Genomic DNA, 72,089 nt, shown 5'->3' on the forward strand with positions numbered 1-72,089 from the left:
AATCAGGTTATCCTCCACAGTTCTACTCGTAATCTACACCATGTCAAGCCCATATACGTGCACGTGAGCTCTTACACTACATCAGGCTGACGTGGTGAGTCATGATTGGACTAGTATCTTCTGGTTTCCGTGGGGGATTTCAACTGATTAATTTTTTGTAATGGATAGTCTCCTTCACAAAGACCAATATCCAATTGTTTGTTGCTACCTTTTTCAAACAATCGATCCTTTCTTTGGCGGGTGGTGAAGGAAATAGACTCAAAATTTGGGCTGCTGCTTCATTCTCTGATGAAAACCATGAGTCCAATCACCGATTGTGAAACGAATTAAAATACACACACCCCAACCAAAAAGTCTGCATAGCAAATTGCATCCCATCTGAATATTTATTTTTTTCACTGTCACCTAACCACTTATGCCATCAGATTGGTTTATTATTCCTTTGTTTTTGTTTTAGAAATTAGATGGATTTAAGGGCAGTGTTTGGCATCGTGCCGTTGTCTTAGAAAACGGTTCCATGTTGGTGCCATATCAGAAAAAACGTAAGAAAATGACCACACCTTGAACCTGAAATTTGGTAAGGCATGGTATGAGAAAACATTAAATCTGGCATTTTTTTGTTTTTGCAATCATTGCTGCCAACGGTACTATGCCATGACCCATAACACAAATATGGCATCATACGAAGCATTGGATGTGGAATTGTGGACCACTGACAAAAACAATTATAGAACACTAGTACCAAATAAAACCAGAGCCATTTTCTTAGAAAGAAATACAATCTATCCTCATCCAAACAACACAGTTTTCTCAAAAACGACTCTTAAGGCAAGGGCATTGATGCCAATCACCAGCTTATATTTGAAGGTGGGGTTGACACAACAATTGGGTGACCTAAGTGATGATGATGAAGATTCAAATCTTGAAAACAATATCTCTGTATGTATAGAAGTAAGGGAGAATGACTGATCAGCCCAAGGTTAGAATTTGTAGGTTCAAAATACTGTCGGGGTAGGTGGTAGCTTGAAATTGATGCCTATTTACGGGCGAGCATTGATGCATAAAATGTGAATTATGATCCTTTTGAATGTTTATTACTCTGCAGCGTAAATCAGAAATCTGCATTGGACAAATTCGTACTTCTTGGTAGAAGTAAGGGCTGCATAGTGCATACATCTGTCGCTCCAAGGTGATTGGCATATTTTATGAGAAAATGATTAATTGGACTCGTTTGCAAGGTGATGCCTTTCCAATTCTTATTTGTTTTTTTCTTTATTATTTTTTTAACTTAACCCCCCCTCCCCCCTCTCTCAATCAATCAATGGTCATACACCTGAGAGATTAAGGCCTTATTTGCTTCATGATCATAATTAAACCTATTTCAATTTTCTAATTATGTGCTGACTTTGGGTAAGAAATTATCGGAATTCTTGTCACTTGCTACAAAGTTCAGCAAAAATACATATAATAATATGAATTTGGCTAAAAACATCTAATTGTGATTTTTTTTTCAATATTTGGTTGAGTAATAGGCTTTTAGGTCTTGAGTATTTATTAATATGAATTTGAATCCTCTACAGTTGAACCCATATTTATCTTCATTTCTGGTCCACGGTAGGCCAACCGCCACACTATCCACCTCAATGTTTTGAACCATTTATGTTGATTTTAATTATGTGGTTTGTATCTAGATTAATAATGAGTTGGAAAGGGTAAATTTCTTAAACTGTATATGCGATACAATTATTTTCTTTTTTAAAATTAAAAAAAAAATCTGTATAAAAAAATATTAACTATATATGATAAATAGTATTTGGATTTAACTTTTATCACTTATAGAGAATTCAAGACAAGTATTAATTTTATATTGTGTAGATATTGTAAAAAAAATGGCGAAGTTCCAAGTTATTATTATTATAGGATGTGAAGTCTAATCGGGTCAAACCCAATATCCCAATTTATAACGGGGTATGTTCTATATTTATTCTATTCCGATTACTAATCGATTTTGGAACTGGTCCACCCTGTCCAGCAGGGGCAGACCCGACCCATTGACAGCTGTATGGGTCAAAACCAGAATGGCTTTGGCTCTTAATGGGTGGCAATGGGGTACCCACTAGACCTATTCATGGGCCGGGTGGCCTGACGGGCCAGCCTGGCCCGGCCCAGCCCGGATGGGCTTGAACAGGTATATGGGCCCACGGGCTTAACCTCGGGCCAAAAAGCCCGACCCGTAATAAATTCGAGCCGGGCTCGAGATTTGCCAAAATAGCCCGGCCCGACCTATAATTAAACCTAAAAATCCTAGTCGAATACCCCTCTTTTTTTCACCTCTTTCCCTTATTTTTTCAGCCGAACCCTTCTTCTCCACATCCTTCTTCCCTTCTTTATATTCTTTTCTTAATATAAATAAATTTTGAATTTATATTCTTTTTTTAATGTAAATAAATTCTAATTTATATTGATTATTGAATAGGAAAAAATTTTAATTTTTTTATTAGGTTGGGTCGGGCTCGGGCTCGGGCCTAACATATTTCCTTTAATGAAGAGTAAAAACCCGGCCTAGTCTGGCCCATAAACAGGTCTGATACCCACTATTTCATTGTACCCGATGGATATGGACTCATTTTGGTATATGGATCCGGGTTTGGAAGACAAAAATAAGATCGAATGGGTCCAACAATTAGGTACTTTCCGAGCATCCATTACATAAATGCATCTTAATTATCAGGTTTTGAATTAAGTTCACGTAGAGAAAATAGCAAAAGATGTAAGCAATCTCTTTTGATGTTAATTCAGAGACTTGATCAATTAAATCTGAAGTGTTTATAGGCAATTTAGGCGCGGGTCTAAAACCAACTGTGTCAACCCGGATCTGTAATTTATACTTTTCTTGAAGGGGTGATAGATTGGATCTGATGCAGATCCAGAAATTTAGAGTCCAGGGATTAGGTTTAGCCATTGAGTAGGGATCACCTGCCAACAAAAAATCTCAATCAACACCACGTGGAACAGCATCCGTGTCTGAACATCACATGCATGATGGGTCTGAATTGGGGTCACTTACCAATAAAATACGTTCCAACACTCTACCAACAAGATCTGGTATCCAAGGGTGCAATTTGGGTGGACCTATCCTAAAATTTTATACAGGCTGAATTTGGATTTTCGGTACTTGGATTGAGTACAGACCTAAGAAATTGATTTTTTTTTTTATTTTTTTTTTTATTTTTGAGCCAAGCCCGGGGCCTAATGCTTAGGTAGCCCAAACCTGATTCACTATACAAATTCATATATATATATATATATTGGGAATATTGAACTTGACCTTGGACTTAGTTCAGACTTAGACCTTAAACCCAGATGGGCCTGTCTGATGGGAGTTTGGATTTGATGGGTCCCAACGAACCACACATCAAAAAATCTCCATTATCAAGATGTTTTCCATGTATGGCGAGCTGGGATGGGCTCCCCACAGTGCATCCCCTCAGTGATTTGGGAATATCTCTCTATGACAAGCATGAGAAGTGTTTCCAATGCACGTAGATGGACTGTGAGTCATTTTTCATGGAGAGTCTAAAGAGTTTAAATCAACTCCCCACAAGATTATCTCCCACAATCTCATAATATATCCCTGCCGTGTATTAAGAATATCTCTCGATTATAATACCGAGAATAATGATGTTATCATCCGAAGATGTTCTCAATCCTCGGCAGATATGATCTGTGGAACGTTGTGAGGGGCCGTCATGTGGGGGGCTGATTCGGTCTCGAGCTCACTAGCCCATCTGAATTCATCTATACCTGATTAGCTGTAATGACTTGTTGAGATTAGATTCAGACTTGCGGTAGATCCCATATATACGATTTCGGATCTCCTACGCACAACAATTCTACCCTCGTTTACTCGCAATACACCACCGAGATTAGAAACGTCTCTCCGTTCCATAGATGATAGAACATAATAACATATAAGAGAACGAGATGTTATTCTGAGGCGATGTTACATGGGTGGGTAGGAAATCCGGACTCTAACACATTCCGGATCCGTTAGCCACACACTGTTCTCATATCTCTACCCACAGAAAAAAGTAATAAAAAGTGAAACAATCTCAGAGGGGTCCAAGAGGGGCGGTGGTTTTCTTGTCTGGCCCGATTCAGAATCTCTACTTGTATTCCCGAGGGGCGTGCAGACCACAGATTGATTCGTCCAGATACTTAACAAATCGAATCCACAAAACCAATTTGATTTTCGAGTGTTTCTTGCTGCAACCCAAACCTGTTGCCTTGAAGCTTGGAATAATTCTGGTTTTGGAGGATTGAGGATGGATAAATGATACTGCTTTCACCTTCTACGAAAAGAAGAGAGGTTTCGGTTCCGAAATTCATTTTCTGAACTGGGTTTCTCTCAGGCATGGCGGAGCTTTGTCTAAAGGCATATTTTACCTACTCTTCTGGACTGTTTCGCCAGGAACAGGGTTTGTACCGGGTGGTTAAGGTCACTATCTCTATCGAATCTGTGTTGATCAATTTTGTAGTTCATATATCTGTTTCTTGGATTATTGAGCTACTGGACTGTTGATGCTTGTAATTTATTTTCTGGTATATTCTGTGTTCTCCTTATTCAAGGCTGATGATCTTTTGTATTTTTTTACTTAGCAAAGTCTTATTATCACTGTAATTTTCTCTACATATTTTTAAATCAACTCTGTTATTACGATTCATGTTATTTGACAAAAGATAACAAAAAAGGATTCTTAGCTTCAGATTTTTTTAACTGTTTTTTTTTTTTTTTTTGCTTTTGAGCTATATATGTTTTTCATATTTCACTTTCTAGTTTTGTGAATCAAAACCCCCACTCTCTCTCTCTCTCTCATATCTGGGTTATGGTTTTCAAGCGTTTTTGATTTGGTTATTCAGTTGTACGTTTCTGTTTGCTCTACTGGGTGGTGTTTATGAACTGAATGGTCTGTAAACCTCTCAAAATATTCTCTTATCCTTACCCCCTCCATTTGCTAGTTATAGGCTTTAGTTGATGTTTGGATGATGCAGGAGTTCCAGCCTTTTGTACAAAGTTCTGGAGCAAGACAATTATACCTACACACAAAGCCAATTCAGATTGAGGACCCGTGGAAACCAACAAGCTGGTTTTTGCACCCTAACCAGTCTGCCAAGCTTGATTCAAGCATCAGGAGGCCTGTGCTTGTTGACTTGCAAGGTTCATATTTAATTATTCATTGTTAAGCGTTGGAAAAATGCTAGCCTTACATAGAACTTATAAATTAATATTTTAAAAAATCTGCTTGTGTATTGGGCTTGTTTCAGGTTGTGTTATCATTTTACAGATGAAAAATTATTGCATTATCATTAGAAATGATCTGGTAATCATATTTAACCCTCTTTTTGTCAGCAGATGTTCACCCTGACACGGTACTCTTCAGCTTTGGGATCGCTGAACAATGCACAAGGCATGAAAAGATATTGCAGTTCCTCAAAATGGGATCTAGTGAAGTGTTAAGAGATGGACTATGTCTTTCCCTATTGTCTGACTTGATTGGGCTTCAAATGGCAATTAACTTCTGCCCAAACCGACTGGTTTCCTTAGATGATTTTTGTCCATATAAGATTGGGGTTGACATTGTTCAGCCTTGTTTTGTCCAACCAAATGAGGAATTCCAGAAGCCTATCTTGGATCTTGTAGGGAATTTGGCGCATACTTCAAAAATTATGGATCATCCTAAAGGCAGAATCATGTTAGCAGGCAATGGGGCTGAAATGAAGGATTTACTTTCAACTGTTGTAGAGTTTTACATGTCAAAGAGCTCAACTAAGTATAGGAAACAATCAAATCTGGTGCCACACTTTCCTAGGTATGGACCTATGGATACAATTTAAAATCACCAGTTTTTAGAGGGTCAAATTTCTTGGCTATTATGTGCATGCAGAGACTTACAAAGTTACAATCTCGGACTATTGAAAATTGCAACTACTTCATCATGTTTATAATCTATTTTGAAAATTATGATGGATATTATATTCACTGAAACCATTATTGTTGACCCATCAACTCTTTATTCTGTCTTCTAAATCAGTTTGTCCCCTCCTGCCTGCATTGGATGGGGCTACCTGGCCCCAGAGGAGATTGATTGGATATCTTTTTCTGCCTAATCCATGGATTTTTCATCTTCAATTTGGTTTTATCTTTTTATCCTACCCTTTAGTTGGTTTTTTGGTTCATTTTCTTGGCTGTACTCAATGAAACTAGGTTTATTATTTTGGTTGTTCTTGACCAATGAATGCTGGGCCAGGGGGGGGGGGGGGGGGGGGGGGGGCGGTGGGTACATTTTATTTTAATGGATATGCGTATTCTCTTACTCAGTTACTATTTTCCAGTAATCATGCTTGAAACTTCTTTTTTAGAAGGGCCATTACCCAATGTTAGTCCCTTGTATCTGAGATCTTGGGAGGGGCAGATTGGATATGGATCTAGCCTTCGGCATTTTTTGCATGAAGTGCCCATGCTCAGATTCAAACCCACACTCTCGTCTGTCAGCCAAAGATTTTACCAGAAAGTACATAAATGGTTCTTGCCTTTATTTTCTAGTATCATTTTTCTTTAATGTGCAATGAAATAGTTGTCTTCTTACTTATTCTTCATCCTATAGACATGGTGGTGCCCATGAATCAAGACACTAAGGCTCAGTTTGGAAGGAGTACAAATACAAATATGTACAGTACAAATCCATACAAAATAATATAAAATACATAGTTTTGCACTCTACAAATTTGTATTTGTACTCCTTCCAAACTGAGCCTAAAAGAAAAGGTTGGGGCCTTCAAAAAAGAAAAAAAGAAAAAGTTGGGAATGTCTTTTCATTGGTCTGACCTTGTTTTTAGGGCAAAGTAAACCAATAAGTGCACAAACTCATGGTTTAGAAGCATTTTCTTATTTTTAAATTTCTTTTTCCTTTCTTGATGACTGTATCTTTCCTTCTTGGAGATGCATTGACCGTGTTAAATAATATGTGTATCTAGTGTGAAAGCCACTGAGAGGATTACTGTTTTGAACAATCAATCAACTTACCATGAAAAGAAGTATAATGACACATCCCTCTTTCTGTGGAGTGTCATATAAGCAGTCCTCCCTTCCCCATCTTTCTTATGGGGAAAAAAATGTTCAATAGTTGTAAATTTGTGATTTCTCAAATTTCTGTAGTATATCTGACACAATTTGCAGCTCCTTTATGGAGTAGCTCCTGTAATCCTGGTCTGTGTGCTAACCTTCATGCACTCCTATAGCCAACTACTGCCATTGTCAATGCTATCACCCATGCTTCTGCCTGAGGAGTGCTCCTGTTAGGATGAGAAAGTGAGCGTATGCTTTTGCTTTAAATATGGCAGACATTCCAATGTTGGGTTGGTGTTCAGGTAAACCACTCAATTGGTCTTGTTTCAGAGAATTTCTAGGTCAAGAAATGGATGCTCTTTAGCGATATAGATATTTCTAGACCACTTGCCCTGTTTTTCTGAGTCTCTGATTGTGTCATTGAGTTCCATGGATCTAACAGTGAGAGTCATCAAATTTTCAACCTCAGATTGCGAGAAAAAATGATCTAAATAGAAGAAAAAAGGTTTTAGAACTGTATGTCCATTGAAATCATATCGTTAGAAGTCCCTTTTTTATTGGTTGAAGGCTTGAAGCCTGTGTTATCAGTTATGTGGATATTCCCAGATTTTCTGAAGCATTTTACTAATAACTTTTCTAGTTAGTTTTATTTTGTGATAAGCATTATTTTATGTATATGCCATAAGTTTTCATACTGCCTCACTTCCCTGTCATTCTATTGTCAGACTGGAAAGAAGTGAATATACTTTCCATGGGTCTTCAATGAAGCTTGAAAATGTGACTGTTGTACCCCTAAAGAGGTATGCTTCACTTGAGACATGTACCATTTGCATTTTATTTCTTGTTGCATTCATCTGAAATTGAGAATATAATTATGGATTTTAATTATGAAATGGCCTATATGTTCTTTACTTGTGGTAATTACAATAATAGTCAGTTGCTATTAATGGTGTTGAAAACAGCATTGATGTTAGGTTTCCTAATTTCTAGATTTTTCTCAGAAATCTCCTTCACATCTAATTGAATCTTAGAACTGGATTTGATAGCAGGCAGTTCCATGGGATATGTGCCAATATCTAATCTTGAAACGTGAAAGAAGTTCTGTGCTTCTAATTATAGCATATTATTACTTTATTATGACAAAGGAAGGATTGGATAAATATGGGATCCAAGGAGGGTACTTTCTGAGGAAGTTAACTTTAATTTCTTTTCCTTTTCTGGGAGGGAGAAAGCTAGCTTTCCCTTTTAAATGAAGTTTTTATAATTAGCTTTTTACTGGGTTCACTTCACAAAATTTTAAGCACTCATAACTTTGTAATTCTTCTCTGCGGTCTATATACACATTTCATTGATCTACTTTGCCGTCTAGAGTTTGAATGTGGCTCAGCAATTCATTAATTTAGCCTGTTCAATCAGTTGGCCTCTTGACTTTGGAAGAGCCAAAAATGAGGATTCCTGTAGTTACAGTAGATTGCTTGGTTTTGAACTGTTATCCTTGATTTGTCTCAACTTTTGGGTTATGTCCACCTGAAATTGTTGTGTTGAATGACTCACAAGTTGTCATATGTGTAGTTATTGATTGATTAGTTGATTTAATTTGAAAATTTCCACAACTTATTATTTTTTTGTACTTGAATTAGGTTTTGGTCGTTATTGAGATCATCTCTAGTTTTTGTTCTATTTCCTTGTTATTTCTGACTCTCTTAATTGGTCCCAGTCCTGAGAAAATCAAACGGAAGCTGTCACCAAAGAAAAAACAAGGTAGAAAGATCGGGAGAGAAAGGGATCTCTACAGGAGAAACAATTTCTATGCATGTGAGAGCCTTCTATCCCTTATCCTAAACAAAAGGGGGAAGATGATAATCCAGTCACTGAAGAAATCTGGCCCTGAATTACCTCAACTTCTGAACCAATTTTCTGCTGGAATTGCTGGGACTGGTCTTGCTGTTCTCTTGTCTGTTTTCTGTAAGGTTGTTGGAGGAAGAGTTCCCTTCTGTGCATCCAAGCTCTTGAACACTGGGCTTGGTTTTGGATTGGTTTGGCTTTCTTGGGGAGTGAACACACTGAGAGACACTATCATCTGTATCAGTAAAAATTCAAACAAGTTGGGGTTGAAGGAGGAGGAGATGATTAAGAGAATGGACAGGAATATGAATGAAATTTTCTTCAGGGCTGCAACTTTAATGGCTATGGCAGTGCTAAGGCTTGCATGAACAATGATGGTAAGAGAATAATTTGAAGGAAGATGAGATGCATTCATTATTTTTCCCCTTTCCTAACCTGAAGCGGGTTGGAAAGTTTAATCATTAATTAGTTGTGGTATATCTGACCAAGCTTAGTTTTTGTGGTAGCCTATTTTCGTTTTTATTGTTTTGAGCAGGCTGCTAATTGTTGAAGCTTCTGTAAATAACAGTTGAGCTAATTGTTTTGCTTAGGACCTAGTGTTTTTTTTTTTAAAGGATTTTTTTTTTTTTCTTGGCAAAAGAAGTAACCACTATAAACATCATGGGCACATTAACCCTAGTGTTTGTACTTGTACATTGTTTACCCGGCTCGTTAACAAAGTGGATGGTCGTCATAAATGGTGAGTCCCCTTTTATTTTTGTCCTTTTGTGATTATTCTCTTACCACCGATATGAAAGGGTCCATCTGTAGTGATCATACGTTTACCACAACTGCAACTTGGGTTGGATCAACCAGAACCTGGCCTGAAAATCCCAATAAAGGTAAAATGTTTTAGTGGTATTAGGATCAATTTAAGTATTCTTTTAACTTATATCATAACACTGCATTTCAAGCCAGACAAGACCCGACTAACCAGAACTACAGGTTGGGCTGGTTTGCTGTACGTCCAACTATTCTGCCCAAGCTGCACCCGCCTAGCTAAGACACGTCTGTTTTGATGTTCAAAATTCCAGTTCTTTAATTAAAAAATGCTTTCTAACAGAAGGAATCAATTTAGCCATGTGGCAAATCCACCCAATGTACAATTGGTGGAGAGAAAAAAATGTAGGAGCCTTTTAGGTTGTCTGTCATTCTTGATGTACGATTCTTGGATTATGTAAATCTCTCCTTTAAAATTATCTAGTTCACTCCTGCCTAGGGACGGTGATTTTCCCCCATTTCGCTGATCCCTGCAGGGATCCGTCCCATTTGAGGCAGGGATGGGACGGGGACGGGGACGGGGACGGGGACGGGGACGGGGAGTACTTTCCACCCCTCACTGGGATCCCTGCTTAGTAATATTTGAAATGAAATAGAAATAAAAAATTAGAATGAAATAGAAATAAAAAAATAAAATTAAGTTGACAAAAAATAGTGATGGGGAATGGGGACCGCTGGGGACGGAGATGGGGAAAATCAACGGGGGCAGGGACGGGGATGAGGAGTAGCTTTCCATCTCCACCACACCCCGTTGCTCTTCCTTCTCTTGCCCTTTATGGGCCTGGTTTGTTTCAGTGCAATTTTACTTGTACTGATGAAAAAGCATGGGAGTGGAAATTAGTAATGTGCAAATTCTGGCTTATTTTTGTTTTGATTTTTACTGCATTTTATTTTTCTTTTTGTGGTGCAGAAGAAATAAAATAAAAACTCACGCAATGCAAAGTTGAACACTCCCATGCATTTGTACAAGTAAAATTGCATTGCAAACAAGTGGAGCCTTAGGTTTAGTTTGAAAAGAGTATAAATATATACAAAATAACACAAAATATAAGTTTTTGAACTCTACAAATTTGTATTTGTACTCCTTCCAAACTGATTCTTATATTTTGTATTATTTTGGAAGGAGTACAAATACAAATTTGTAGAGCGCAAAACCTTATATTTTGTATGTATTTACACTGTACATATTTGTATTCGTACCCTTACTAAACTGAGCCTTATACTTTGGAAGGAGTACAAATACAAATTTATAGAGCACAAAACCATATATTTTGTATATATTTGCATTGTACATATTTATATTCATACTCTTACCAAACTGAGTCTTAGTTATTGACTCTGAAAGCAATAGATTCAAATCCAACTTTAGGAATTCCCATTCCAAAAGTCATCCTGGTTGTACTGATCAGCATTTTGTAGATACATTAACTTATGACTTGATGGGATATGAACCCTATCATTGACTTAAGGATTGAATAAACTAATAAAACACGTATGGGGTGTTTGACAACATGATTGGTTTGTTTTTGAAAATAAAAACAATTGCTACATCAGCAAAAACAATATAATTTTAATAGTATTGCAGTTGTTTTTATTTCCAAAAAGCAAAACCAACCATGCTGCCAAACACCCCCTTAATTTTTTTTCTTTTTAATTTATCTTTTTGCTGAATATGTTAGTCATGAAACTGAATACATGCATCTGGATCGTCTCCACAGAAGTATATGATGAGTTATAATGAGAAATGCACACTTGTCTAAACCATGGGCTATATTGTTGGATGAACAAGGTACATTTGAGCTCGATCTTCTACGCACAGGCTATTCACAAGACACTACAACCACCCATTAATTCGAAACATTTTGCATATATCATCATTTATGATCTGTCACTGTAGGGTATTGTGCATAGCATACCTAAACCCAGTACATATGAGACCAAGCACACATGCTAAGATGATCACTGCCTCATAAAAATGAAGGTGTGGGAATAAACTTGCATAAGTACAAGTTTTTCCGTGATAAGGTGAGTAGAGTTGAAGCAAGGATTAAAATATTGATATAGTCATGCATTTAGATATGGATATATCAATAAAAAACATTTTTAAACATTTAAAATTTTACTTGGTTGAAACCTTTTAATTATTGTAAAATTAAAAAAAAAAATAAAAAGAATAAGAGTCAATACACACCGATGCCCAACTTTAGATATCAAGTATCAATATTTTAATCATTGACTTTTGTGAATCCTCCTGTCCTCACCCTTTAATCTCTTAGTATCTATAATTTCTAATTGTTAAATTGGTAAATTTTTTGAACTATCCTTATGGTTTAGTCAATTGACTAAGTATATTCTTACTGTTTGATTATTGTCTAATGTTATCCCTATTGTTTTTGATAATTGATGAACTCTACCCTTATTAATAGCATCTGTTAATATTCCTTCAAAACTGGTACACACTTTGATATATAATTTTTTTAAAATCCAATTCTACCCTTCATCCCTCCTCCTCTTCTTCTTCTTCCTTTTAGTAGCAGCAAATCGAGCTGATTCGGCTTTAACCAGTGGCGGCAATATCCCCCCCCCCTTTTCTCTCTCTCTCTCTCTCTCTCTCTCTCTCTCTCTCTCTTATATTGATCAAAATCGTTGCCCTTGCTGCAACTTCCAGCAGAGTCGGTGATCTTCTTCCTCCACCCCTTCCCCTCTTCGTTTTCCCTCTCCACCTCCCTTGTATACAATCCCATCTTGAGATCTGAATATCTTTCATATCTCATATCCAGGTTCCTTGATTTGATCGTGCTCTTGAATCAATCCCATATCGGAGTGAACCAACAACCTTTTGTAGGTTGAAATCCATTGGGGTCCATCGCAACAATTGAACGGGCGGTAGATGTGGGCGAAGAATCACCAACTTACGTCGTAGCTACGAAAACCAGCTTTCCCAAAAGACTGAGAAAACTCAAAACTTGCTTGAAACAGGATTTTTCACTACTGACGCCTGATAGAACCCAACTAAACAACAAAGCCAACAAAAAAGCCTCTGGGAGTTCTTTTGCATATCTTGAATCGAGTTGCATCTCCTTTTCTGTAACTATGACTTTGTTCAAGCTCTCATTTCTTCACATCTTAAAAAGATAAACCCTCTAACCAATTAATAGGTCAAGAAATTGGAATTTAAGAAGGATGACCTATTGCTTTTGCATATCATATGAGTTAGCAATCCTCTCATCACTGACCCAGATTTCTTCAACTGATTGCAGAGGCTTATCTGGACCTGGGCGCGGAAGACTAGACTGAGGAAGACAAAGAAGTGGAGATCCCAATTTAACTTAAGGGCAAAAGGGGCATTTTGGTCCTTTAGTCAATGTTTTAACAATAAAGGTAATTTTCCAAAACAGTAGGAATAAAGTTAGACAATAGTCAAATAGTAGGGATGTACTTGGTCAATGATTCAATTAACTAAAACCATAAGAGTAGTTTAAGAAATTTATCCTTGGTTGCATGACAGTTGAAAATCACTACTTACTCTCTCTCTTGCTTCAATCACTCAAATTCTGCGAATCAAGTTTGGGCTTTTCATTGGATCAACTCAAATCTATAATATCTATAAAAGTGACAATAGGGGGTCTTGGCTTCTAGAATTTTGGTTGGACAAAGCTTACCCTTTTATTTGATAGTTTTTAAAGTGTAAATAAGAATAAAATAGGTATTTTATAACCTTAAACACTGGAATTAAATAATTACAATTATTCAACATGTATTAAATGGCAATTGAATTAATTGAACAGAAATTACGTTAAAACATTTTAAAAGTGATAAGGACAAAGACATATATTGTATAAATAAACCTTTTTTAATAATTTAAATTAATGATTGTAATTGCCCAAATTATAAATTGGTAACTGAAAATGTCCTAAGTTACTTAATACTCAGCTCTTCCCCATTAATCTAGGAAATAGGAACATGAAAAGGTTGGCTAGAAGTGGAAGAAAGCCCTCGTCCGTTGATTCAAATGATGGACTGGTCTACATATGTCTTGAATTAACCCTCTGTCCGTCCTTCCCTCATTTTAATTTGTTGATTTCAACCACTAATACCCATTCAACGGTCTATATTTTAATCAATGTAGACAGTGAACCTTGAGGTGCTCATGAATCTGGCTACATGTGATTATGATGCCGGCCGATTTTACACTTTTTTTAAGAAAACACCCAAGGGTAAAAATGGCATTTCAAGTTAGCTCCATCGTTCCATCGCTAAGGTCGTCTTGTCATTCTCCATGAAATAGTCCCCCTGAATTGGCCAATTCAGTTTTATTTCTAATAGGAGAATATACCTTAGAAGACACACTTTCCAAATCATCTTATATGCGTTACCTTAATATGAGATTTATCGCCCATTCATACCGCAAGTAAAGAAATATGATATCACCACAAGAAGGCCTAAACTAGCAGCTTGGATTGAGGTAAAAGAATTTAGGGGTGAGCAAAAAAATGAAAAATCAACTTACGAAAAAATCGATTGAAATCGAACCAAAAAATCAGTTAACTGAATCAGTCGGTTCGATGTTTTAAAAAAACTGATAGTTTCAGTTTGGTTTCGGTTAACCATGTAAAAAACCGTTGGTTAACCGAATCAACTGATATGTGTATATATATTAATATTATATATTATATGTTATTTTTTTTTTGAAAATCTAATAAAAAAGTTCGACAGTTTGAGAGTGTTCAGATTGCCGAACTGAGACTTTTTCAGTTTGCCAATCTGGATGCCACTCTCCCTTTCCCTTTCCTTCTCAATAGCCTGTTTGATAGACTGACACCCGCGCCTTTCCCTTTCCCTTTCTTTCCCCCTCTCTCTCTCTCTTAGACCCACTCTCCCAGTCCCAATTCTGAGTTCTCTTCTTCGTTCTTCCCCAAAGGACCGATGGCCTTCGGCGCTCCACCCTCCGACTGAATCACCGACGGCCTCTGACACCAGCAATCCCTCCTGCTTTGGCAACACCGACGATCCCTATCACTGACAGCCTCCGACACTGGCGATCCCTCCTGCTTTGGCAACAATCTCTCAGACTCCCACTCTCCCTGTCTCTGGCTCCCAATTCCTTTTTTTTTTTTTTAATTTTGAGGGCATAAAAAAATCGAAAAACCGAACTGTGGTTAACCAGTCCACTGATTAACCGATCGACCAGTAAACCGATTGCATTGGTTCAGTTAAATATAAAAACCAAAAAAGTCAGTTCGATCCAGAAAATCACCCCACAAACCATGAGCACCCCTAAAAGAAATTATTGTCCCAACAACTTTCTGTTTTTCATTTTTTTTTGAAAGCCCAAATAGTTCCTTGTTAGAGGTACACAATAACCATTCTATTTTATTCAGAGCTACATTTCTTGTTAATGTATAGAGCCTGTAGCCTAAACCATTCCTTTCTCAGCTTGCCTTTCTTCTGATAAAGGCACTCTGTTTTAAACCAATTAGCTCCTTCAGTCCTTCCATTTGCTGTGAATGACCTTCATTTTACATATTTATTGTTTTTGGCCAAGTCCTTCAGATATAATCTATTGTAAAGAAATGTAATTTTATCGATTCTAATCAGTAGCCATTGCATTAATTTATATTTATCTATAATCTATAATCTATACTGCTTTAAAAAGCATGAATAGCCTCTGTAATATTTCTGGAATTTTCTGATGACAAAATTTACCCATCCATATTTAAATTTATTGATAAAAAAATGAGGTAAAAGGGTAATCAATTATTAATATTAAATGAGTTGAAAAGAGACAATTATAAGATATTTAATGCATTCAATTTCCTCTCATTAAATCCAACACTTACGGTATTAATTTGCATTCACCTTCATTGAATCATATATTTAAGGAATTTTTATTTCTCCTCATCATTAAATTCTACTAATTAAATCCATACATAATAAATTAATAATTCCAATAACATAAAAACACACTTTTAAAATCTACCTGAAAAAAAAAATAGTGTTTTCATCTAGGCAGTGGTAAGAAATTAAACCATTTTAGGTCAAATGGGGCAATCCATGTTGTCACAACTAAATAATAAAATTGAAAATAGATAAAATAAAAATAGTTATAGAAATTTAAAAAATTGGAAACATTTTTAATACTATATATTCAACATATTAAATAGTAATAAGTATGATAAATAAGAACTATTTTATTAATGATGGAAATGGAATGTAAAATTTAAAACCAATTATAAATAAAACTATTTTCCTATTCTCTCTCATTAAATCTCATATTAAGGTATATTCTCTTATTAAATCCATAAAATTAATTTTAATATTATAAAATAAATATTTTGAAAAAACTATTTTCTTCCCTCCCAATGGTGGGTAAGCAATTCAACCATTTTGGGTCAAATGGGTTAATAAATAATGTCATAATTAAATAATAAAAATTAAAATATATAAAATATATAATATAAAAAATAAATTGGATTGGACATATATCTAATATTACATGTTCATTATACTAAACAAAAATGCATATGAAATGTAAGAAGTAATTTTATTAATGATGAAAATGGAATGACAAAGTTAAAATCAACCTATAAATGAAATAATGTCATAGTCAAATAATATAACTTTTAAAAATAGAAATATAAATAATAACAAAAATAAAAATAGAAAAAAATTGGGCACATATCTAATGTTATATATTTATAAAATAAATATTGGATACATCTCTAATAATATACATTCATTATCAATGATGGAAATGTAATATAAAATTTAGTGTCAACCTAGAAATCAAATTATTTTCCTTTTAGGGTTGAGGATCAGTGGTTTGGGTTAAATGCATTAACCGATGATATGATAGTTAAATAATAAGTCTTTAAAAAATAACGAAGTACAAGTAATAAAAAGTATATAAAAAATATATATTAATTATGTCAAACAAAAATTAAGTATGATAAGTAAAAATTATTTATATGATGTAGATGATATATAATTTAAAACAAATCTGAAAGTAAAGCTATTTTCTTATCTAGATGGTGGATCAATGGTTCAACTTTTCAAAGAAACTCATGATGTCATAATTGAATAATAAATATTTTAAAACAGATAGAACACAAACAATGAAAAAGTAAAAAATTCTATCACATTTGGGAACATTTATAATGTTATATATTCATCATAATAAATAAAAATTATTGTTAAAATAAAATTTATTTTTATTTATGTCAAAAATGGAATACAAAATTTAATAATAATAATAATAATAATAATAAATAAATAATAATAATACAAAAATTATTATTATTATTATTGTAATTTAAAATTTCTACATACAATGCACATGCACATTTACTAAAAGCATTTGAGTTTATTTTTAATCATATTGTTACTTTTGTTAATTTTTAATTTTTATCTTAATTATGATATATCTAAAATTCATGTACGTGCTTAATTACTAGTAATATTATAAGGTATGAATTAATGCATGATGCATGGTTGGTAGCAGTTCCAAGGGCTCAATCTGTAATACCAACTCTCTTGGACTTTTCTAATGCCTGCTCATTGGGTTATTGCAAATTTCCTTTTGTGGCCAGATCAATCTTGAGAGAGATAGAGAGAGATTTTGGAAATCATGATGCTGAGTCCGGGCCTGTATCCACATGCTACGCACGTTCATGCAGCTACTTGGCTAGCTAGAAGCATTAACTTAATTACATAGTGTTGTTACTTGTTAGACCTGTAAATTGCATCCAATTGTCCAAATTCGATTTGTTTATAATTGGGTTGAATATGGGTTCAACCCTATTTGATTCAGCATGATCTGATTAAATTCAATTTAAATATATATTAGAAGAAACCAGTGTGATGCACGGCTAGTGTTAAGAGATTACCCTGAGAAGAGAATATATTCAATTTCCTAATAGAAAAGCAACTGAATTGATTGTGGACCTTGTGGTTGAGTTTAAATAGACTCATGTCTGATCTATTATTTTTTAACTGAATTGGTTGTGGATGAGTTTAAATAGTTTCATATTCATTCAATATGTTATTTTTACAAATTTAAAAAACCACAAAATTCTAAAAGGGTTGAGAATGACATGGATAATTACATTTTATAATATGGTATACTTAAAATTTAATTGTATTTATTAATAAAATTGGTTCAGATGTTGTATTTTTACTGAAAGAGTCGTAAGTTCAAGTTTCACACAAAACTATTTTCAATTAATTTTGTTCAGGATAATTTTATCAAAGCAAATTTCCTTAATTTTATTAATAATATATAATACCTTGATCATTTTTAAAATTTAACTCAAAATATTAATGTCATCGAATATCACATTGCAATCCGAATCCCATTTAAATCCGACAGATAACATTTGACTTGACAAATCAAATTTGGATCCGTATATATCCGATCCGATCCGTTTGAACCTCCAATTCGTGCATGTATATGGAGAGGAAGACGCAATTATTAATTTAAGTTATTAATTAACAAGATAAGCTGACGACTGTTGATTAAGAATCTAATTGTGATGATCAATGCAACTTATGGGCAATGGAGAGATAATTAAGCAAAGGTCAATTCAATGAAGTCAATATCCAAGACACCCACCATTAAGGTTAGGTTAGTTAGGGAATTACGGTCATTCAAATATGGATTTAGTCAAAAAGAAAATTGAAGAGTAGCCAAAAGTGGAGGCATTTTCCTTGCAACGGCTGAATGACTTAATCAACTGGATTTATAAAAATGAAAAAAAAAAAAACTGAAGGGCAAAGTTGGAAATGCACAACAAAGAAGAATTAAGATAAAGAACCAACCACCGATAACAGAATACTTGGGAAAAAAAACTACCAATAACAGAAAAACTGCATCTCAATACTCTTCTTCTTCTTCTTCTTCTTTCATATGATACCCCACCACCCATTATCTCCTCTGCAATCTTCACAGCTCCAAAGCAATTTCAATTTCAAAGCAAGAGCCCCACTACATTTATAACAACTCCAGTTCGGCATCAGACCATCTCAGCCTCAGGCAGCTTCAACACAAGCAGTTGGGTAGAACTCCGGACTGCTGATTTCAGTTCCCAAAGTTCTGTACTTTTAAGTAATTGGCCTATCGGGAAAGGAACTCCAGAAAAGAAAATAGCAGCAATATGGAGGAGAACCCATGCTCAATTCATCGCATCAAGACTGTCCGAATGCAGATTCCATGGGTACAGCCAGAGGATTCTGGATATATTGGCAAATCATGCGCCTGAAAAGAAGCTTACGTTAATTGCTCTGCGGCTTGCGATTCTTGAAAAAGCTGCAAGTGGTATAGGAACTCTTTGTTTCATCTGGGCAACTGTGGTTCTTCTTGGAGGTTATGCCATTAAACTAGGCACCATGGACTTCTGGTTCATCACCATTATACTCTTAATTGAAGGAACCAGAATTTTCAGCCGGAGTCACGAGCTTGAGTGGCAACACCAATCTACACGACACATAGAAGAAGAAGAAGGGATATATAGTTTCGGGCACTGAAATACAGCTACCAGTTCTTTGTTCAGACCACCAAAACAATTTTCCTGCCGCAGAGCTACCATGGTCGACAAGTGAAAGAGAACACCAACACAGCAAGACCTAACAACAAGTTCATGAAGAACATGCCTACACGGATATGGGAGACCGCAGATGTCCCCTTAATTCCATGTGTAAAAGGGATTTCGCTTTCTCGCAACATCAGCAAATTACTGTATTGGCTTCAGCTTTTGTCTGCCACATCCTGTGTTTCTCTCTCTCTCTCTCTCTCTATTGAGGCTTATTCAGCAGAACTACGGTGAGTTGAGTAACGATCCTGACAAGAGAAACCAAGAGAAACCAGAAACTTTCTCTGAATATCTTCTATGGGTTGGCATCTGCTGAAGCACTGTTGTTTTTGACGGAGAAAGCATACTGGGAGTGGAAGGTCATCTACCGTAAGATATTGGAAAAGGTGGACAAAGAGTGTGAGTTACATGATGATGAATGATAGGCCACGAAGATCGAACAGGGTGCCTACGCGCAACCCAAATCCTTGAAGGAAGCTATCAGCTTGGCACGAATGAAGGATGAACAGCTGGGTCGTCATGAGAAGACTCTGCGTACAGCCACCAGGACCGCTGGTGACTCTTTCCCAACAAAGACGAAGATGACTCCATCACTGAAACATCTTTCTTGGACAGAGATGCAGAGGAGGCGTGTTCAAGGTCTGTGTTTCAACTGCGACGAGAAATTTGGGCCTGGACACAAATGCAAGGGGCTGCAGCTGTTACTACTCATCGGAGACTGCACCAGCGACGAACCAAGCTTCACCGACCCGCGCAGGGAGCCTGAAATATCACTCCATGCCCTTACGGGATGGTCGACGGCTAGAACCATGCGTGTCACGGCCAAGGTAGGATCCCACGAACTGATTGTTCTTATCGATAGTGGATCCACCCATAACTTCATCAACAACAGAATAACCGAACTGCTGCAATTACCGGTAGTACCTACCGAGCCCTTCAATGTCAAAGTAGCCAATGGCGAACCCCTTAAGTGCCGAGGAAGATTTGAAAATGTGTACGTCTTAGTACAAGGTATCCCGTTCACCTTAACGCTTTATTCTTTACCACTGATTGGGTTGGATATGGTACTAGGAATCCATTGGCTCGAGCAATTGGGCACCGTGGCGTGTGATTGGAAGAAAATGACGATGGAGTTTTCTTGGGCCAACCAACCCCGGCTGTTGAAGGGGACCAACAACCAACCGATTCAGCCTGCATCCTTCAAAGCAATCTCAAAGGGGATAAAACAGGGACATTCGCTATTTGCCGTCTGTCTCCAAGCAGTCACGGACGAAGTGTCACCACAACTACACCTGGATATGCAGCAACTACTGGCCGAATTCAAAGACCTCTACCAAGAGCCCACACAGCTGCCACCATGGAGAGAGATCGACCACCGCATCAATCTCAAAGAAGGAACGGAACCCATCAATGTCCGCCCATACAGGTATGCTTATTTCCAAAAAGCTGAGATAGAAAAACAAATACAGGACATGTTACGGATGGGGCTAATACAATCTAGCACAAGTCCTTTTCTTCCCCTGTCTTGCTAGTTAAAAAGAAGGATGAGACTTGGCATTTTTGTACCCATTACAAGGCACTCAATGTCGTGACCATTAAGGATCGATTTCCTATTCCAACTGTTGACGATATGCTAGATGAACTATATGGAGCCTCTTTCTTTACTAAACTTGATTTACGGTCCAGATATCATCAGGTACGGATCCACCCATGGGACATTCATAAAACGACATTTCGCACACACAATGGTCACTATGAGTACTTGGTTATGCCCTTTGGCCTGTGTAATGCACCTTCCACCTTTCAGGTTATTATGAATTCTGTCTTCTGTCCCTATCTCCGAAGGTTTGTGTTAGTTTTCTTTGATGATATTCTTATTTATAGCCCCAACTGGAGCGTGCATCTTGAACATGTTAGAACAACTTTTGAGGTTTTAAGGCATCACCAATTTTTTATCAAGTTTAGTAAATGTATATTCGGCCAGCCAAAAGTGGAATATCTGGGACACATTGTCACTTCTCAAGGGGTCAAAGTAGACCAAGGGAAAATTGAGGCTATGCTTAAATGGCCTCAACCCACTCATGTTACTGACTTGCACGACTTCTTAGGCCTTACAGGATATTATAGGAAGTTCGTCTGCAACTATGGGATCATCGCTTGACCCCTCACTAATCTTCTCAAAATGGGTGAATTTCGATGGACCACCGAAGCCCAAGAGGCATTTACAGCCTTGAAGAAAGAAATGACCACGACCCCCACACTGGCAATGCCTAATTTTGATGAGCCTTTTATCATTGAGTCAGACGCGTCTGGGGCAGGTATTGGAGCAGTATTGATGCAACAAGGACGTCCCATAGCATTCATGAGCCGAGCTTTAGGCGTCAACAAAAAAACTTGGTCCACCTATGCCAAAGAGATGCTCGCCATTGTTTAGGAAATACAGATATGGCGACCTTACTTGTTGGGCCGAAAATTTTACGTCCAGACCGATCAGCGCAGCCTCAAGTATCTCTTAGAGCAACGCATTGGGACACTGGAACAACAGAAGTGGGTGTCCAAACTGCTCGGGTATGACTATGAGATCATTTACAAGCCTGGATGGGAAAACCCTGTTGCAGATGCTCTATTTAGAGTACTAGGCAGTCCTAGCCTTAATACTCTTTTTATTCCTCAAACATCTCTGTGGGACACTGTCAAGAAAGAAGCCAGCACTCACCCCTACATGATCCGCATTGGCAAGCTTGCAACAGAGAGTCCTGGAGTTCCCTACACATGGAAGAATGGACTGGTATTTTACAAAATCGGGTCGTGATCCCTCCTCGATCCCACCTCGTCCCTACCCTCTTACAAGAATTTCATGACTCTCCATATGGTGGACACTCAGGGGTACTAAGAACATACAAGTGTATGGCACAACAATTCTATTGGCCCTCCATGTATAAAGATATCCAGCAATACGTGGCCTCTTGCGTCATTTGTCAAAAAAATAAGGCAGACACTTTATCCCCAGCAGGACTACTACAGCCATTACCCGTTCCCTGCCAAGTATGGGATGACATTACCATGGACTTTATAGAAGGTCTACCACCCTCCAAGGGTAAACCACTATTTTTGTGGTAGTAGATCGTCTTACTAAATCAGCTCATTTCTTGGCCTTACCACATCCCTATACGGCGAAATTAGTAGCTGAAAGGTTTGTAGAAGGAATTGTGAAGCTCCACGGTATGCCAAAGACAATCATTAGCAACAGAGATCCTATCTTCGTCAGCCACTTTTGGTGGGAATTCTTAAAAATGTCCGGTACCAAATTGCACATGAGCTCCGCCTATCACCCCCAAATTGATGGACAATCCGAAGTGGTCAATCATTGTCTAGAGCAGTATCTTCGTTACTTTGTGTTCCAGCAACCTCGAAAGTGGAGCTCCTTCCTCCCATGGGCAGAATTTTGGTATAACACCACCTACCATTCCTCTACCGGAATAACACCCTTTCAAGCCCTTTATGGAAGACCACCACCTCATATTCCAAATTACCAAGGTGGAACATCCCCGGTAGAAGAGGTAGATCAAGCCATACTCTCACGAGATACCATTTTGCAGCAACTCAAAATCAACCTACATGCAGCAATTAACCGCATGACCCAAATGGCTAACTCCAAAAGAAAAGACATGGAATTCCAAGTGGGAGATATGGTCTTCCTCAAACTCCACCCGTACCGACAGCAGACTGTTCATAGGCGAGCCTATCACAAGCTGGCTAGTCGCTATTATGGGCCGTACCAAATTGAAGAACGAATCGGCAAGGTGGCCTATAAACTTCGACTTCCCGAAGGCTCGCGCATCCACCCAGTTTTCCATATTTCCCTACTCAAAAGACAGGTGGGTGAAACCACTGCCACTAGCACCGAGTTATTGCCCATAAACGAGGATGGAGAACTTGTCATAGAACCGACAGCCATTCTAGATACCCGCTGGGTGAAGAAAGGATCCACCTTCATGGAAGAAAGCCTCGTCCAATGGAAGAATCGGATATGTAGTTTGTTATTCTTGTTAGTTGTTGATTGTTAGTTTTCCATGGCTTGAGAATCGACCAAATAGGTTAGTTTGTTATTCTTGTTAATTTGTTATTATGAGATGGCATAGGGATCGGCTATGTAGTTAGAAGGCTAATCCCTTACTTTGAGGCTATCTTAGTGGTGAACAGTTAGAATTTCTTGTATTTAAACACCATCCAACCACATGGATGGGTAGTTGGAAGTTAAATAAACCTTATGGTTTTATTCTCACCTTAAGAAGAATAGTCTTTCCTTTCTAGCTTTGACTGGGACTTATCAGACTTGGTTTCAATCAAGAGGTTCTTCTATGATGCCTATTCAAAGTGTATTAATGGAAGCGTCTTTGATGGCTTGAAGATGGATCTGGTTTCGTTTGCCACGGAACTCTTGGCCTCCGATTCCTGTGATGAGCAACTCCTTGGAGCTAAAATTCTAAAAAAGGCTCTCAACTAGTGAAGACTTTTCCAAATACACACTCCAAATTCACGTGTGGGTCTACGTGGACTCTCAATTTAAATGAATAGCATAACATGTGAAAAGCATTGTATATATGTATGAGTGAAGTGAGGGTTAAAATTGTCATTTGTGTCAATATAAGCACTTATGGGGAAAGTAGCTTACCAAACATTCCATTTCCAATAAGTGCTTAAAAACATAGTAAGTGATTTTGAAAGTGGGTTATCAAACAACCTTAAGTGGTTGTTAAGATAAGTACTTCTAAGAAGTGCTTAACAAGTACTTAATCATCAAACAGATCAAACAAGTACTTCTTCTAAGAAGTCTACAAAGAAATGTTGTTCGCCTAACCCATGGAAATTATGATTTTTCAGGGTTCAATTGCTTGGGTCTTCGTATACTAAAAAAATTAAAGCTTTCCTACGATCACGATAACTGTGGAAAGATAGGCAGCACAAGAGGCCTCCTGTCAAAAATTATTGAATTCACACATGTTGAGGAAAGTATGCTAAGGGATGATGATTTGATGGATCCTCATCATATTATGACAATGAAGCCGTCCTTCCAGGTGGTGAAGATGCTTGTGAGCACTGCAAGTACCATAGGAAAACTTCTCCGAAAGGAGATCTCCGAGATTATTTTCACAGTTAGCAACATCAAAGATATTCTGGTTACGGTATTGTGAGGAGCACTGGGAGCTGCAAGCACTAGGGAAGTTAAAGAAACAATATGAAGAAGGTGGTCTAAAAGAATGGGTCAAATTTCATTGAACCATTAGAAGCTTGTACAAGGTTGTATATATACAAGAAGAATAATGAAAGAATTAGAAACAATTACAAGAATAGAAATAATAAATTAAGACAAGAGCTTCATTAGGAAACTTCCAAAGTGAAGAGTTTTCTTTTAGCTTTGATTGGTCTCTCTATGGTAGGAATTCTTTGAATAGTAGCTGATCCATCTTTAGCAGGGACACTAGAGCTCTCTTTGGTAGGGGATCTAGAGCTCTCTTTGGTAAGAGATCTAGATCCCTCTTTGGTAGGAGGAGGAAGCCTAGGGATGGTTGACTCCTCAATACGCCCCCTCAAGCGAAAGTGAGCTAGAAGCACACGAAGCTTGGACCGAAGCCACTCGAACCGGTGAGAGGAGAGTGGCTTAATGAAAATGTCAGCAACTTGGTCTTGAGTGGGAAGAAGCTGTACCACCAGAGACTTCTTAATAATAAGACCCCGAAGAAAATGAAAATCGACTTCAAGGTATGTGGCTCCAATATTATCACAGTATAACACTGGTGGCGACCGGAGCTTGACCCCCAAATCAGAAAGTAAAGAGTTCAGGCACAAGAGTTCCATGATGGCATTAGCTAGGGCTCAAAATTCGCCTCTGTGCTTGAGCGAGCAATAGTAGGCTGTTTCTTAGCACTCCATGAGATTAAGTGAGAGCCAAGAAAAATGCAATATCCGCCAGTAGATCATCTCGTCATCCGGGCATCTAGCCCAATCAGCATAGGAGTACGTAGTCTAGTTGTTGGACTTGTGTACTGAGAAAACTAATCCAGTGTCAATGGTACCTTTGAGGTACCGTAGAATATGCTTAACTACACCCCAATGCTCTTCAGTAGGAGCATGTAAGAATTGGCAAACTTTATTTACTACAAAAGCAACATCCGGCCTAGTGAGAGTAACGTATTGAAGAGCACCTACAATGCTCTGGTACTAAGTGGGATCAGGTAAGGGTTTGCCATCAAACCGTGAGAGGTGCGAAGATGTGGCCATTGGGCTAGAGACCGGTTTGGCCGCAACAAGGTTAGTCTTCAGCAAGAGATCCAAGATGTAATTATGCTGAGAGAGAAATAACCCTGTGGCGTCATGGTGAAATTCAACACCAAGAAAATAGTGCAACGACCCCAAATCCTTTAGTGCAAATGTCTAAGATAAACTGCTAATAAGTTGAGAAACATGAGCAAAAGAAGAGCCAGTAATAATAATATCATGGACATAAACAAGAATGTAAATGATAATATGCTCCTGACTAAAGATGAACAGAGAGGGGTCACGCTGTGAACCACGAAAACCAAGGTCATATAAGCGACTATTTAGACAAGAGAACCAAGCCTGAGGAGCTTGTTTGAGTCCATAGAGGGCCTTGTGAAGCTTGCAAACATGATGAGGATAATTGCTATCCTTAAAACCCTTCAGTTGATGCATATAAATAGTTTTGGTGATAAAACCATTAAGGAAGGCATTATGGACATCCAATTGGCGAATGTCCCGTCCACAGGAAACTACAAGTGAGATAATAGTACACATAGTCGTAGGTTTAACCATAGGACTGAAGGTCTCAGTGAAGTCAACCGTTGGAACCTGAGTAAAGCCTTGTGCAACAAGGCGAGCCTTGTAGCGGTCAATTGAACCATCAGGGTGCCATTTGATTTTAAACACCCACTTAGATCCAACTACATTCATAGAATTATCATAAGGAACTAGCTCCCAAGTACCATTTTGAATCAATGCATGAAACTTAGCAGCCATGGTAGAGCGCCAATGAGGGGACTTAGCAGCTTGTCCGTAAGAAGAGAGCTCATCTTCCTGAAAAGTAACATCATCAAGTAGAACAGACGGAAGAGGATGGCGAGTAGTAGATAAAGCCTGTGCTGATATGGAGGTCATAGACCTTGTTGCCATGGAATGGGTGCGCACAGGAGGTCCTACAACATGAGTGGTGTCGAGTAGTTCCTGAGTAGGTCTGGTGTGTCGAGCTAGTAATACATTAGTGCTGGTGGAAACTGCCTGTTTTGGTGCAAAGGAAGAAGTAACAGATTCGTCAGCATGGCGAGCTGGATCAGGAGGAGCAAGATCAAGAGGAGCAGCAGGATCAACATGGTAAGCTGGATCAAGAGGAGTAGCAGGAACAACATGGTGAGCTGGACATGTGTTAGCATTAATGAGACCCAGGGAAGAGAGAGTAACACTAGTAGGAGCAGTAGAGATGGAGGGTGGTGACGAAGGTACCATTCCAGGAAAGGAATGTTCATCAAACACAAGATGGCGAACAATGATTTCTTTGCCGGTAGCAGGGTTGTAATTACGATACCCTTTGTGACTGTTGCTGTAACCAATAAATATTCAAGGAGAAGACTGAAAATCCATCTTGTGAGAATTATAAGGACGAAGTAGAGGATAACATTTGCAACCAAACACCTTTAACATAGAGTAATTAGGAGGTTTGCCAAACAGCTTCTCATAAGGAGAGAGATTACCAAGACCCAAAGTCGGCAGTCGGTTGATAAGGAAGACTGCAGTTTTAGCAGCATCGGCCTAAAAGGACTGGGGGAGGGAGAAGGATGCCAGTAGAGACAATGTGGACTCAATAATGTGTTGATGTTTGTGTTTAGCACTACCATTCTGCTCATGTGTATGTGGGCAACTAGGACAATGAATGATACCGACATCATCAAGATAGCGAGAAAGAGAGCAAAATTCACCACTCCAATCACTCTGGAACAACTTAATTTTTATAGAAAAGAGAGTCAACATGATTCTTAAATTTAAGAAAGGTGTTAAACACATCCGACTTCCTCTCAAGTGGAAAAATCCAAGAAAATTTTTAATATGCATCCATAAATAAAACATAATAACGAAAACCTTTATTGGACAAAATAGGGGCAGGTCCCCACACACCAGAAAAGATTAACTCAAGAGGAGAAGAAAAAGTTGTATTTGAAGATGGTAAATTGAAACGATGGGCTTTTCCCAACTGACAAGTTTCACACACAAAAGAATAATTAAGAGATCCGAAATAAGGTAGACCAAACTTAAAAGTAATATCTTTCACAGCTCTTAGAGAAGCATGACCAAGTCATTGATGCCATTCTGCCAAGTAGGTTTTCTCCCCTACAAAAGCTGTCGAGTTCTCTGTCTTGTGCTGAACTATTCCAAGAAACTGAGGAGTCCGTCTCTACTAGGTCCTCGGAGTAAAACTCTCCTCGTACGATCCTTTAAGACAAAGAAATCTGGATGAAATTCAAAGATCAAATTATTATCCTTGGTAAATTTACTTACAGAGAGCAAATTCTTAGTAAGAGAAGGAACATGAAAAATATTCTTTAAAGAAAACTGGTTATGATTACTAACTAGAGAAGTCGACCTTGTACTATTAATAGTCAAACCTGTCCATTACCAATCTTGACTTGATTAGAACCTTGGTATTCAACCCGAACTTGTAAATTATCAGCATTTGGTGTCATATGATGAGTGGTGCCACTATCCAAATACTAGATTTGATCAAACCCTAATCCAGACATAAAACCGTTATGAGAGACACTGCCATGAAAAGCTGTAGGATCTGCTGGATGCGAGCTACTCTCTCCTTTGTATGAGAGATCAAACCTTTTGTAACACTTCAGTGCTCCATGGCCTAGTTTGTTACAAAGTTGGCAAACAATGCTATTTCCTTTTCCACGACCTTGTTCGCGGCCTGAGGGCTGACCACCATGCCCCTGCCACTGCCACGGTTGTTGCCACCCCTATTTTGATTGTAGGAGTTCTGAGAGGACTGAAAACTAGTCACATTTTTATTATTCATAGCAACATTCGCATTAGGATTCTCACTAGAAAAATTATGTTGTAAAAGCCAGGTTTCATGACTCAAAAGTAACCCAAGAACATCACTAATGTTGAGCTGATCTACATCAGTTCGATTGGTGATGGTTGTAATGAGGGATTCATACTCACTTGCCAAACCGGATAAAATATATAGAACTATATCTTCTTTTGCAACTGGTTCTGAAACTACAGAAATATTATCTGCAATGGTTTTGGCTTTCTAAACATAATCACTAATGGAGAGATTTCCCTTCTTGAGATTCTGAAGCTGGCGCCTAAGTTGTAGTACCCTGGATCGAGAATGAGAAGAGAATGACCTTTTAAGAGCACTCCAGACTTCAGCAGTTGTGGAAAGTCCAACAACTTGTGCCAGGACTCCCTCAGTTAGAGAAGCAACAAGCCAGCTAAGAACCAACTAATCTAACAATACCCAAGTAGAGAATTCAGGGTTCAGAATTTTCTTATTGTTGTCATTAGGATCAGGTATCTCTTCTGAAGGAGGCTTGGTCAATCCATTAATTAGCCCCATTACCTTGTGGGCTCGAAGTACAAGAAGCAATTGGGCCTTCTAGAATGGAAATAATAAATTAAGGCAACAGATTCATTAGGAAACTTCCAAAGAGGAGAGTTTCCTTTTTGCTTCGGTTGGTCTTTCTATGGTAGGAATTCTCTGAATAGTAGCTGATCCATCTTTAGCAGGGAGACTAGAGCTTTTTTTGGTAGGGGATCTAGATTTCTCTTTGGTAAGAGATCTAGATCCCTATTTGGTAGGAGGAAGCCTAGGGCTGGTCGATTACTCAATAGGGGATAGAAATTTTAACAAATTTGGCCTTGGAAGAGGATGCATCAGAAAAGATTGGAAGCACAGGTGAAATTGTTAAAGAACTAGTTCATATTTTCCTTAAACCCATTTCCTCCGAGAAACAAGGAATAGCAGGAAAAGTATCAAATGAAGTGAGTGCAGCAGCTGGAGAAGCGATTGCAATGCTGGCGTTGGAGAGCAAGAGGAACTGTCGTCAAATTCTGACACTAGGTGTACTACATAAGATTGTTCTGGCACTACAGAAACCTCAACTTTGCATACATGCAACAAGAATTTTGAGGAATTTATGCGCCTGTAGTGGGTCAAACCCAGATTGTTTTCACCATTTGAAGGGAGTATTCTTTGATGCTGCACCTACTATAAGTTCTCTAATAATTAATATATGTTATGTGTCTTGCATTTCAATACTGAACATGCATTTCCAATGTTGAAAGAAGAAGAATGAGTTCATGTTTGAACCTGTAAAATGGTCTATGTCTTGACTGACAGGTGCTCGAGTAAATAAAGTCAAAAGAAAAGAAAGTACAGGAGGTGATGAATGGGCTTGCAGTAGAGATTTACAAATTCATGACTTCTCTAGAAGGAAGCATGGCATTTGATCAAGCTCTCATGAGAAAGAGCAATTTAGCCGAGACGCTTGTCCAGATTCTGAAAACTTTAAAGTATCCCTAGATGCGAGTTCCACGAATAAGGAGGTTTTTGATTGAGCTACCGATTTGGATGATGAGAGACAATGAAGAAAACATTCATATTTTCAAGCAACTCGGAATGGAAAAGGAGCTTTAGAATGTCGTGTTAGACAGTGTATGCCCTTAGCTCCAATCAGAATGATGTACATTATGACATTTAATGTAAATGAATAAAGTGCATATTTGATTCATGTTATTGTGGTGTGTTTCTGTGTAATACCCTTAAACTGGACACATATGAGAGTCGTGTTAGTTTAGAATCTTCACAGCCGTTGGATAGATCTGGGGAGATTTATCCTGCCAAAGCTGACACTGATGTGCCGCCAAGTTGGTTGGGGTGGCTTGTCTCAACTGCCAGGGTGAGACCTAAGGTACATGCAGTGTGGGTTTTCTTGAAACCTTGAACCGAACCAGAATTTCAGTATTGCCCTGGACCTTGGAGATAGATGGGCAAAACTGGAATGTTACACTTGACCCCTAGACTCGATTATGATACTACACTGGGTGTCAGATTGGGTTGTCTTTGATATGTCAATCAATGAGATCCTTAGAGGGGGTCAAAACCTGGGTATGTTGGGATAGTCCGAGAATTCATCTAAGTGGGTGATCATAGTGACAAGATCAGCCCCTTTGTCGGACAAAGTGAATGATCGGGGATGCACTCTCTCTGATGGAAACCAAAACTACCGGCAATCGATTTCAATCGTTGAAATTTGTTTTTGCAAAATATATTTACATACAACATACATACATACATACATATATATATATATATATATATATATGTATTATGTTTTCAAAATGTTTACAAAATGTTTTAATTCCCAGGATCCATGTGAGTGGAGAGTGCAGCATTGTACCTTGCAGCCGAGGGAGAGGTCCTCTCTTGTCGGGCAGTGCTTGATCATTATGGGCTGAGAGGTTAAGTGTAAAACCATTGAGGGTAATACCTGATGGGCTAATCTTGCATCTGCCCACAGTCATTGGGTTTTTATAAGGTGGCTTGACCCAAGGACCGTTTAATGTAAATGTTGGGCCCATTAAGAGCCCATGGTGATGGACTCAGAGGTTTATTGTCTCCTACAGTGAATTCGGCCAGGCCTTGTAACAGAGGCTGGGCTGAACCCATGTGGCTGATGTGTAGATCAATGTTTGGGTCCCACGCAATACAAGGATATCCAACTGGGCAGTAGCTTGGAGGATAAGTGAGCACATAGACTTAATGCACTTAAAGCCCAATTCGAACTGGATTATTGAGATTAATTAAAAATGGGTGGTTCTGGGATTTAGATTAGCAGATAGGATAAGGGATTGTCCCTATCCACTCAGAGAGTTCATATCCAAATAGAGATTTGGATTAAGAAACTCCTAATTAGATTAGGAGGGCTAATCTTTATTTGCAGATAAGATAAGGGATTATCCTTATCTCTTAAAGAGAGTCCAGATCCAAATACAAGATTTGGATTAGGAACTCCTAATGGGATTAGGAAAACCTCTTTTTAAGGCTATAAATAGAGGAGCAAGGCGAACCTCTAGTTCATCATTCAGTCTATTGATTCAAGAGAAAAGATAGCATATAGTTGGATTGCTTCTATCTTATACTCTTGCTCTCTCCTGCTATTGCCGCCATAACCAATTCGATCTCCACTTTGGGAGCGATCAAGAAAGGGTTTTTGATATCATATTTTGGCAGAAAAGGTGATCTGAAGTCGTGCTCACTTGCCCTCCATCAGATTCTTGCTGAAGAATCAGTTTCTTGTTGAAGAGCCATCCTGCTGATTCTGCTTCATCCTGCACCGTGTCATCTTCAGTGGGAGCAGTCTTTGGTATTCTCCTTGGGCGTGAACACCTTTGTTGGGGGTTACTACTACTCCGTATCAGGTATATCCCTCTCCTACCTTTTGGTTTCAGATCTGGTCTGGTTTTGGTTCAAGATTGATCCTTGAAAGTGCAGTTTTCTAAAATAGGGAATGTGATTCCCACATGGGAAAGAGAGAAATTTTTTAAATTTCGCCCAACCTACCTGCAGAGTTCGGCCATCCATATGATGGATCTCTCATCCCTTCAGTGGTATCAGAGTCGGGTTCAAATCTTGAACCGAACTTGGCCAGATCTGAAACTACGCAAATGGGCAGAAGGTGTTCTACCCGATTTGCGCAGATTGTTGATATGAAATTAAATCTTTTTAAATATGATATATATTTAGAATTGTTCTTTATATTTATCTTGATTTATGGGTTGTTCGTACGGTGGAGATTGAAGTCTTGATTGGCGTAAGAAAATTGCGCACCTGTTGTTCTATTCATTCTTGTCTGTAATTTTTTTTTAATTTTTAGACATAATGTATATGAATTATTTTTGATGTAATATTAATAGAAAATTATGATTTTCTATTTTATTTCATTCAAATTCGAAGAAAATCGCACAGAAGAAAGGAGTTTCACATATTAGGGTTCGGCTATCTGCAATTTGTAGTTTGAGAAACTGCAAACTACGAACTAACCTCTGTTTTGTAGGGTAGCAGATCTACGAACAACCCTTCTACTGATTCTTGAATTTCTTTTATCAGTAATTTAATTTCAGATCAAAATCTTGAATAAACCTTATACCCATTCGAACCAGATTGGACCAAACTGGTTGGACCAAATCTGTGGTTCGATGGGGGTTATTGTCAGCCCTAATTTTTCATTCTTGGGTCTAGGAGTTGATGGTTAATTGCAAGATGCAAATCAACCCACACTTGTAAAACCCAGTTTTAATGTGTTAAATCTACTTTAGCCCATTAACTGCATAAAAGCTATATGGGCCGAACTGTTTTTTGCAATTCAGCCCATATACCTAGATAATATTAATCAGTAATATTATGGATAATTATGGGCTTTATTTATGGGGTTTTACAGATATTAATTGATTGGATCAATTCTGTTTTCATGCATGTGATGTATGGATATGTGATGTGAAACATCCATGGGCCATAAGTACTTGGCCCATGATGATACGATAGTGGCTCTTGCGCACACCATGGCTGAATGCACATCATTGCTATGGTGTCCTTAAGATCATTGGATGATCTCCCTTCATGGTGGGCCCTACATCAGTTTCCTCCCCAAAAGGAACCGTGCAGAACCCTAGCCGTTTAGGGCCCATCTAAATTTGGCTTTATGAAAGTCAGTGGAAGCCACTTTGGTTTGACCTAAATTAAACTAGGGCGTAATATTTCATTCCCTCCGCTCAAATATGAGTGCATATGATAGGGAGATTCATATGATGAACTCTTTAAAGGCATTCCATCATTAGCATGAAAATGAGTCATTTAGTAATGAGGTAACACACCATAAAATTGGGTTATCCATTTGCTGCTGGATCTGTTGGAATGTTTCATAAGATGATGGAAGGGGTCTATCCTAAAATGGAACTCTCTCACAGTATGTCAAAAGACAGAAGACAGAAGAGAATAGTAGACTATGGAACAGGTAGGGGAGTTTGCAAGAAAAACCAAACAGGGACGGTGGGGTGGTGTCGTATTTGTCTTTGTAGAGAGAAATCACAACCAACCAAGTGGTGGTGATGGCTAGTCGGAAAAATATTAACTATTGTCCTTATTTTTTTGGATAATTAGACTGTACTCCCCCCTCAGAAATGTGAAATTAGTTAAAAAATATACTTATATATTTTTTTAAGAAATTAATAATGCCACATTGCCTATTCAAATTCAATCCGTTCTTTGCATCCCTACTTGCTTTTGCGTATAGGTTGCCGTACTAACCTACACCATTGCAATTTTGAGCCGGACTGGAAAGCCAATTTGCTATAAAAAGCTTTCCTTCCATGGCTGCAACCTGGGCGGGCCAACTTGAGCCAAACCCCACCCAATTGGAGTTTTTGGTTGGATTGGGCTTGATCGTGCCTGACCTTATTATATTAGAGTTGACCTAAATTTGGGTTGGATTTTAGTTGAGGTCCTGATTAGCCCTTGCTTGAGACCTGCAGCACTACTCAAGTGGGAATTTCCTTCACAGCTCTGGAGTTGAGCTTGTGCTTCGTCAAGAATTGTACTAAATTTACCAAGATATGTAACCCTGGAAATCCTTGTGCTGTACTCATTTGAAAATAATAAAATAATAAATCTTGAGCGTATTCTGGACTTCTAGCTATAATGCGGTTGCATATACACATCAGAGATAATATTGGATCACATTGGATCCCTTTGTCAATGCCAATGGGAGACTGTTTGGCTTGGTGAGTTGATTGCAAGGTTCAAATTTTCATCACGGACAAGGCATATTGTAAGATTTTTAAAACTTTAATATTTTAAGGGATCGGCCTCACTAAGATTGCTCAAATCGAGACAAGTGTCTGCAAAGTTCTAAATATCGACACAGGCCGATAGGGTGTATCGGCCTGTGTTGGTACCTTTTTTTTAGTTTTATTTATTTATTTATTTTTTAAAATTGGTTCAGAGGAATCGGTTTAAGACCTGATTACCTTCTGAATGGTGGCTGACCCAATACAACCCTTAGAAGGATGTATCGATAAGTCACCGACACGATATATATCGGGCCATACATCAATATTTTGAACCTTGGGTCTAAGTGTTTCACATTGCTCAAATTAACCTTCTATATGCACCGCACCTTTCTGAGGTGTTTGAACCTTTTAGGTGATCAAGTGAATAGGTCCTTGATCATGTGAGATACTTGTCACAATTTGAAGATATTGACTCCATCTGTTAATAACCATCTTTCAACATTTCTATTAGCATTTATTTCTCGTAATAAATGCAGAAAGAAAGAAATATTGGAGGTTAGAGTATTTATATGGACAATTTGCTGGGCTGCCTAAGAGCTAACCCAACTAACCTTAGAGCCTTTCAACCTTTGAGCCCAATTTGGATTTGAGAGTCCAGGGTTGCATCTTGCATTAGTAGATAGGTGTTTTGGATCTTATTATTTTGCTTTTGCATATTAAAGATTAAAGGACATGATGCAGCTCAAATATGAAGAAAAATAATGAAAGCAACTTGCTCAAAGAAATAAGAAGAGAAGGAAATTGGATGGAATTTTATTAATATGAGATGACTTACAAAGGAGGCAATAAGGTTGGGGATTTATTTACTTAAAGAGGTTGGAAACTCACTCATCCAAATAAGAGAGGACTTATTCACCCAAGAGTGACTCTCTTAATTCTCAAAGAAAATTTAAGTTTCTCAAAACAAAAGAAATAACCCGATGTCTCTAACTTGAGATTACAAGGCTTTATATAGAAAAAACACATTAATAGTTAGAGCATTTAATGTAAAACTAACCATTAAAAACCCACTAGCAAACTAGTTGTTAAAAGCCTTCTAACAAACTAGCTGTTGAAAACCCATTAGTGAGTTCAAATGTAGGTCCACTTCTCTCCTCGTTTTAAAATGATATGATGCTTCTCGAGGCATGGACTTGAACAAATCAGGGCGATTCGTCAAAATTCATATGCATTATCTAAATGTCAGCACCTTGTCCCTTGACCCGCTAATGGATTAGTACCATGGTCGACTTACAAGTGGGTTTAGCATTAGAGCAACAATAAACAATAAACTTTAGATTTATTTTCCCAAAATGGGTTTAGGTGCAACTTGAGAAGAAGTTATGTTTTCTTGTGAATTTTTGTTAAAATTCACATGTTTTGTTTCTTGGGTGACCATAAAACTTTGATCTCATGTGGTACTTCATGCAATGTTTTGATTTGTATGTGGCAACGTTCTAAATACCAATGCATATGTATCAATATTGTATTTTTGGGTAAATTGCTGAAATCCCATAGGAAGTTTGACTATTATTGAAACCTTCCTTGAAATTTGGTAATTACAATCCCCTTCCTTGATCTTTTTGACATAATTGGAAGTAGACCCCCTTTATTAGAATCCTCTAACAAGAGGCAGGAAAAATGTCCAAAATACCCATACAATTACTGTTGAGACTGATTCATACGAAAAAACAATACAATTTTATGAACAACAAAAAAAGTTTCAAATTGCAATTTTACCTTTTAAGTGATTGATATGAAGGACAAATTTTGAAAATAAATCAATTTCAGAAAAGAGATTGGAAAGGCTTGAGATAACGATTGATATGAGAAAAATTTTGAAAAAGGAACATTTTGTTTTAAAGTTACTGCATGAATATTTTGGATGTTTTCATCTACTTGCAAGCAACTGTATCAAAAAGTTCAAGCGAGATGATTACAATTACCAAACTTTGAAAGAGGTTTCAGAAAATTACCCTATATTTTTTTTAGTTTTTTTTTTCCCAAACCTGTTAGGGGGGTTGGTATAAGGCTTGTCTACCCCATCAAACAGGTCAAGCCCAAAACAGTCCATATAATAACGCATTAGTGCGTCATTGATTCGATACTTAGCAAAATTTTGATCAGTGCAATGCATGTGGTACTTTGTGGACATCTTGCAATGACATTACTAGTAATGCATCAACTAATAATTAATGTTTTAGCTCTCTATCTGCTAGACTGCTATTAGAAAATTCAAAAGATATTATAATGCTTTATGATCACTAATTACTATATGTAAGTAACTGATTAACATGTCAATATTTAGTGGCTGTTTGGCATTAATGCCATTTTTTAGAGCAACGGTGCCACATCAACGCCACGTATGAAAAAATGGTGCTCCAAGAAACAACCATCTGTTTGGAACCATTTTTCCATAGAAAATGGTGTTCCAAATCATGTCTTGAAAATCGGAAGGCATGGATTGGAGCAACATCAAATTTGGCGTTGCCAACAGGGCACTGATGTGGCAGTGATATGGCACTGGATAATGGGTAGAAGTGCAGAAAATGTTTCCTGGAGCATTGATATCAAACAAAAAAAGTTATTGTTGCTCCAAAAACCGTCCTACCTGATAGCAGCCGTTCCAAACAAAAAAAAAGGCACCGTTTTCTGAATAAACGGTACTTCCAACCCACACATCAGCAGCACCATGCTGCAACTGCAGCATCGATGCTAAACATATACTTAATTATTTTGTATTAAATTCTTAATTAGTAGCTATAGAAGATATGTAGGCAATCTAAAACTATCTTAGATTTAGATCCATGACAATGGTAGATTATTCATAAGTCCAACTATCCACAAATCATATGCAAATGCAACTATTAAAGTCAAATAGTCAATTATATTTTAGTAATTTTTTATTCTAAAAATAACCAAAAAATTAAGCCAAGTAATTAATTGTAAGAGTTAATAGATAAATCATATTCATATTGAAAATTTCGAATCCAACTATTGAATTTTAAATACCAAACACCTTTTATATTATATTTATTTGTGTTAATGCAATTAATTACCAAAAACAGCACTAAAAGTTAAGTCACATGGTCATACAAGAATCAAAACATTTGAATTTGAATAAAAAATCAGAAGAAAACATAACTTTTTTCTCAAGTTGCATATGTTTATGAACCTACACAATTGATATTCACGAATCAAATCATATTCATCATTCAAAAAACCAATATGAACCAGACCATATTGGTGGATGCTAAATTTTAAACTTTGGCTATCCCTAAACCTTGAGGTCCATGGGTCATAGGTTTGGTCCTAAATCTGGCCCGGCCCAACCCCAAGTCAAAGCTCTATTTCTTTGGAAGGAACAAATGTTTGTTAGTGACTTAGCGTGCAAGCTAAGCTTTTTAAAAAGATCAAATTGGTTGGCTTTATTGCTGTAAGTTTAATAGCAAAAAACTCTAATAAGTAATGACAAAACACAAATTGATTTGAAATAGAAATATAAAATCAAAATTATATTATTAATTTAGGCAAGGGGCTATTTGCAATAATTAGTTCAGTTTTTGTGTTAATGCCCTCCACCTAACCCGAAAGGGAAAGATTTGGTGAAAACTACTCATTGAAAGTATTTTTTGGAAGTATTTATTATTATTATTATTATTTGGACCCACGTGGCAGTCTACTTGTGGGATCACGTGGACTCTCATGTATTATGATGTGGTGATGTGGTAATTTTTCATTAAAATGTGTAGTATAATATGTGAAAAACATTGTTTATATATATAAGCAAAATAAGGGTTAAAATTATCATTTATGCCAATATAAGCACTTGTGGACTAGGAAAGCAGCTCACCAAACATCCCCACCCCACTAAGTGCTTAAAAAATATAATAAGTGATAGACAAGTGGGTCACCAAACAAGCTTAAGTGGTTGTTAATAAGCACTTGTGCAACAAGTACTTATTTTAACAACCATTTAATCACTACACATAGATTAGAAGTCGACCCAAATGACCATAAAATCCAAAACATGCTTAATTGGAGTCAATATAATTTATGACTTTACAGTCATCTTATACATGGATTTTGCCTAGAAAATTTTAAGAAAAGAAGGAAGGCATTTTTTTGCCTTTTGGTCGAGCTTTGGCTGAAGAAATAAATACTTTTCAGTGATAATTACCCCTGAATTTTCACTTTGTGATAATTATCCCTAATTTTCACTTTGTGATAAATACCTCCTTCCGTTAGAGCTTCATCAGTTAACTTCTAAATGGATTCTCATTCCGCTGTCTAAAATTTTTAAAAATTTTAACCCATCATTTATTTATTTATTTGCACAATTTATGATGGAATTAGTTTTCTAAGGTTGAGTTTGGGAGTGCTAATTTGGAAAACAAGTGCTCAAAAAAAGTGCTTATTCTAATAAGCATTCATGAGTGTTTGGAGAAAAAAATACTTATTCCAAACAGGGATAGTATAGGTATTTTCAAAATGGCGTAGATGGCCAAGACAGGCCATAAAGGAAATAAATACTCAAAAATTAGTCCAAGATTTGGGCTTCTCCAATAAACACTTATTTCTCAAACACAAAATAGTACTAATCGGTGTGGTCCCGACCCAAAATAAGTATTTATTCGATAAACACTTATTTTTAAGTATTCCCAAACTTAGCTTAAATATAATATTGAAGTATTCTTGGTTGCTCCTACAAGTGAAATGGTAGAGGTTTTTTTTAATAGATATAAATTTAAGGTTTAATTCGATTTTTCTTGATTTATTAGAAAAAGGAGTGGATAATTTTTTATATTTTAAGATGAAAAGAGACATTCATGTCAATTAAATAAAACAAGAATACAAACAAACTTGTTTCTCCATGGTTTTATTGGTGATTTCTTGGACAACTAACAACCTCCAGAAATTTTGTAAAAATGGAGCAAAGCCCACAATCAATCCAAGGCGATGGCAATGCTGGGTTGACGATTGCCAACTGGGGTTCAGATTCCACCCTCTTTGAACCCAATGGAGAAGCTGCCACTCCAGATGGAAGGCTAGGAAGCAGCAATTCCAGCTCCGCTTCTTCAACAATCAATCACTCCTAAAAAGAAGCTGACACTATATATTCTCTTCGTCTTGCATTTCTTGAAAAAGCAGCTGCAGCCAGTGGGTACTGGGTAGGAGCTAGCCTTAGCTCTCACCTGGGCAACTGTTGTTCTTTTGGGTGGTTTTGCCATCAAACTAGGCAAGATGGATTTCTGGTTCGTCACCACTACACTCTTAACCGAGGGGACCAGGATTTTTAGTCGAAGTCATGAGCTTGAATGGCAACATCAGTCTACCTATTGGAAAATATAGTTTCAAGGCACTGAAACACAAATCCAGCTCACATTTTCTCGTTTGAGCTGTAAAAACAATTTTCCATTCAATATATATAATTACCTCGAAACAGCTACAAAGCCACCACAACCGACAGGACAGGGGAAACACCAGATGTTCCCTTGCTTCCCTATGCAAAATGGGTGTTTCTGTGGCGAAACATCAGTAAGCTACTCTATTAGCTACAACCTGCATGACGCTTTCCCTTTCCCTGAGACTTATTTAGCAGGATTACGGTGACTTTAGTGATGATCCCGACAAGAAAGAGCCAGAAGTTTACTCAAATATTTTCTATGGGTTGGCATTGGCATACTGGGTGATGTAGGTATATTTGGTATTTGGTCACCCAACATGAAGGGCACTTTGGTCAATTCATACTCCCACAAAGAGTAACCGGGTAACTCCTGCCCTGAACGGTTGCAGAGCATTAAATTTAATGTAGACGCAGTTGACACACTAATGGAGGGGTTGTGGTTACCTCTCTAATTCCCCCTACACATCACCGCAATCTACAGGATAGTTATTTGTCGTTCATTACCCCTTTCCTGGGTGATTCCGACTATAAAAGGGACACTATAGCTAAACGTATGAACACAGGTATATTTGAACTAACACTTACTCTCTTGTGATGACCTTAGCTTATTCTAAGTCTTAGACTAATTTGACTCCTCGAGTCTTTACTCTTAGGAATACTTTCAGGGCCTTTGATGTCTTTTCACTCTTAGCGGGTGAAATCCATAGCCCTCGGACCTCAGAAATTATCTCACTGCCCTTACTCCAAACCTTATGTGAACTACCCATCTCATAATGTTGAGTACAGACAACTACCCTTTTATGTGATGTGGGTTTTTTTTTTTTTTTTTGCTGCCAATGTGACGTGGGATTTTATGTCATTGTAAAATTGCCTCATTGGTCGCTCAGATATGTACGAATATGAGCAAAATCAGATTTGCTGGTCCTAGCAACTTCAAACGTAACTCACTAGTTCTGATTGGCTCAAGGTGAAGCAGGGCCATTTATCCTTCTAATAAATGCAAATATACAAAAAAAATAGGGCTAGTTTTGCATCGATAAATTTACTTTTTTATACCAAACAATTCTTAGTTGTAATTGATGTGAACACAAATCCCATAAAATAATATACCTTTTTTAGCAAAAGATCACTTTGAATGCAAATGTATTTTTTTAAAGGAAAATTCTGAATTAGTACCCTGCACTTTGGGTCTAGTGTCACTTTGGTCCCCTAACTTTAAAATGCGACAATTCAGTATCCAAATTACATGATAACCCAGTACTTGTCGTTAAGTAGTTGTTAATCAGCTGTTAAGTGACATTTTAAAAAGACACAAATGCCCTTCGAGTGCCATCTAATTTTCCTTATTAGCTATCCAAACATTGACAAAAAAAAAAATTAATAGTCCCAAATCCTTGCCTCTTCTATTCAAGAAAGTTGGGGTCATCAGAATGCCCACTCAAACATAACCCCAACTTTCTTGAGGAAGAAGCAAGGATTTGGGACTATTAATTTTTTGTCAATGTTTAGATGGTTGATAAAGAAAATTAAATGACACCCGATGGAGGATGATTTGACCCGACCCCCTGAGACAATGACACGTGGACCTGACTCAGCACGAGCAACAGCTCAGTACCGCAACCTGACTGCGACTAAGTAACAAGCCTGCAGGACAGCTCGCTGTAGGGGGAGCTCGCTATAGCCCAAGCTCAAGCTCCCCCGAGCTACCGAAAGAGAATACTCCAAGACTATCTCAACCCACGAGCAAAGGTAACCAGCTCGCTCCAACACTTAGGCAGAAAGACTGCCCCAAAGGCAATCCCGATGAGGGTCACCTTAAAGTACCCCTGGGAGCTCGCTACGAAGTAGCTCGTGACAAGATAGCTCACTGCGTGATAGGGTAGCTCGTGACTAAGCAACGCAACGCTCTCAAGGAAGCTTCTATCTGACAATACCGTACCCGTCAGACTGCGCCACGTCTCTTGACTGACGACGCAATCCCTGTCCATTCGGCAGATTGCATCCACGTCTCTCGACAGATGGTGGCATGCCTGTCCTCCCGGGACGTGTCACCCATCCAATTGGGTAGTACCCTGCAACGGTCACCCGCGCAACCCTGGCAGGTAATGGCTGCGACAGAAGCCCATTGGCGGTTACGCCCGATTTGACAAGAATGCCTATATAAGAGCTCCCTAGTTAAAGGGAAGCTCTCTCTCGAACATCTAAGATCCTATCTGAAACTTACTTGCTCTCGAGCTAATCTTGAAAACTTAGTGTTCCAGCGCGACCTGTTACGCCCGATTTGACAAGAACGCCTATATAAGAGCTCCCTAGTTAAAGGGAAGCTCTCTCTCGAACATCTGAGATCCTATCTAAAACTTACTTGCTCTCGAGCTAATCTTGAAAACTTAGTGATCCAGCACGACCTACACTCTTAGCCTCTTTACACTCTTTAATTTCTCCCCCAGCGTTCTAACTTATGCTTCGGAGTATTCCCGCCGGGCAAATCCCCCGGGAATCCTTCATCTTCTCCCTCTCAGGTGCCATCCGTTGCCAACTAGGAGCCAGTCAGCAACCAGCTAGGAGTGCCCGGAATGTGCCGCATCATTTAGCGTCGTCTGTGGGAAACACTTCAAAAAGCCTTCCTCTAAGCTTTTATAGTTTCCTTTTCTGAAAACTCATCATTCATGGCTTCCTCCAGCAACGTCGGATGTGGTGCCATCCAGAACGCTTCTGGGGAGCAACCCCAACTTCCTACTGTTTGTATTGGACAGTTCATCATTCCCCTCTCCGTGGACAGAGTCCCCAGTTTGAACGTGCCTCTCACCGTGGCACCCGCGGTCGCTCCACTCCCTTCCACAGTTGGAGCAACCTTTGTTGAACCCTCGATTGTGCCCCCAGTGGCCAACCCGAACCAGTTGAAGGACTTAATGCAGTGCATGCGAGCCATGCAAGCTCAAATGCAACAGTTTCAATAATTCCAACTCTATCAACAACAAGTGGTTCACCAGGTTTCCCAATACCAGTATCAGCAGCAGTTTCCTTCTTTGCCTGAGGCCTAGCCGTCGCTTCCCCCTCGGCATCCGGCCACAAAGTAGACCAAGCCCTCCTGCCGAAGTGAACGACCTCACCGGGGAGAGGCCTCCTAGGCCCAGGATCCCGCCAAGAGTCAAGCCTCTTCCCATAGCCAGAAGGAGAGGCCAGCCACCCCCGCCTCATAGCCTGAGGGCAGGTCGGGGGCCTCCCAGCCAACCAAGGCCGTATCGCCCCGGCCTTCACGGTTCGAGCTCCCGCTCTCAGAGAACCCGTTCGAGATCCTGGCCACAGACTATAAGCAGGGCCCTTTGGTTCAGAGCCACCACTAGCAGTCTAAGCCTGTCGAGCTCAGCGACACTGAAGCATCAAGCACCAACGCCGAGCCAGCAAAGTAGTAGCGAAGACGCCGGTGAGCTCGCTGAACTGCTACTCGAGTCTCTCCCGAGCTCAAGGTAAAAGATGAGGTATGCTCAGGTGAAGTGAAAGCTACCCCTCTCCTCTCAGTTTCTTCCCCATTATCTCCAGAACTTCTTGTTGTCCCCATGCCAAGGGACTTCAAACTCCCCCCACTGGACAAGTATGACGGATCCTTCGATTCAAATGATCACGTGTACGCCTTCCAGTCTCAGATGCACCTGGCAAGAGCCAGTGAATCCTGCATGTGCGTGGCCTTTTCCACCACCTTTAAAGGGGTAGCCCGTACATGGTACTGTAACCTCGCGCCTGGTTCGATAAGAAGTTGGGCGCAGTTCGTGCAAGTTTTCACCTCCCACTTCGTCACTAGCAAAAGGTGCCCAAGAACTCAGGAAAGCCTCCTCGGCATAGTTCAAAAGGAAGGGGAGTCCATTCGGAGTTACATCAAGCGGTTCAACGATGCTTGTTTACAAAAGAGACAGAGTTACATCGGCATAGCGCGAGTGACCAGCTTGAGTCTCGCAAGTGCTACGTCGCCGCCCTTAAAGGGAAAGCCAAGGCAGCCGATGACCTCGAACTGGAGTGACCTACGGAGCAGAGCGAGGAGCGAGTTGCGCCCACAGAAGTGACCATCTCCATCCCAGCCTCGACGGAGGACCCAACCCAAACTCTTCAGATCGGTGCTTCCATTGAGGAGCCTCTACGATCAAAACTGGTACGCTTTTTATTTGAAAATTTAGATGTTTTTGCATGGTCTGCGGCAGAAATGCCTGGCATAGACCCTAGCATCATAACTCATAAGCTTAATACTGATCTTGTAGTTAAGCCCGTTAGATAGAAGAAATGCAACCTATCCCTAGAGCGATGGAGGGCAGTCGACGAGGAGGTCGGGAAGCTCCTTGCAGCCGATTTTATCAAGGAAGTCCACTACCTGAGTTGGGTGGCCAACCCCATTCTGGTGAAAAAGGCTAACGGTAAATGGTGCATGTGCGTTGACTACACCGACCTGAACCGAGCTTGCCCAAAAGGACTGCTTCCCACTCCCCAGAATTGACCATTTGGTGGACACGACCTCGGGGCACGAGTTGCTGAGCTTTCTAGACGTCTATTCGGGCTACAACCAGATCAGGATGGACCCGACAGATGAAGAAAAGACTACCTTCATAACCGAGCTTGGCTTGTACTGCTACATGGTCATGCCCTTTGGGCTAAAAAATGTCGGGGCGACCTTTCAAAGACTTGTAAATAAACTGTTTGAGCCATTGATTGGCCAAAAGGTGGAATGTTATGTAGACGACATGGTTGTCGAAACCCAGTTCTCATGTGATTTAATACAAGACTTGAATTTAGTTTTTGAAATCCTGCGTAGATTCAATATGAAGCTAAACCCGAATAAGTGTGTCTTTGGTGTCACCTCAGGTAAATTTCTGGAGTACATCGTAAACTGGCACGGCATTGAAGCCAACCCGGACAAAATAAAGGCCATCTTAGATATGAGACCACCCCAAAAAATGAAGGAGGTTTAGAGGCTGAATGGCCGAATAGCCGCCTTGAGCCGCTTCATGTCCAAGTCGGCAGATCGCTGCCTACCTTTCTTTAAAGCAATTAAAAGCAAAGGGTTTGAATGGACCCAAGATTGTCATCTCGCATTTGACGAGGTCAAAAAATACCTCACTGGCATACCGGTCTTAACCCAGCCCGAAGAGGGCGATGTTTTAGAGCTGTACCTCTCGGCAAGTGACGAAGTGGTCAGCTCAGTATTAATAAAAGAAGTAGATCGGGTCCAACGACCTATCTACTATGTTAGTAAAGTGTTGCAGGGAGCAAAGACAAGATATCCAGAGATAGAAAAACTGGTGTATGCACTGAAAGCTTCGTTCGTACTTTCAAGGTCATACTGTTATCGTCCTCACCAACAAACCTCTGAGGCAAGTCCTACTCAAGCCCAAGGTCTCTGGTCGACTGACGAAGTGGGCCGTTGAGCTCAGCGAGTACAACCTCCAATACAAGCCACGAATTGCTATCAAGGCCCAAGCCTTAGCAAACTTCGTTGTAGAGTGCACTTTTAGCTCCGAAGTCCCTAGGCCGGATGAGCATGAGGCCCCAAGTTCGGGCGAGCCTGAAGCTCCTTGGGCGGTTGAGTCCGAGCACCGTGAGGTAGCAGCCAGTGCGTCATCTCTCCTAGTTAGGCCAAGCGCAAACTGGGATGAGGAGCCTTGGATCCTTCACGTAGATGGCTCCTCGAACCAGCAGGGCAGTGGAGCCAGAATAGTTCTGCACGGCCCAAGTGGCACAAAACTGAAGTACGCACTATGCTTCGAGTTTGCGGCATCCAACAATGAAGCAGAGTACGAAGCGTTGATAGTCGGGCTAGCTCTAACCAAAGAAATGGAAGCCAAGCACATTATCATCTACAACGATTCCCAGGTCGTGGTCAATCATGTCACAGGAGAATACGAAGCTCACAAACCGACTATGATTGCCTACTTAGACAAAGTAAGAGAGGCTCTACCCAACTTCCAGTCACACTTCATCAGGCAAGTCCCGAGGTCCGAGAACACTGAGGCGGACGCCGTGTCCTAGTTAGCCAGCACCAATGATAACACCATGAGAACCGTGTACATAGAGAACCTGCCTCGGCCTAGCATTCTCAAGGGGGCAGAGGAGGTCGCTCCTGTCGTTCAAGCAGAGCTGAGCTGGATTGACCCGCTCGCGAGCTTCCTGCTATACGGGACCCTCCCTGCAGATCGCAATGCCGCCAGAAGGGTAGAGCATCAGGCAGCCAAATACATCATGATAGACGAACGGCTGTACCGAAGATCCTATACGCTCCCCTACCTGCGCTGCTTGTGACCTTCCAAAGCCGAGTTCGTACTCCGCGACACTCATGAGGGCCTGTGCGGCGGACACTTGGGGGGCAGAGCCCTTGCCCAAAAAGCACTACGACAAGGATACTACTGACCAACAATGAAAGCGGACGCTATTGAGCTCGTCAAAAAGTATGACAAGTGCTAGAAGCATGCCAATATCCACTATCAGCCCACTGCCCATCAGCCCGCGGGCCAACAATGAGGCACCGATATACTTGGACCGTTTCCACCAGCAACAAGCCAGAGGAAGTTTCTAGTGGTAGCAGTGGATTATTTCACCAAGTGGGTAGAAGCCAAACCTCTTATAACGATCACAGCCCGAAACGTCTAGAACTTCTTTTGGAAGAACATAGTGTGTCGCTTTGGGTTACCTCGGGTATTGATTTCTGATAACGGTAAGCAGTTCGAGGACATCAAATTCCAAAATTGGTGCCAAGACATGGGGATCCGACAGAACTTCACTTTGGTCCACACCCTCAAGCAAACGGTCAAGCAGAGGTCACGAACAGAGCTATCCTCCGCGGACTGAAGGCACGGTTAGACCGAGCTAAATAACTATGGGCAGATGAGCTACCCAGTGTTTTGTGGGCTTACCGAACCACCGAGAAGACCGCCACAAGAGAGACTCCCTTCAACCTCACCTATGACACCGAGGCAGTCATCCCAACTGAGATCGAGGTTCCCTCGCTATGACTAGAAGCATATGATGACAAGGCAAATGAAGATGAGCTACGTACCAATCTCGACCTACTCGATGAGGTAAGGGACCTCGCATATATCAGGACCGCAGCTTACCAGCAAAGAGTAGCTCGGTAGTATAACGCCAGGGTCAAAAAGTGGAACCTCCGCGTCGGGGACTTGGCCCTTCGTAAAGTTATGGTACCTGAGCCCGGCGTTGGCAAGCTCGGACCGAATTGGGAAGGACCCTACCAAGTGAAATAGGTGCTCGGGGAAGGAACATACAAGCTCGAAATCCTTGAAGAGAAACAAGTACCTCGGGCATGGAATATTGTCAACCTAAGGCAGTATTACCTGTAACTATTGAGTAGACCACGAGTCACTCCCAAAGCCTAAGGGCCAAAATGCCGAGCTAACACGATCTCAGCACAATAAGACCCAGTCGCCTCTATGGCATGGGCGAGATACTGAGTAGACCATGCGTCACTCTCAAAGCCTAAGGGCCAAAATGCCGAGCTAACATGACCTCGGCACAATGAGACCCAGTCGCCTCAATGGCATGGGCAAAGTCAAAGGGTAGATTATAAGTTACCCCCTCAGCCTAAGGGCTAAAACACCGAGCTAACCGAGACCTCGGTACAATGAAAGACTTGGCCACTTCACCAACAAAGGCAAAGTATGAAGCATCGGAGGCGTAAGTAGCTCAGGTCCGAACCCTACGAAGCATAGCTCGTCTCAATACACCAGTTGGACTAGATAAGATACAACCTACAAACATACAATTCGAGCATGCATGGTAATTACTTCGCGTTATACTATAAAGATGCCAAAAACACTAAGGAATAGCTCGGGATAACGATTACCGAAAAATCCTATTTTGGGCATGTAGCTCTAATAGCTCGAGTGATGAGATTACTTTGGCAAAAAATAAAAGAGCATACCATACTTAGAAGAAAAAAAGAAAACTTCCAGTACTACTTCGTAAATAAAAAACCGAGCTAAACAGCTCAGGAAAGTTCAACAATATTTAAAAAGGGCACAACTGCCCAAGAAGAAGATTTTTTGAAAACCGGGTTTTGACACCCGGGAACCATCAGAAGTCAGTCAGAAAAGCAGAAAAATAGAGCCGCCAACCTCAAGGGTCCACCTCCTCCACCTCGCCCTCATCCTTCGAGGAGTCGAGCTCCTCCTACTCTGCCTGGTCCGCTGTCTCGAGAGCCAGGCCCTTCATTGTGATGCTGTAAAGGTTGAGCCCAGAGAACTTCTTCCGGACTAACCAGCGGCAGAGCTTGAATCTGGAGCAGTACGAGCTCGAGCCATACTCCACTTGGAGGTCGTGATATTCCTGGGAGTCCTTGAAGTCCCAAACTGCCTTAGCCCGTTCAGCCTCCACCATGGTGTCGAAGTTCCGAGTTCGGTCTAGAAGTGTAGATTCCAAGTCCCGGACCTATTGGCGAAGGAGCTCCCTCTCTGCTGCCACCCTCGACGACTCCTCCCTATAGCACGCGCTCTCTTCAGAAAGCATGTCGATCTGTGCCTCCTGGTCATGGGCGAGCAGCTCCTGGGCCTCGCTCCCCTTGCGAGTCTGAAGGAGCTCCGCCCTGGAGCTTTTGGACAATGGCCCTCTGATTGCGAGCGTCGCCGGAGTGGATGTTGGTCTGGAGAGGGCCATGGCGTGGATGGCGGTGTTCACCTGCCAACAAGAGAATAAGGTCAGAGAACAACAAAAGAAGGGAAATAACGAGAAGAAAAAGAAAATACTACTTACCACCATACAGTGGGAGGCGGCAAACGCGGCGAGCGCCTTGGGCTCCATCTCCCCCTACCTAACGACCTCCTCGTGGCAGATTGCCCTTCGGCTCTTTCTTCCAGCCACAATGAGTCGTTGACACCTTCCCAGTTCCCTACCGGGAACTGCGGGTAGGGGAATGAGCGGGAGGGACCAGGAGGAATCACCCCTTGCCTCGGGAGCTCACCCTCCTCGAGGCCACCTTTTCCGGCGCCTCCTTTAGATGGGGCCGGTGGAACTTCAGGCAGTGGAGAAACAAAGTCTGGCTCAACAGAACCGAACTCTGTGCCCCCAGAAGTGGGAGTTTGGTCATGACGCGACCTCTTAGCCTTACGATTTGGTTGCTAGAAAGAAGGCGGTGCACGTCAACACCAGACATGACGGCTGCCAAAAAACCACCAGGTATTAGTCTGGTAAAAAAAGAAAATATATGTATACACATGATATATTTTTACAAGGCACTATGTGACCTAAAAGGCAACCTACCCGAGCTCAGGCCAGCCTTGACGAGCTTCTCCACGGTCAAGTAATCTGAACAGAGAAGGCCTACAGCTGCCCAGGACAGCAACGCTTTTCGAGTTTCAGAGTCAAACTCAGCCCCGGGGTCCTGGATGGCGCCCCTCCAAGAAGTTGGAAAGGGCCACCCCTCGGGGTTATGGACCACAAAATTGTCCCACTTCCAGGCTGGAACCCTGTTCAGCAGGTCGTGCAGAAGCTTAAAGCCGCGGTAGGGAGAAAAGTAATAAGAACGCCTTTCTGGAGGCTTTCCGGGAGTGGAATTCTTAATACAGTGAATGGAAGAAAAGATATTGAGATCAAGGGAGAGGCAATACTCATAGCACAGGGAAATGGTCCCAACTACGTTCCAGATGGCGTTGGGATGGAGCTGGTGACGTTAAAATGATTCAACACCTCCACTATTAGGGGGTGCAGGGGAAGACGCAGGCCAGCCTCGAGCTGTTCCAAGAAAATTACTATATCATTGGGACCATGTTCCCAAGGAAAATTACCAGAGGGGAGACCAGAGATAAGGTCCCCGGGAAGGTGAAAATGGCAGACTAGAGATCTGAGTCACCCCATCGTCATAGACGAGGGACCGAAGGTGTCGGGCTCTCTGCCCTGAGAGGTAGAAGCCACATCGCCGGAGGCCTCCCGAGCCTTCGGAGCCTGCTCCCAAGCTCCCCCCGAGCTCGAGGGGATAAACGTGGTACGGATACCCAGACATGATTAATAGAATGAATGACTCACTGAAAAGATGAAACGGTGTGAACAGAAGAGCTCGGGCAGACTAGATGGATGCGCGACCTCATAATCCGAAGACAACAAGTTAGCGTGAAAGAAAATGAGGCCTGGGGGCCCTCCTATTTATAGCCACCTTGCCCCTAGACCAACGGCCCAGATTGAGGCAGATCTGACGGTTCGCAGTCAAGCTGACCGCACGTCTTCTAAAACCGAAATGTGACTGGCTGCACGTCTCCCATGATTGAGGTAATGACGGTTGCACGACATCTAGAGTTAAGAGCCACTTCGGTGCATTTCTCGGCATTCGAAATGTTAGAAATCTCCTGACTTCTGCGCACACATTTAATGTGAGCAGTCAATCAAGTTTGAACTTTGGTCAAATCCACCTGTCCCACTTCATGAACTCCTCGCGCTAAGGTAGCACTCTTAGCTCGAGGAGTGGGGGGCAATTGATGGAGGATGATTTGACCCGACCCATTGAGACAATGACACGTGGACCTGACTCAGCACGAGCAACAACTCAGCACCGCAGCCTGACTGCCACTAAGTAACGAGCCTGCAGGACAGCACGATACGTCATAGCTCACTATAGGGGGAGCTCGCTACAACGCGAGCTTGGGCTCCCCCAAGCTACCGAAAGGGAATACTCCAAGACTATCTCAACCGGCGAGCTAGGGTAACCAGCTTGCTCCAACACTTAGGCAGAAAGACTGCCCCAAAGGCAATCCTGATGAGGGTCACCTCGAAGTACCCCTGGGAGCTCGCTACGAAGTAGCTCGTGACAAGATAGCTCGCTACAAGGTAGCTCGCGACTAAGCAACGCGACGCTCTCAAGGAAGCTTCTATTTGACAAGACCGTACTCGTCAGACTACGCCACGTCTCTTGACTGACGGCGCAGTTCCTATCCATTCGGCAGACTGCACCCACGTATCTCGACAGATGGTGGCGCGCCTGTCCTCCCGGTACGTGTCACCCATCCAATTGGGTAGTACCCTGCAACGGTCACTTGCGCAGCGCTGGCAGGTAACGGCTGCGACAGAAGCCCAGTGGCAATTACGCCCGATTTGACAAGAACGCCTATATAAGAGCTCCCTAGTTAAAGGAAAACTCTCTCTCGAACATCTGAGATCCTTTCTGAAACTTACCTGCTCTCAAGCTAATCTTGAAAACTTAGTAATCCAGCGCAACCTACACTCTTAGCCTCTTTACACTCTTTGCTTTCTCCTCCACCGGGAATCCTTCATCTTCTTCCTCTCAGGTGCCATTCGTTGCCAGCTAGGAGCCAGTCAGCAACCAGCTAGGAGTGTCCGGATCGTGCCGCATCAACACCCGAAGGGCATTTGTGTCCTTTTCAAATGTCACTCTAACGACAGGTTAACTTTTGATTAATGACAGGTACTGGATTGTCACATTTTGAAAGTTCAGGTACTGGCTTGTCGCATTTTAAAGTTCGGGGACCAAAGTTGCACTTAACACAAAGTATAGGGTACTAATCGGGAATTTTCCCTTTTTAATGTAAAACTATGTCTCATTTTGGATGTAAATATGCCTTGAAAATTGTGTTTTTTTTCATTGTCAATTAGAGGTGTAAAGTGGATCGTGCCGGGCCAGCACAACGCGGCCCATGGGTGGCCACGCAAAACACAAGCCATGCCGTGTTGGCCCGCGGGCCGTCACAGGCTGTGTCGCCCTCCCCGGTGGAAATTTTGGGAGTTAGCCTAGCATGGCCCACGACACAAGCCCGTGTTGTGCCGTGCCGTGCTGCGGGCCTAGACCGGGCCAACCTGTAGGCCATGCTGTGGGCTTGGGCCATGCTGGGCTAGGCCATAGGGCGAGCCTTGGGCCTGGGCCGAACCGGGCTAGACTGTTTTTTTTTTATTTCTTTTCTATGTAAAAGTGTAAAACTAAAATATTGAACTTTGCTTTGAACTTTGACCTTGAAAACTATTTAAAAAATTAAGAAATGAGAAATCTAAGTTATCTAACACATAAATGAAAAAAATACTTAATCAAATTAAAATAAGAACGATGAAATAACAAATTGGAAGAAAAATAGGAATTTTACTTCATTTAAATTTGAATGATACAAATTACAAATTCAATGATTGGATCATTGGATACTTGGATGAATGAAATATGAAAATGGAATAAATTAATAAAATATAAAACATACAATATAGTTACAAATTGAAAATACAAAATTACATTGTTAAAAAATTAAAAAAATCAAATAAATTAAATAAAATAAAAAAATTACATTAATTTGAAAAAAATAAAAAATTCTATATAACTGGTCAACTTCATGAATCATGACTTTCATCATCTACTTTAGGTGAAATATCTGGTTTAGTATCATGCTCTCCTTTGTCTTGTAATCTATCTTTTGCATCTAGCCAATCCTTGAAGCAAATGCACATCTCTATGCTTTCATCGTTCATGCAGCTTCTCTTGTCGTCCAACACCCTATTACTTGCACTAAAACAAGACTTCGATGAAACTGTAGACACCGGAGGGGTTGGTAGATCACGTGCCATGGCAGTGAGAAATGGATAATTTTTTGAATGTTCACTCCACTAGGCTAAAATCTCAAAATTATTTGGTCCTTCAACTGAGCTAGAAAAATTTGCTTGTAAATAAAAATTAAGTTCAATAAATGGACTTGTTGTATATGTAGCAAATTTATGCTTTCTACTTATTAAATAAAAAAGTTTTTCTCTTCTACTATTGGGCTCAAGGTCAGAAGTAGAAGATGATGTACAAGTTGTAGGAATATTTCCTACAACTTCATATTCATATAAACTGTACATTTCAAATAACAAATTATTATTTTCTTCTTTTTTATTTCCTATATCAATATTTATATTTTCATAATATGATTCAATTAAAATATCTAAACCATCTTTCCTTATCCTAGGGTCTAATATTATAGCGAAACAATAAAGGGGAGAAATGTTCTTCCAATATTTTTTATTTATTTTTCATTATTTCAACGATACATTGAAATTGTGGATTATTTCTACATTTTGCAAAACAATCACTAATTACCATTAATTGATAAGGTAAATTACAACTAGTTGGGCAATAAATTCTTGATAATTCATTAGTTGCATCATAAAAATGTTTTAGAAATTCTCTTATACACACTGTCATTTCTTAGTCTTCCTCAAATATCATATCATTAGGCATTTTTGAATTATAAAAATCAGTAAGAAATTGTTTATGAGAAATACAACTTTCTAACATAGCATAGTTAGAATTCTACCTATGTTTTACATCTAATATAAAATGTTTATATTTTAAACCATAATTTTGATATAAATATTTATCATGTTTTCTTGCCCATGAACTTTTAATATATATAATACAATTTCTACATTTAGAAATATGAGTAGAAATAATATTCAAGGCATCTTGAATACATAAATTTAAGATGTGACATGCACATCTAATATAAAATAATTTACCATTTAAACATGGTCTTAATTGAGATTTTGAAATATTTATTGTGGAATCATTATTGTTGGTATTAATAAAACTAATAGAAAATAATTTATTTTCTATTCCATAAGTATGAAAAGTATTTAAAATACTTGCAACAATAGTTGGGCTAGTATGTGGCCATTCAAGCCTAGTAAAATCTAAATTCTTTTATTCAAAAGCCAATTTTCATCAATGAAATGGTTGGTAACAGAAATATAACTTATATTAAATTTAGATGTCCAAACATCTAAAGCAATTGCAACTTTAGAATTAAGATTTGATAACAAAGAAATTAAATTTTGTTTATATGAATAAAAAATTTTTAAAGCATCCGACTTAATAATATTCCTAGAAACTTTTTTATATTGTGGGTTTACAGAATTATGCAACCATTTTTCAAGCTTTGGATCTTCAACTAATATAAATGGTTGTTTTGCATGTACAATATACTTAGCCAATTTGTTTCTCATTTTTTCTTATGAATATTTAAAAGCACCAAAACTACTCCCCCTCCCAATTTGTGTTTGAGTTGTTTCTCTCCCTTCACTTTCTTCCTTCTCATGTGTAAACAGATGTCTACTCAAATGAACTGTATCACCCTTGCTACAATAACTAAAGTCTTTCCTACATTTTTGGCAAACTGTCCTTTTTCCTTTTCCCTCAATATCCTCTACTTTGAAAAATTTTCCAAACAGGGGTACTCAACTTAGAGACCCTCCTTTTTTCCCTAGTATCAGTACTGGGGGTGAAAGTTCCACTTCCATCGATATCAATCACATCAGCGCTAACACTATTATGATGCGATTGAATATCATCAATGGTGAACATGTTGGGAAATCGATTTTCGGAAAAGTCAGCCATTTTTTTTTTTAATTCTAAAAAGATAAAAATTAATCTAATTCAACTTATCTAGATTGCCAGTTCAAAATCCCAACTTGATTTCAACGGTTGAAGCCTTTCAGCGTCAAAGCCTCCCAAATTAAGATATTTGAGTTGGTTAAGCAAGCCTTCTTCTTGTTGAAAGTTGAAACTCCAATAAAGTTGAGACTTGAGAATTGGAGAATAGAGAATCAGACAATCAACTAATCAGAATTACTCAGATTGCAAATAATTGAGAATGTACGAGTATGAGAGAGAGAGAGAGAAGAGATTAAGACCATTGTTGAATTGGTGTGATGAGATTGGTGGAGGATAGGGCTATTTATAAGAATTAAACATAATTCAATTGTCCAAAATACTCAAAAAAACTAGCTATGTTATTTAGTTGTTAGGAAGGGTATTTTGGTCATTGTAAAGTTATTTATAACTTTATCCAAAAAGCCTCCCTAAACTAGTTGTCATATAGCTGTTGGGGGGCATTTATGTCATTTTTTCTCCCCTAGAAGCAAAATACATAAATACCCCCCCTAATATGGTTGTTTATAGCTGTTGGGGGGGTATTTCTATAACACCCCCCTCCCAAAAGCTAAAACTAGTTGGGGGGGAAGAGGGGCAACGGCTATATTTCGGACGGGCCATGCTGTGTTGTGTCGGCTTGTGGACCTCGAACCCCTGACCTAGCATGGTACAGACCTTTGTGTCGGGCTTGGCATGGCCCGTGGGCCATTGTGTCGGGCCAAGCCCGTCCAATTTTATGCCGGGCCTAACATGGCTCATGGGCCGTTGTGCTGTGCCAGGCCATGGGTGGCCCGACCCGATTTACACCTCCATTATCAATGCATAAATATATTCTTACCAAACACCACAAATTAAACTAAAATATATATTTACCACAAATTGAATTGTGACATTTTAAAGTTCGAGAACCAAAGTGACACTAGAGACAAAGTAAAGTACAAGATACTAATCGGGAATTTTCCAATTACATCTCATTTTAGATATAAATATGCTTTGAAAATTGTATTTTTTTGTCCTTATCAATGCATAAATATATTTCTTACCAAACACTACATATTGAACCAGAATACATATTTACACTGAACGTACATTTACACTCTATTTGCAACAGTAGGCTCAGTTTGGAAATAATATAAGTACAAATATATAAAGTGCAAACCTCCAAACTGAACCGTTAGTCTCGATCCGAAGGTCCAAATCTTAGGATTTCTTCTCCACTTGACCCAACCCCGACCCACCCTCCATCCAGATCCAACATCTAAGTGGCAAGTCGCAACGCAACCCCTATTTCTTTGGAAGGAATAAATGGTAAATGTTTGTTAGCGTGCAAGGCAAGCAGCCCAAGCTTCATAAAATTGGTGGGTTTTAAGTTTTATTTATATATACAACGAACGACCTTATACTTACAAGGAATAAAAGTAAACCAAAAAGTGGAGGTGTCTCCCAAGCGAATGGTTCCGATTGACTGGGAAGTGGGAAGTGAGCCAGGTTTGTGATCTGGGTAATTATCCAATACAACAGATACGTATTCTCAATTCTCAAACGAATATGGGCCCACACACAGAACAGAACCCTTGATAGGAGGGCCTTAGGCATTACTTACACGATAAATCATACCAGATAAAACGCAGAATTAAGAGTAAAGACTGTAAAGACGACCACACGGCCAAGTCAACCAAACGTGAACGACATCTTCTGATTGGTGGGCCACCACAGAACAGTTGAGTTGGATGGATAAGTTCATCCCATTAATGACTAATGAGGCAGAGGCTGATTAGTAGATGAAAGTAATGAGTAATGACAGAAGTCACAAATTGCTTTGAAAATAATTAAGGGAAAGGCAAGGGAGCTATTTGCAATAATTAATTCAGTTTATGCCTCATTGGTCATTACTCATTGCCTCCAACTAATTCCACACGTGACACGGCAAAGATTTCATATCCCATGAGGATATATGGGAGTCGACCCAAAATGACCATAAAACCCAAAACATGCCATGCTTCATTGGAGTCATTATTTTAGTTTGGGGGCATTGCAGTCATTTTGAATACATGTATGGATTTTGCCTGCCAGTGCGTGCCACTGCCAGCCCAGCCCAGCCCAGCCCAGCCCAAAAGAAAGAAACCTTTCTTTTGGCTTATATGAACCTTTTTGATGTGTTGTTGGTTAAATTAAGATTTAAGAGAGACAGTGGCTCCATCCAGTCTACTTATCCCAATTAAAAAATAGAAAGAAAGACAAAGGAAAAGGGCACAAGGCCACAAGCGGAAATCCTTTGGCTTGGCTGCCCACCCAAGCAACAGCAAGGAAAGCCCCTTAACCAAACTCATGCAACCAACCAGTTGAGAGTAGATGCAGTTTGGATTTGGAGGCAATGAAATGAATCTACAGTCTGTCTCTTTCTTAATTCTCAGTTTGCAGCAGTCAAAGCGCTATCTCTCATCTCCTGCACATCAGAAGAAGAAGACTTGATCCCATCCCATTTCTTACGGTTTCCATACTTCTCTGTTGGTAAGTTCTTGCGCAACTGAAACAAACCCCTCAAAATCTTCTGGCAAGATGGAGCAAAGCCCACAATCATTCCAAGGCGATGGCAGTGTCCGGTTGACGATTGCCAACTCGGGTTCTGGTTCAGGTTCCACCCTCTTCGAACCGCATGCAGAAGCTACCACCCCAGTTGGACTTGGAAGACCAGGGAGCAACAATTCCAGTTCTGCTTCTTCGACTAGCCTTGCGCCTGAAAAGAAGCTGACACTATTTGCCCTTCGCCTTGCAACTCTTGAAAAAGCGGCGAGTGGGGTGGGAACCCTAGCTTTCATCTGGGCAACTGTTGTTCTTCTGGGCGGTTTTTCCATCAAACTAGGCAAGATGGACTTCTGGTTCGTCACCACTATACTCTTAATCGAGGGAACCAGGATTTTCAGCCGAAGCCGTGAGCTTGAATGGCAACACCAGTCTACCTGGTGGATAGCAGATGCTGGGATATATAGCTTCAGGGCACTGAAATCCAGCTCCCACTTCCTTGTTCGAGCTGTAAAAGCGATTTTCCATCCAATTACCTCAATCGGGCTACAGAGCCACCACGACCGACAGGTGAAGGAGAGCTTCAACACGGCAAGGCCCAACAATCGGGTTGTGCAGAAGTTCCCATCACGGATATGGGCAACATCAGATGTTCCCTTGCTCCCCTATGCAGGATGGGTGTTTCTGTCGCGAAACATCAGTAAGCTACTCTATTGGCTTCAGCTTTTATCGGCCACGGCCTGCGTGACTCTTTCCCTGCTGAGGCTTATTCAGCAGGATTATGGTGACTTCAGCGATGATCCTGACAAGAAAAACCAGAAGTCTGCTCTGAATATTTTCTATGGGTTGGCATTGGCTGAAGCTCTGCTGTTTCTTACGGAGAAAGCATACTGGGAGTGGAAGGTCATCTACTGTAAGATTTTGGAAGAGGTGAACAGGGAGTGCGAGTTAGATAGTTCTGGAATGGTTTCGATCAAAAGGTTCTTTTATGATGCCTTCTCAAGATGTATTAACGGCAGCATCTTCGATGGGTTGAAAATGGATCTGGTTTCTTTCGCCACAGAGCTCTTGACCTCAGATTCCTTCGACGAGCAGCTCATGGGAGCTCGAATTCTTAAAACATTCTCAGTCAGTGCACAGTTCTCCAAAGACACGCTCCAGAAAATAGGTACATCTGTATCAGTGATAGAAAGACTTGTCGAGATGCTAAATTGGAAGGACCCACAAGAGGAAGAGATCAGGCGATTAGCTGCAGAGGTTGTGTCAGAACTGTCTGGGAAAAAGCAAAATTCTCTTCGTGTTACTGGAATTCCTGGTGCAGTGGAATCAATATCATCATTGCTTTATGTTGGCCGGAGTTCCAATGGTGCAGCCGGTGAGATATGCCTGAAAAATATCATATGTGACAGAGAAAATTACGAGTTTTCGGCCTTCAGTCAATTGGGTCTTCGTATTCTGAAGAAACTTGCTCGAGACCATGATAACTGTGGAAAGATAGGGAGCACAAGAGGCCTCTTACCAAAAATTATTGACTTCACACATGTTGAAGAGAGGCTGCTAAGGAACGAAAGTGTGACTGAATCTCAGGTACGAACAATCAAGCTATCCCTGCAAGTGGTGAAGATGCTTGCAAGCACCACAGGTACCACAGGGAAACTTCTCCGGCGGGAGATCTCAGAGATTGTTTTTACAGTTAGCAACATGAGAGATATTCTACAGTATGGCGACAAACACCCAGTGCTGCAAAAATTGGGAATAGAAATTTTAACTAGTTTGGCTTTAGAAGATGATGCAGCGGAGAGGATTGGAAGAACAGGTAGAATTATTAAGGAACTACTCCGTATCTTCTTTAAGCAAGAAATGCGAGAAAATGATAATCAAGTTAGGGTTTCAGCTGGAGAAGCACTTGCAATGCTAGCATTGGAGAGCAAGTATAACTGCTTTCGGATATTGAAATTCAACGTACTGTATAAGCTTATTGAGGCACTGGAGGAACCAGTGCTTTGCGTAAATTCAGCAAGAATTTTGAGGAACTTATGTGCCTATAGTGGACCAGAATGCTTTCTCCAAGTGAAAGGAATCACTACTGCTGCAGCCACTGTTAGTTCTCTGACATTAATTGCGAACTGAAACTAATGGTTTCGTCATCTCTTGAATCTCAAGCTGTAATAGAAGAAATTCTAACTTTCTTATCTTTTTCCATGCAGGCACTTAAGGGAATAAAGTCAGAAGACAACAAATTACAGGAAGTAATGATTGGACTTGCAGCACAAGTTTTTAGATTTATGAGTTCTGAAGAAGCAGCCATGGTGTTTGATCAAACTCACATTAGAAATGCAGATTTAGCAGAGAAACTTGTACAAACTCTGCAAACTTACGAGTATCCCCAGATCAAAGTTCCAAGAATAAGGAGGTTTGCAATTGAGTTGGCAATTTGTATGATGAAAGACAGCAAAGAGAACATTCATATTTTCAAGAAGCTTGGAATGGAAAAGGAGCTTCCGAATGTAACAGAGACAACATCAGAGCTTGAGAACTTCAATATTTTCTCAGGGACTGTAGGCTTAATCCGGCACAGAACAACAATCCATTCGCTTGTAGACACTGCACTAGAACTGTTGGCTGCTGTATAAATACCGGCTAAACAACATTGGATCCACAAACCCAACAGTACGTATATACATATGTATTTATATAATTAATAATTGTTTCAATTTTCCAGGACTGCATTATTTATTATTTACCAATGTTTTCATTTTTTTCTTTTATTTTGAACCATGAATTTGTAATAGTATTCAATGATTTCTTTTCTCCAAGAGAACAAATGTATGGATGAATTAAGGGTGTTTTTGCTTGCAAATCCAACTCTTTCTGGATGTAGGTTGCAGTTTTGGTGATGGGGTGTGGTAGGGGTGAAGGGATGCAAACTGTTAGCATCTAGCATGAGAAAACAGTCATCCAAGAATTTTTGTTTATTCTATGAAGAAGTAATTGTATTCCAAGAGAAAATAACACCCTACTCCACCTTAACACAGCTAGAGATCCCATATTTTTTTTTCGTTTTAAAGAAGATAACTATTTCTTTAGAGACAAAAAGATGTTCATGATAGGATGTGCACAACTTTACAAACAAAGCAATTACAGCCCCATTATCATCATCATCATCATCAACAGAAGCAGCAAAAAAAAAACCATAAAAAAAGAAAGAAAAAGAAATAGGAAGAAAATAATTACTGGTAAAATAAAATTAAAAAGAAATCTTCCACACACCTCCTTACTAAAAACATCAGCTTTAGTGTTTAGATCTGGAAATCCATTGTAGAACAGTTGGGAAGGATCTGAAGGTATCTTTGATCTCATTAAGATCGTGTACCAGCCCTTTTCTATTAAGTGGCAGAGTATATAAGGTTTCATGAGATTATTACCATTTAAATGGTCCATTGGGTTATATCAAGTGAAGAATTCTCAATATTCAGAACTAATGTCATTTTGAGAGGTTGACATATTGTTGCATCTTCCTCCACCTACTGAATTAGAATTATTGAGACATGGAATCCACCACTTGGGTTGGGTTGATCATCAGAGAGTTTGAAGATAATAAGAGGAAGAAGATGATGAGACATCCTCATGTTCACTTCTTTTTCCTGCAGCAAGAAATGATTAAATGTTTGTTATTTATGAGCTTCAGAATAAAGAGCAGTAGCAGTCTGGCTATAAAGAGGTTGTGTCTCATTGAAGCACCAATTTATCAAATGTGGACCATATAGGATGGGAAGAACTCTTTGATGGGACACTCACTAAAAGTTCTACCCACTTTAAACAAAGTTGAATTTGAAGGTTCTGTGATGCAAAGCAACCCAAAATAGGATGGGATCCAAGGAATTGAACCAAACTGGAAAGGCTTCATGGAAATTTTTGCAAGCACCAAAGAATGAATAAAGAGAAACAAGAGCATTCAAAAAAAAAAAAAAACATTCAAGGGATTGATTCATAACTTGAAATGTGGCAGAGGAGGTTAAGAACAGCAGGACCCATCATTGGATGGATTCCACATATGAGAAGTCTTACACCAAAAAATCAGCATGATAAGATATGTTTAGAGCATCTGAACTATGTATTATTTTAACAATTTTAAAAAAGAATTAAAATGGAATTCTTTATCACTGTCAAGATGCTTCAAAATACATATTTAACATAAGAAATAATGTTGATTTTTCCCAGATAATCTTTGAAGTGGGAACCGTTGAATGGTGGGTCCTGATCATTTTAATTTAGAAAATATTCATAAAAACAAATCACAAATCAGTCTGATTTAGAAAAGATGGCAAGTTATGGAACCCTAGAGTAATGGGTCCTGTGTCCCCAGACCCAGGCTCGTACCAAAATTTAAAAAGTAGAGTCTCAATGCCCTAACCCAAACTCTGAATTGGAGGCTCACCTACCAACTTAAGGAGATGAAGATAGTCTTATTCTTACACGTAAATAGGCATATTTTAATTAATGAATTGATCCTTATTGCTGATAAAAAAAACAAAAGGTAAACATTTGTCAAAAAAAAAGGTAAACAGGTTGCAAGCAAGCTTCAACATTAAGATTAGAAAACTAGGGTTAATTGAGTTAGCTATATGCACAAGGAAAAAGTTATGGTACTTTAGGAGTACTATACTTATGTTACACCAAGGATCAAAATATTGATTCTAACCGATACCCGTTGGGTATTGTTGTATCAATACAGACCGATACTCAGCCTTTTTTTTTTAATTTTAACAGACTGAGAGGGATCAGGGAAGCCTTCCAAACTATGAAAGCCCTCATACCCCTTTCTATCGGTGTATCTGTAGAGAACACTGATGTGGGCCCCACAGCTGTGGTCCCACTCTGTCCGTAGGGTAGAATGTGCCCTAGTCATCCTAGGGTTAGCTGATGGTCAATCTGTTATTCCAGTTGTTATTTATATTTCAGTTTTATATTGTTTTATGTGTTATGTAAATACCAAGGGCAGATTTGTCCTTTCATGTAACTAGCATAACCTATAAATACTAAATAGAAGTGGCGGTGGCAGAATATTCAGATTCTGTCCTTCATTTCAATTCTTGTGTTCTACTGCTCTCTCTCTACTCTTTCTCCTCTCTCCTCTATACCTTTTTCTCCTTTTTCGAACCTGAAATCTATTAGGGTTCAAGGCTAATAGCAGTCTTGAACATCTACTGTATCCATGGGTCTCCATGACCTTGGATACAGGCATATCGTATCGACATTTTGATCTTTGTGTTACACTAGAAAATTTGTGCTTTTAAACTTAAAATTATATATACATATATGCACACATCCATGGATGCGTAGTTAAACACATAAATACTTGTAAACATAAAAATGTACATATTTATCTAATGTTTATATATAAATATTTTTTTGAAACAAATATTAATATATATACAAATATGAAGACTTGTCAATATTGGATTGGGTCAGGTTCCCCAAGCCTCAACCCTAACTCAACTCGAAGCTAATTCAGGTTCATATTTTTCAACCCTAACCCTAATCTGAACTTCAATTGACCCAGCCAAACCCAACTTTTTCTGGTGTGATTCAGGCTAACCTGGACAAAGATGCACCTCTACCCAGAATTGTAAGCAAGTGACTGAAGCCCAGCAAGACTGCACCCATCTGACCAAAAGACAAACATTCTGCCTGAGAAAAATGTGGACAATAATTACAGATAAGTAAATGAGGTGGAAAATTAAGAACTACCAACTCATCAGTACTTGAACTAGAAGCCTAAATCCCCTTTAAAATTTGGTCAACTACCTATACTGCCTAGTGGCACAAAAGGAACCTGAACAATTTCAAGAAAAAAAAAATGGAAGATGAGTTCAAAGGAATATTAGATATATAAACAAAAACATCACAATTTTCACTTCTAAAAGTATTTTACATCTAACCTGGTTTAAATTTTGTGGTTTCCCTTCAGCTAAAAGAATCAGTGATAGAAGAAAAAGCATAACAGGGTGCAAACAAAAGCACAAGCGAGTCATGTCAAACTTGGGAAGCTAGACATGTGGGTGGCAATCCTAAACATGTCGAACCAGTTACACCACAGACCAATAGATACACTGCACTGGCATATCAGGCTATCAGAGATGCCAGTCTTGTTGGAGAACTAGATTAAACTGGTTGAGGCAACCAGGTTACAAATAACTGATGTCCTACAAGCCTCTTGTGAGTTGTGACCAGTTTATTTGTGATTATTTCTTATGCTCAAGATATTTTTTAAGAAATAATTCAAACAAGTGGCAAACACTTATATTACAACCATTAAGAAGCATGTTCCTTATAATCAAATGTGCCATAGTAATACTACTACATTTATGGTACCAGATTGATGAGGCACAACTGTTTTGAATTTATCACTGTAACAGTTTTGAAAATTACGGTATTGACCTGACCCACCTATTCTGGGTTTTACACAAAGCTTCATGCTGGTAAACCAACCTATCTAAGATCTGGATCCACTTTGAATTGCACATCCTCCAGTCGACCCTAAACCTGTTTCTAGAAAAGAACTCCAGGCTAACCCAGGTTACCGAACTGAACACAATATCAATCTGGTTTTGATTTGTTTTGCTTTGTACAACTCCCAAGTCAGTTAAGCTCTGATGACGACCAGGTAAAACCATGATTGCCACAATAATGTTTAATGTAATGCATTCAGACAATCCAATAGAGTGATTAATCAAAATATACAAAACTTCTTTTTTTTTTTTTTTGGGAAAAGGTAATGTATTATATTAAACTGAACAAAATATACAAAGTTCTGATCAAAAAGGATTTGCACAGGGGAAAACATTTTGAAGCTGATTACACTGAAAGATCTAGATACAATTATACAAAAAGATTCGTGATATCAAAAAAGAACTGAAAGGTATATCCTCTAGCTGTCTACTGTGTTGTGTTTATATTCAAAAGGTCTCCTACTTCTCTGTCCATAATGACCAAATCACTGCTGCCAGAATTACTCCCTAGAGGACTTTTCCTTTATTGGACAAACCATTAAACTGCCAGCACCACAACAGGGATTTCAAATCTTTTGGAAAGCAGAAACTGACTTCAAATACCAAAACTTTCACCCAAACCATTCTCACGAGCTTGCAATGGATTAAGCATTTTGCAACATGAAACTGGCAATGCACTTTCAGGTGAATAACCATCAGAAAGAAAGGATCAATTTAGCCCTTTAACAACTTGATGCTGATTTCAGGGATTTAGAAATTCATTTTGAGCAACTGGACAGTCATGTGTGTAACACTAAAAATTATAGACACAATGTTTTGCAACCTCCCACAGACAATTAACTGAAAGTGTTATGTTTGTAACACCAAAATCTATAGACATTAGCAAAACTACACTGACCTCCATCCTACTCGTAGGCCTTCTGGAATGAAGCTGTCTGATGGCATATTCTCTGCTGCTTGGCACTAGTTTTGCAACATACAATGAACAAATAAGAGAATGAAAAAAGCTTTCAGATAAAGGTACATTAGAAAACAGAATTTAAACAACAAATATGTAAGGCTTCTAACTCATACCTCCAGATGATTCTGCAAGATTATGATTTGTATATCCTATTCTATTCACTGCACTCCAACTACTCTGTACATCAAATCATCCATCACAATTATGATTAGCAACTCAATATCTCGAAGTTCCAATAAAATGAAAAACATCCAACTTTTCCAAGTTGGTTTGGGCTAACCCAGTCATGTTGCACCCCTACCTTCAACTTCGAAAACAAACTTGGAAGGTTAAAATATGTATGTGTCGGGACTCAAGGAGATTGCATTGAGAGGAAGCCCAGGCAGGCTGCAGCTAACTGACCGACCTAGTTACCATAAGAACATGATTAATTGATGGAATAAATAAACTTTGATAGTTTGATTTCACTACGAAGGTTAGTCAACCCAAATGAACCCAGCTCAATTGAGCCTTGGGGTGAGGACTTGATTGAGCAGGGAGGCTATGAGACAAGCAAGACTGGGCAGAGCAACGAGAGGGGCGAGTTTAGCCTTGAGGGTGTTGGGCAGGGCAAGAGATTAGAGGAAATGAAGTGAAACATAACTCACGCATGAACAACACATTATACTAATGGAAGCAAATGCTGGGCAAAAAACAGCTACGATGCTGAAATTAGAGCCTTCAGGCAGCTACTTCTTTAAAAATATAAAGCAAGTTCTAGTTCAGTCTGACTCGATGCAGCTCATTAACCTTACAACCAGCAATGGCGATCCACGTACATGGATGATGGATAGAGCAAGTTCACCGGCATCAACTTCAGACCCTACTGAAATATTTTGATAGTATAATTTATATACATGTATATAGACAGTACAACCAAGTGGCTCATCTTTTTGCGCATTTAGTGTGTAAAGCTCAAATGAAGATATCTTATAATGGGCTTTCAGAACAAGCTGTATCGTTTTGTATTACATAACGAATGTAGCTGCTATTTTGTGAAAAAAAAAAACATATTATACATTACAAGCCTTGTCACTTTCTTTTCTATGCTCCAACATCAATAATACATATTCTCACAGCTTTTCATCATCAGCTACTTCTAAAAAAATTGAGACCCCAACGTTGCATCAACCCATCCATGACATGGTTGGTTTGACTCTTCTCTACTGTCAAAGTGGCCCGTGTTCCCCCTTCCATGTCTGCTGCATCTTGTGCTGACCTGTCACTGCCTGACAAGCCCTTAACACTAGAAGTAATGTCACGACAGGCTGAAGCCCCAGCACTTCCTGTCTCTATAGAAGATAGATGTGTCTCAAATGTTGGCCTAGAAGAAGATTCACTCGCATCAGGTGGTGAATGCCCACATTCTGTACCACGGCTATCTGTAGCTGAGATGGAACTGTCGTCCATCCTCAAGAGCCCACAGTTGTTTGAGGTGGAAGAAGCTTCTAGGTCGTCTTTCTGTGAACATTCAGGTGAACTGGTGCTCATGTTTGGTGTTTGTTCTTCAGTAGGTTGTTTGACCTCCATGTCCTTCAAAGACTCTACGATTGCTTCCATGAACATCTGTAGGTTTAGGCATTCAGGTCAATAGAAATGAGATCCCTTAACGCATTTGCAGACATGCATTAAGATACAAAAAGATAAAAACTCCATAAACTTTACTACACAACAATCAAGTACTGAGATGGTTACTTTATTAGCTAATAACTTCTGAATCATTAAATGAATAAGTATAAAACCACACAACAGATGGTGCTAATTATCCAATTGTGTCAATTTGGGATTTGGAAATCTTATAAGATATGGTCCATCTAGGACAAAGGCATGAGATAAACAAAAAGCCTAGAAAAGGAAGGAGAGTGATTTGGGCACATCCCATTTTTGATAAAGGAGCATCTCCTAATCATTATTTAAGTACATAAATTAAAAAGCAAAACTGCCCCTATATTTTGACTATTGTCATAACCAGGGATGTGCCTGGTTTATCAAAATGGGATGCACGCATATCAGTCCCCAAAGGAAAACCACACTTTCAAAATAACCCACCCTTTCTTCATCTTCTGTACTGCATGGATAGTCTGCTAAGTTACCAAGTGTGTACTCCGCATATTCATCATCATCTATCAAGGATGGAGCATGTGATCTGTGGGGATGACCATCAGAGAGTTTGAAGCCAATCAGAGAAGAAGGTGATGAGACATCCTCGTGTTCACTTTCTTTTTTCTGCAACAAGAAATGATTAAATGTTTGTTATTTACGAATTTCAAAACAAAGAGCAGTAGCTATCTGGCTATAGAGAGGTTGTGGCTCATTGAAGCACCCATTCATCTAATGTGGACTATATAGGATGGGAAGCACTCTTTGATGGGACACTCACCAGAAGTTCTACACACTTCAAACAATCTTGAATTTGAAGATGTTGTGATGCTAAGCAACCCAAAATAGGATGGGAACCAATGAATTGAACCAAACTGATAAGGCTTCAAGGGAAATTTTTGCAGGCACAGAACGAAAGAATAAAGGTAAACAAGAGCAGCTAGAATATATATATATATATATATTGAAGGGATTGGTTCATACTTGAAAGGAGAAAGAAAATAAAGAGAAACAAGAGCAACCAAAAAAAAATATATTGAAGGGATCGGTTCATACTCAAAATGTGGCAGAGGTTAAGAACAGGATGGCAGGATGCATCATTGTATGAGTCCGACATAAGAGAATGATTACACCAAAAACTCAGCATCATCAGATGTCCCTAGACCATCTGGTCAATGTATTATTTTAAGAATTTTAAAAGAGTTAAAATTGAGTTCTTTATCACTGTCCAAATACTTCAAAATGCATATTTAATATAAGAATAAAGTTGATTTTTCCCAGATAATCTTTGAAGTGGGAACTATCGAATGATGGTCCTAAGCATTTTAATTTGGAAAATATTCATATAAACAAATCATTATAATTTAGAAAAGATGGCAAGTTATGGAACCCCAGAGTACTGGGTCCTGTGTCCCCAGACCTAAGCTTGTACCAAATTTTAAAATTTAGGGTCTCAATTCCCTACCCAAACTCTGAATTGGAGGCTCACCCAAGGTTTTAAAAGGCTAAAGGTGTAGTTGAGGCATAATGGCCCAAAAAGGTGAGGCGTAAGCCTCAAGGTTTAAGGAAAAATTAATTAAAGTTTGTAAATTGATGAAAATGACATATAATATGCCAAATTAAAATGATAGAAAGTACACATATCCATAACTAGAGGTTTATAAGCAATAAGTTTTGGCATTTAAGCATTAAATAAAATAATAACTAATCAACTAACAATTATAAACATTTTACATTTCATGTGAAAAACCAATTTAAAAGAAATGAAACAACTTAATTGATTTGATCTATGATAACACTAATAGTAATATGGATTAGTTAATAATAATAATATTAAAAAGAAAAATGACCCATTATAAACATTTTACATTTCATGTGAAAAACCAATTTAAAAGAAATGAAACAACTTAATTGATTTGATCTATGATAACAATAATAGTAATATGGATTAGTTAATAATAATAATTATTATTATTTTATTATTATTATTATTAAAAAGAAAAATGATCCATTAGTAGAAGAGATGAGAAAAATAACAAACTTAGGACATTACATTTAGAATAATAAGAAAAACCTCACTTGATTTATCCAAAAAAAAAAAACTAATAACTTGATTAGTCCTGTTTGCATTTAACTCTCTTAAAACACTAAGAAAAACAAATAGCATTTGATTTGACTTATTGGTTTTTATAATTTTTTATTTGTCCTATATCACTAAGTAATCATTGATAATTGAAGCTTACGCCTCATTGTGAGGCTTAAGCCTTGAGGCAAAATCTGTGCACCTCGCCTCAAGGCTTAAGCCTTTTAAAACAATGGGCTCACCTACCAAATGAAGGAGATGAAGATAGTCTTATTCTTACAAGTATACAGGTTGCAAGCAAGCTTCAACATTTACAATTAGAAAATTAAGGGTAATTGACTTAGCTAACATGTACAAGGAAAAAGTTCTGGTGCTTTAGGAGTACTATACTTAGGTTACACTAAGGATCAAAATATCAATACAAACTGATACTCGACCCTTTCTTTTTATTTTTTATTTTAACAGACTTAGAGGGATCAAGGCAGCCTTCCCAAACTTTGAAAACCCCCATACCCCTTTGGTATTGTTGTATCCTTGGGTCTCCATGACCTTGGATACAGGCATATCATGTCAAGACTGTTGGAACAGACCAACAGAAGGCAGTTAGTTAGTTTTACAAGAGGAGGCCACATCAGCTCAACTAACCAGCCACTTGTAATAACTGCCATCCACTTGTAATAACTGCCATCCAATTGGATTGTCAAGACTGTTGGAACAGACCAACAGAAGGCAGTTGGTCAGTTTTACAAGATGAGGCCACATCAGCTCAACTAACCATCCACTTGTAACAACTGCCATCCACTTGTAACAGCTGTAACAGTCAAGATTGTAACACTATAAGTAGTAGAGCAGAAAAGGAATAGAGGAGGACTCTTTCAGCATTAAACTCTCTCTCTCTCTCTCTCCTTCCAAGAATTCAGGAGGTTGGCCCCTCGAAGAGCCCTGAGTTAGGCAGGTTCCTAACAATTTGGTATCAGAGCCAGCATGACCAACACAAGAAACACATCAGTAGACACCCGAGTGGATCAGATGGAGGTTGAGATCCATCGAATGTCTTCAGATCGCAAAGAAATGAAGGAAAGCTTCACTGCTCTCCTCCATCGATTGGACCAGGGGCCAACAAACATTGACAGAGGAAGCCCCGAAGAGCGCAACAATGAAAACAGTCGCAGAACAGGGGCGACAACACGAATAGCCAAAATCGACTTCCCCATATTCTCAGGCGGCGCCCCAACCCCCTGGATTCTCAGAGCAGAAAGGTATTTCGATTACCATGAAACATCGGGACAGGATAGGGTAGCTCTAGCTTCTGCGCATCTTGAAGGGGAAGCTATCCTCTGGTTTCAATGGTACCGAAGGGGGCACCCCCGTCAAACCTGGCTAGATTTCACGGACGCTATGACTGTCCGTTTTGGATCATCTGGGTTCGAAGATCTTGATGAAAACTTGGCAAAACTGCGGCAGGTGGGATCAGTAAAAGAATACCAGATGGAGTTCGAAAGGCTGGCCGTGAGAATCCAAGGATGGACTAAGAAGGCACTGGTGGGAAGCTTTGGCAGCGGCCTAAAGGAAGAATTGTGACTGGAAGTGAAGGCGATGCAGCCCACTTCCGTCATCAATGCGGCAGCACTAGCAAGATTGTACGAGGACAAGTTCAGTCTAGCAAGAAAGGTGCAGCGACCATGGGGTCTAGAAGCAAGAAGGGAGCAAGAAAAGACAACAACACCAGACAAGGAGGAAGGAGTACTGGGCCCAGGCCCACTGGTTCCTTTCAAACGGCTGACTTGGGCAGAGATGCAAGCCCGTAGAGACAAAAGTCTCTGTTACAACTGCGAAGAGAAATTTGGGCCGGGCCATCGCTGCAAGAAACAGCAAGCGTTTCTCCTCCAAACAGATGCCGAAGAGGAAGACGACATCCCCGGGTGCGGAGAATCTAACCCAGGTTGGGAAATACAATCCAATGGCACACCTGAAAATCCTTACAAGCCCTTACGGGACTAGAGTCCCCTCAAACAATGAGAGTTGCAGGGCTGATTCTAGGGCACCAAGTGTCAATCCTCATAGACAGTGGCAGCTCCCTTAACTTCATAACCCAAGTCTTGGTAGATAAAATGGGACTTCCGGTTCAGCCAACAACAGCCTTTACAGTTCATGTGGCCAACGGTAACAGCCTCTCTTGCAATAGCATTTGCATGAGCCTACCACTAAAGATTCAGGGTCATCAGTTTGCGGTGGACCTATATCCTCTCCATCTCAGTGGAGCAGACGTGGTGCTAGGCATTCAATGGTTAAGGCAGCTAGGACCCGTGGTCTGTGACTGGACCCATCTCACCATGGACTTCACATCAGGAAACTCTACAGTCCATCTACAAGGGCAGACATGCAAGGGCCCAAGGCCCATCAGTCTTGCAACACTGACAAAGCAAAGAGGAGACCCAGATCAGCCCATATTCATGCACATGGACTCAAATTTTCCTACTTAGATCTTCAATCAAATTTCCTACACTAGACCTTGAGGGCAAAGTTGCTCTAAAGGAAGGGGGGATTGTCAAGACTGTTGGAACAGACCAACAGAAGGCATTTAGTTAATTTTACAAGAGGAGGCCACATCAGCTCAACTAACCAGCCACTTGTAACAACTGCCATCCAATTGGGTTGTCAAGACTGTTGGAACAGACCAACAGAAGGCAGTTAGTCAGTTTTACAAGAGGAGGCCACATCAGCTCAACTAACCAGCCACTTGTAACAACTGCCATCCACTTGTAACAGATGTAACAGTCAAGATTGTAACACTATAAGTAGTAGAGCAGAAAAGGAATAGAGGAGGACTCTTTCAGCATTAAACTCTCTCTCTCTCTCTCTCTCTCTCTCCCCCTCTCCTTCCAAGAATTCAGGAGGTTGGCCCCTCGAAGAGCCCTGAGTTAGGCAGGTTCCTAACATATCATATAATAGGGATAAAATTGCACCTCTACCCAGAATTGAAAGCAAGTAGCTGAAGCCCTGCAAGGCTGCACCCATCTGACCAAAAAACACATTCTGCCTAAGAAAAATGTGGACAATAATTGTAGATAAGTAAATGCGGTAGATAAGAATTACCAAGTCATCAGTACTTGAACTAGAAGCCTAGAGTCCCTCCAAAACTTGGTCAACTGACTAATGGCACAGGTTGATATGTCTGTTAGTACAGTTTCTATCTATGGTCCATATGACCAAATTGATTAACAACAGCTTATGAGACAACCATATATACTCAACTTTGAGAAGGCTGGTCCAAATTTTTGGTTCATAACTTTGAACTTGCAGTGCAGAAGGTGAAAAAATAAGCACTTGTGGAAACTACAAATAAACACAAGAGAAAGCAGCAAATTACCTCTAATCCAAGTTGCTTTTCTTCAGAGGGAATATCTGAAGGAACCTGAACAATTTCAAGGAGAAAAATGGAAGGTGAATTCAAAGAATATTAGATATCAAAACAAAACATCACAAGTTTGTTTCACTTCTAAAAGTATTTTACATCTAACCTGGTTTAATTTTTGCAGTTTTCCTTGAGCTAAAAGAATCAGTAATAGAACAAAATGCATAACAAGGCGCAAACAAAATCACAAGCCAATCATGTCAAACTTGGGCAGCTGGACATATGGGTGGCAATCCTAAACATGCCAAACCAGTTACACCACAGACCAATAGATACAATGCACTGGCATATCAGGCTATCAGAGGTACCACCATACCAGTCTTATTGGAGAACTAGATTAAACTGGTTGAGCCAACCAGTTTACAATAACTGATGTCCCACAAGCCTCTTGTGAGTTGTGATCAGCTTATTTGTGATTATTTCTTATCCTCAACATTTTTTAATAAATAACTCAAACAAGTGGCAAACACCTATATTACAACCATTAAGAAGCCTCTTCCTTATGATTAAATGCACAAGAGTAATGCTACATTAATGGTATCATCTTCTTAATCCATTTGATCCAGGGGTTAAACCAGATTGATCAGGCAAAATGGTTTTGAAAATTTACCACTGAAACAGTTTTGAAAATTACGGTGTTGACCTAATCCACCTATTCTGGGTTTTACACAAAGCTTCATGCTGGTAAACCAACCTGGCTAAGAACTGGATCCACTTTGAACTGCACATCCTCCAGCCCACCCTAAACATGTTTCTAAGAGAAAAGAACTCAGGCTAACCCAGTTTGTCAAACTGAACACAATATGAATCTGGCTTTGGTTTGTTTTGCTTTGCATAGCTCCCAAGTCAGTTAAGTTCTGATAACTACCAGGCCCTA

The 72,089-nt window shown here is 39.5% G+C and overlaps 3 protein-coding genes and 1 pseudogene across 7 annotated transcripts in view; 3 read left to right on the forward strand and 1 right to left on the reverse strand.

The window, feature by feature from the left end:
• The first annotated feature begins 4,124 nt into the window (after positions 1-4,124).
• LOC104596407 (uncharacterized) lies at positions 4,125-9,708 on the forward strand. Of its 2 annotated transcripts, XM_010257554.3 has the most exons (5): positions 4,125-4,498; positions 5,053-5,218; positions 5,414-5,870; positions 7,852-7,926; positions 8,844-9,708. In XM_010257554.3, the coding sequence occupies exons 1-5, from the start codon at positions 4,415-4,417 to the stop codon at positions 9,337-9,339; spliced, it is 1,278 nt and encodes a 425-aa protein (XP_010255856.1). In that variant the 5' UTR covers positions 4,125-4,414; the 3' UTR covers positions 9,340-9,708. The 2 variants fall into 2 exon arrangements, with proteins under 2 accessions (XP_010255856.1, XP_088751415.1); XM_088895289.1 differs by lacking the exon at positions 7,852-7,926.
• Positions 9,709-17,266: 7,558 nt separating this feature from the next.
• LOC148804175 (uncharacterized) lies at positions 17,267-30,356 on the forward strand (annotated as a pseudogene).
• Positions 30,357-56,275: 25,919 nt separating this feature from the next.
• Positions 56,276-62,994, forward strand: LOC104596405 (uncharacterized). 2 transcript variants are annotated; one of them, XM_088895291.1, is made up of 3 exons: positions 56,276-58,703; positions 58,811-59,273; positions 62,575-62,994. In XM_088895291.1, the coding sequence occupies exons 1-2, from the start codon at positions 56,640-56,642 to the stop codon at positions 59,234-59,236; spliced, it is 2,490 nt and encodes an 829-aa protein (XP_088751417.1). In that variant the 5' UTR covers positions 56,276-56,639; the 3' UTR covers positions 59,237-59,273; positions 62,575-62,994. The 2 variants fall into 2 exon arrangements, with proteins under 2 accessions (XP_088751417.1, XP_088751416.1); XM_088895290.1 differs by lacking the exon at positions 62,575-62,994 and having other exon boundaries at positions 58,811-59,460.
• A 2,029-nt stretch (positions 62,995-65,023) lies between these two features.
• Positions 65,024-72,089, reverse strand: part of LOC104596404 (uncharacterized) — a 39,584-nt gene continuing 32,518 nt past the window's right edge. For all 3 annotated transcript variants that reach the window (XM_010257551.3, XM_019197635.2, XM_088895292.1), the window contains 3 exons: positions 71,168-71,212; positions 66,165-66,341; positions 65,024-65,681 (listed from right to left, as the gene is read on the reverse strand). In XM_010257551.3, coding sequence (XP_010255853.1) covers positions 65,205-65,681; positions 66,165-66,341; positions 71,168-71,212 — 699 coding nt within the window. In that variant the 3' untranslated portion in view covers positions 65,024-65,204. The remainder of the gene's footprint in view (positions 65,682-66,164; positions 66,342-71,167; positions 71,213-72,089) is intronic.

This window comes from Nelumbo nucifera, chromosome 1 (assembly GCF_055504915.1).
Source record: "Nelumbo nucifera cultivar China Antique chromosome 1, China Antique-T2T, whole genome shotgun sequence".
NCBI classification, from domain to species: domain Eukaryota; kingdom Viridiplantae; phylum Streptophyta; class Magnoliopsida; order Proteales; family Nelumbonaceae; genus Nelumbo; species Nelumbo nucifera.

Coding starts and splice junctions, on each gene's coding strand:
- LOC104596407 (XM_010257554.3), top strand. CDS start 4,415: ATGGCGGAGCTTTGTCTAAAGGCATATTTTACCTACTCTTCTGGACTG. Junction 4,499..5,052: donor GTTTGTACCGGGTGGTTAAG/GTCACTATCTCT, acceptor TGGATGATGCAG/GAGTTCCAGCCTTTTGTACA. Junction 5,219..5,413: donor TGTGCTTGTTGACTTGCAAG/GTTCATATTTAA, acceptor TTTTGTCAGCAG/ATGTTCACCCTGACACGGTA.
- LOC104596405 (XM_088895291.1), top strand. CDS start 56,640: ATGGAGCAAAGCCCACAATCATTCCAAGGCGATGGCAGTGTCCGGTTG. Junction 58,704..58,810: donor TCACTACTGCTGCAGCCACT/GTTAGTTCTCTG, acceptor TTTTCCATGCAG/GCACTTAAGGGAATAAAGTC.